The 72,089-nt window shown below is 34.3% G+C and overlaps 1 protein-coding gene across 2 annotated transcripts; it reads right to left on the minus strand.

Annotated features, from left to right (window-relative positions):
• Nucleotides 1–6,002: 6,002 nt before the first annotated feature.
• Nucleotides 6,003–58,068, minus strand: LOC114312366 (symplekin). 2 transcript variants are annotated; one of them, XM_028258601.2, is made up of 27 exons: nt 57,558–58,068; nt 55,875–56,034; nt 54,660–54,752; nt 52,148–52,250; nt 51,826–51,997; nt 44,240–44,414; nt 43,636–43,764; nt 42,935–43,525; nt 42,137–42,784; nt 37,951–38,019; nt 34,716–34,829; nt 34,401–34,640; nt 30,132–30,179; nt 29,828–29,974; nt 28,532–28,696; nt 28,326–28,388; nt 25,072–25,182; nt 24,850–24,933; nt 24,708–24,755; nt 21,571–21,645; nt 20,845–20,940; nt 20,219–20,299; nt 20,070–20,141; nt 10,691–10,735; nt 10,461–10,544; nt 10,259–10,362; nt 6,003–6,766 (listed from the first exon to the last, which is right to left on the minus strand). In XM_028258601.2, the coding sequence occupies exons 1-27, from the start codon at nt 57,761–57,763 to the stop codon at nt 6,649–6,651; spliced, it is 4,041 nt and encodes a 1,346-aa protein (XP_028114402.2). In that variant the 5' UTR covers nt 57,764–58,068; the 3' UTR covers nt 6,003–6,648. The 2 variants fall into 2 exon arrangements, with proteins under 2 accessions (XP_028114402.2, XP_082730243.1); XM_082874117.1 differs by lacking the exons at nt 10,259–10,362; nt 10,461–10,544; nt 10,691–10,735 and having other exon boundaries at nt 57,558–58,067.
• Nucleotides 58,069–72,089: the final 14,021 nt, after the last annotated feature.

Here is a 72,089-nt window from a genome sequence, read left to right on the forward strand (position 1 = left end):
CCATGACTCGTGCCAAGGGCCACTGTTCGTCACAACCAAAGTTTCCTCGGTTCGAACCCTTAGGTATGAGGAGGGAAGGTCACTAATTGAGCACCTCCGCTCACCCATTCAAAGGATCGGCCTTTACTAAACCATGACATGAGTTTTATTGACAATATGTGCTCATGTTATTAATTGTTTAATGCTAAAATTACTACGTGAAGCAATCAAGTATAAATTGTGACACTCATTTTGGGATGCTTTGATCTTATGCATTTTAAAAGAGTTTTGAAATATGTATAGCTCAAATGAAACTGAGCCTATAATCATAAGAATCAACATTATTCCAAATTGAGCGACACAACCTCTATCCACTAGCAATTATAGAGATATGTAGCCGCATGATAAGATACTAAACATAACAAGAAAATCATGCACCGGCGGGATGCTAAAGCTATAAATGCTCACATAGTATTTACTAAAGTTCCACAAAATAATGAATCAAAAAGTTCGTAAAACATGCATGATCCTATATGTAAAATGCTAATGCAATACATACACAATAATACAACTATAGATTCAACTACTAATTATATGACATGTGAATCATCTCAAAGTATGAGGTAGCACACAAAATCACATGGTAAATAATAAGCCCACAGATGCAAATGAGTCGAACCTAAATGCATGAAATATGGATGCAAAGCATGGATATGATGAAAAAGAAAACATGGTGCAATCAACAGATATGGAAATCATGGAAATAAAAGGGATAGAAAGAAATAGAGGTTGGAAGTTATTACAACAATCTCTTATGATGAAAAGAATAAAAGATGTCGGGTTGGAAGTTATTACAAAAATGAATGAATAGAAATAAGTGGAGTTGAAAGTTATGTACAACAATGAATCGATTCAGTCAACATAAGCTAAATCTAACAAATCATGACATATAAAAAGAAAAGTTGTGACAAGAGTTGTGCATGCCCAGGAGATTATTTGTCGAAAATTGCGCTATTCTACTCTATTTTGCCTAGAAAAGTCATATGGCCGGCCAAATGAATGGTCTAGCCAGATGAAAGAATGGCTAGTTGAACCCTTTATCTGGCCGACTATACAGCAGATCTAGAAAACCCTGTTTTGTGTAATAAACACAAAATTGAACAAACAAAACGTTTCCAAGGAATGCTCATCCTTATTCAAGGAAGATGTAGATAGGCCTCATCCAACAACAAACAACAAGAGATGGTGCATAATATGTACAAGAGTTATCAAATAAACAAAAACAAATATGTATAGTGATGAAGCTAAAAGAAATACAAGCTAGAGAAATAGATGGAAACCTGTATTCATCTCTTTGTGGATAGGGTAAATTAATACCCAAATCCATGCTATTAATTGAAGAGAGCAAATTACCACCATTTTTAAGGTGAAGCCTCATAAAGCTAATGAAGGGCTACTAAGAAAGTAAGGTGGAGATACAAGAAAATACACATAACTCATTAAAAATAGTTGAAGACTTCTCTTCTTTAGTCATGGAATATGGATGTAAAATCCATTCCTATGTTCAAAGTTGGTTAAGAAGAGAGTTTTCAACTCCTTTTAATGAGGAAGCTCTTATAGCTTCAAACAAAAATGAGAGAGAGAGAGAGAGAGAGAGAGAGATAACAAAGGATCATCCAATGAATCCTATGAAGCAACCACAAATACTTATCAAGATTGAGTATGGATTGAATCACATGGATCAAAACACTTGGATGATAAGAAAAAGAAAAGAGTAAGAAAATGGACCAAAGTAAAGAGATTACACTATCTTACAATTCTATTGGGGGGTGGCTGAGCCATCCACATTCTAAAGCTAAAACAGAAATAAAGATAAACTATACTATCTAACAATTCTATAGAGAGGGTGGTTGAGCCATCCACTTTCTCAAAGCTAAAAAGATTACATTGAAATAAAGAAATATTATACTACAACTCTATGGGGGGTGGCTGAGCCATCCATATTCCAAAGAGGATCACATGCTTAGAACAACAAAGAAAATTATAGAAAAAGAAGAGAAAGAAGAGATAAAGAGATAAGAAGTGTTCCAACTCTTACCTTTCAAAGCAAGGAAGAGATTTTATTACCAAACTTGCTTCCAAACACCCTCAAGGTTCTTGGGGATGATTTGAATAATCAGCAAAGACCCTCAAGATCAAGCTTTGATGGTGTTTTGGGTGGTGGGTGTGTGAAGATTGAGGTTGAGAATTGGAAGCCTCTTGAGTTCAAGGTGGTTGTGCACTCAAGCAATCTCTAAGCCTTTGAAATCAATTTCCAACCATAAAGAATGAGGTGGAAATCTGTATTTATAAACTTTTGAGGGAAAATATCTAAAATATTTGTGTGAAACTTGCTCAAGAAGCCAATTTTCCCGAAACTGCTCTACTTCCCGAACAACTGCTAGACAAAAAACATTCGGCTAGCAAATTATTTATTTGGCCAGCACTTTTTTGTACAGCTAGATGAAAATTCATTTGGCTAGCACTTTTTTTGTACGATCAGATGAAAATTCATTTGACCAACATTTTTTTGTATGGCCAGATCAATTTTTTGAAGGGGAAAACAGGGTTTTTTTTCCCAGAGAATTCTCATTCTTTTCACTCATCTTCACTTTGTCCTTGCTCAATTTACTGAGAAAGTATAGCACTTGGAGTTTTAAAATGCAAGCCTCAGAACATTGCAAAGATGTTTGGATTCACACGACAAAAACATTTTGAAAAAGGTTTTTGAATACGTTGAAAGATAGTTTGCCCAAAACGGGTGTAAGGTTGAAATTAAAGCTTGAACCCGGCTTTCCTGCTGAGGAATTCGTAAGATAGCACATTCCAACTTTCATCATCAGGTGTTCAGAAGAAAGCCCTCAAGTCTTACGGCCAGTCAAAATGGGGTGTTTACAACAACATTTCAAACTTGCATTCCTTAAGCAAGGTGAAGTTTCAAAAATTTCTAAAGGGAAAGGAAAAGAGCACAAGGAAGATTATGTGCCTTAATAGCAGAAAAAGATTTAGGCAAACATCTCCATTTGGGGTCTTCTCTTGGCCTCCCGTGAACACCGCCAGGCCATGCTGACTGCACTGAGCAAAGCCAAGGTATCCGTAGACACCATTCTGGAACAATTAGTAGCAATTACTCATGCATCGTAAAAAAGAAACTCACCATTACTTTCTCTGACAAAGATTTGCCTCCTGAAAGGGCAACATATAACAAGCCCCTTTATGTGTCACTAAAGCATCGAGGGAAATGGGTGTCAGTGGTGCTGGTTGACGATAAATCTGGCATAAATGTGTGCCCAGCCAGGATCGCATATGCTTTAGGGTTTAGGCCCAAAGATTACACTACAACCACACAGGCTGTCAGAGCCTATGACAACATTCAGTGAGAAGTTTTAGGAACAGTGAAATTAAGGATTGAGTTTAGGCCAAACAAACAAGATGTGGAATTCCATGTCATGGACATTCTAGCCACGTTCAAAATGCTGTTAGGAAGGCCAAGGATGCACCAACTTCAAGCTATACCTTCAACTATTCACCAGAGAATCAAGTATGCTAAAGGAGACCATATAGTTATTTTAGATGGTGATACTTTGGTACGTCAACCCCCTAATGTAACTACTAATTTGCTTGAAATTCATCACAATGACGAGGACATCTTCATTTCTGGTTTCACCTTGGTAGCAGCTTGGCTAGTGCAATCTATCATGGCACTCGAGGAAGACCGATATGTTGGTGCACCCTCTATTCTAATGATAAACAAACAATGGTACATCCCTAGTTTTGGTCTAGAAAAGAGTGGTAAATAAGGAGTCACAAGGGTGCCAAAAGTCAGCAACCACTTATTCATCTTTGGACTAGGATTCCAACTGACAAAGAAAGATTTGATGGCAAAGGCAATCGAAGCACAAGACAAGGCAAGGGCGAAACTGGAAGGCAGAAAGTATGAGTTGAAGTGCAAACCCATCCGAGGAACACTCAACAGGAGTTTTGTTAGGGGAGAGAAATACAAGAAGGAAAAGGCATCCGGAATTTGAAATTTTCTTTGATCACAGATAGTGATGAGGAATACATAGACCCAGACATAGACATTGGATAGGACAGGTACAACAATTCAAGTGATGAGAGTGGAAACTAGATGAACAATTTGACTGAAGCTGATATTGAGACTGGCTTGAGTACTAAAACTGGTTACATTGGCTTAGGGGATTTCAATTCCATGATGATGCTAGAAAATGGAGTTTTGGAAAAGGATGTTACCAAATACATGGTGGATGCAATGGAGGGTCAAGCACAAAACTGGTCTATTGAAAAATGTACTGTTTATAAGTCTAACAACGAGTCTAGTAGTGAGTCAAGTAAGTTAGGATCTGACCTATCGGATTCCAACACGTCAAGTGACCTAGAAGTTATAAGTCCAAAGGTAGAGGTTAAGTCTAAATTTTCCATTTATTTTGAGTTTGAGTTAGATGTAAATCCCCTAGCTCTGATTAATGAAATAATGAGTGATTCTGAATACTTCGCAGTGCCACTAGTTAGCATTATTAATTCCACTGATTTTGAAACTAAAAATGAAAACGATTTTGAGGAAGAAATTTCCCGAGGAATAAAAGACTTGATTGAATAGAAAGAGGAAAGACGAGCTAAACCTGTCATGAATGAGATAATTTCCATAAACTTAGGCAATGCATGGTCTAGATCGTATCCTTGTTATCTTCAAAGGAATGTGACAGTTTGGTCGCTTTTTTAAAAGAATTCAAAAATGTTTTTACATGATCCTATGAAGACATGCATGGAATCGATTCTTAGATTGTACAACATAAAATCCCCCTAGACCCTGAAGTTAAACTTATGAAGCAGAAGTTAAAAAGAATCAGCCCTAATCGGGCGCTTAAAATAAAGGAGGAAGTAACAAAAAAAATCAATATCGGATTCTTAATAGTGTCAAAATATCTGACATGGCCAGCCAACATAGTTCTGATCCCTAAGAGAGATGGCAAAATTAGAGTTTGCGTTGGTTTCAGAGATTTGAATAAGGCTAGTCCGAAGAATGATTTTCACTATCGCACATTGATAAGTTAGTAGACTTCACAGCAGGACATGCCTTCTTTAAACAAATATTTTTACATCATTTTTTCAAAAATGATTTATTTTTAAAAAAATTTGCTAGTCAATTTTTGATAAATTAATTCTCACTCATTACCTTTTCAACATCTTAATATTTTCAAATAAGTATCTTAATAAAAAATCATAAATGACACTTTTATTGAATCAAAAATTTTCTTTTAAGCAATAAAATATTTTTATTTCAAGTTTCAACCAAACACTGAAAAACAAAAATAAAAACTTTTTTTTTTGGGCGGGATAAAATCAATTTAGAAGAAAATTATTTTTTTGTGTAATTGGAAACAAACAGACCCTGAGTTTAAAAGCAAAAGAAATATGAAACATTTTACTCAATCTACGTTTGTATATTCGGTGATTCCATAGGCAAAATGACTTATTCAGGGGGTGGTTTTAAGAATTCAAGTCACATTGGATGTAGGCACAAGAACTTCCTAGCCTATTCCTTTACCATATCAAGGGATCCTCAGGCATGGACGCATTGGGCTTTTTCATCAAGTGATATATGTCAGTTAGTCCATAATTTTTCTGTCAAATGACTCCCCGTGCTCTGATTCATTATTATTATTTGGATTTGATCGACTATTTGGATTTGATCGATGAGCACTTCCATAATAGCTAAAATTTGAGTCTTGTTCATCCGATCTAGGCCTAAGTATAAGAATCAACATCGGGACAACCTGCTACTCGTATTGGTGTTTGGCAACACACAGGTACACCGGATGCAAAATAGTGAGTAGGCGCAAAAACATCCACAAATTAATCACACGAATTCCTGGTCCTTCAAGTTCCAAGAAAATCTACTGAACTGAACTACCTTAAAAATGTTTTAAGAGACTTTTTTCACAAACAAGAAAAATGCACAAAAATGAGATAATAGTTTTGCTTTTATTCCTTTCTGAGAGGTTGTGGACCTCAGTAAAGAAAAAAAGGTTTCTATATCACTGTAATAGAACCCTAATTAATAGATGCAATTTTGGATACAATGATCTTGTGAGAGCATAAAATTACTACTGATATATCACCCATTCTACTGCATTCAGTCACCCATCAAACTTACAAAAATCCCCTGCAAAACCCAAACACAATTGCCGGACCTTTTCCAACTACGCTTTTAGCCAAAGCTACCTACCTATTGTGAACACAACACGGTTATTCGACATGCCCAAAACTACGTCGGAGGTGATCAGAAAAACTAAATATAAAAAAAATTGAAAGGAGACTGAAAAGAAGAAACTATGGTACATCCCACGAGCAGCAGTTAACTGGGAAAATTTTCAGGCGGCGATTCCTGGCCTCAAAACCTTTTTCCCACTTGTCGCACTCCCAGTGGTCAGCATGGTAAAACATCTTCAGACACAATCATCTGGTTTATGAGCGACCAATTTGAGATTACTTTCGATTACTTTCTGGGTTATGGAACCATGGGAGGGGAAGGAATCTGAATCCTCGATGGCATGAGTAATATAAAAGCGTGTAGTTATGACAATTTCTCGATTACCAAGGCTTCAGATATCATGTCAGTGTCGCACCATGAACTGAAGAACCTGTGTCTGAAGCATGCAAAGAAGCTGGGGCATGCGGTTGCTGCATATGTGATTCATTTGCAAGGCCAAGAAATATCAGAGTTGACCTGCCAAAATACAACCTTGTTAAATTCATTGAATACAAAGACAAGGACTTGAGTTCACCTGTCCCATGCCCAAGAAAAAAAGAACATCCAAATTGGGAATTACAGGACATTTTGACATCAAAAAATACCCTCCATTAAGAACTTAATAATGTTAAGTCTGTTGGAGAAGTAATGGACATGGGGGGGAACCAAATAAATTTTAACTATTGAAATCAGGACCTATAATCCGATTACTTGACTGTTTAGTAGTGTTTTTGTTTTCAAAATTTTTGAAAACTAGAATCAAAAGCACACTTGGTTAACTATTTTTGTTGCCAGAAATCAGTTTGAAAAAGTTTGGGGAAAAAAAAAAAAGAAAAAAAAAGAGAGAACAAAAAATGTGTTCATTTTTTCCCAAATAAAGTTTCCATTCTCTCCCTCCTCCCTACTGGGCAACCCCCAGCCACTCTAGCCACTCCTTCCGCCCACTTTCCCACTGACCCGAACATGTTTTCTTACTTCTGTTTTATTTTTCAAGAAAACATAAGAGTGTACCAAACATGTTATTTGTTTTTGTTTTTAGCACAAACGGGGAAAAAAAAGTTCTTTTTTGTGAGTAAAAAACTGAAAACTGGCAACATACCAAACACTAGTTATTAACATTATTCCAGTCAAAAGAGAACCCACTAAACTCCTACTTGCCAAGGTCTACATAAAATTCTGTGCACATATAATTGAAAGAAAAAGGATACTTATTTTGCTCAAATGCAGCCACACTATCATAATGCGATTATGATCCATCACAATTTGTAATAACACCAGCAACCAAATTTTGAATTTAGGATTTTGTTCACAATTACATATATTAAAACTTTTAATTTCCACATGAGACTTCAATGTATTACAACTTCCATCCACAACCTCCTACAATCAAATTGACATCTTAACATTCTTGAGCATTTCTTTATATTTAAACATATATCACAGATTGTATATATTGTTTGAGTGTTCCCACACAGACAGATGATAAAAAAACTTGAGTTCAACTATCATCATGAGGAAATCCCTGGCAGTATTGAAAGTTCAAACATGTTGATCTGGGTCATCAAACTGAAGGGTGTGCAAATGCTGTATATTTAAAAACATATGTGATAACCCAAAAAGTCAGACCTAGCTAACTTTCGAGCTACTTACTATTTTCAGTAGAATGGTGATCTTAACTGCTCTATCTCGGTAAGAAATTCAATCCATCTCTACATAAGAAAGAGCCCAAAATTTACAATTCGAAGGCACTCCATTAGAGAGGTCAATACCAACACCAATAAGTTTCAATGGGAAATTTAGTCAAACGTCTCTTAACATAATTGTGTAGTATTAAAAGGACATGTGAAATTTTTTAATGTATAGAACCCTTTAAAATTTATTTTTCATGGATTAAGGACATAAAAAACATATGCCTTTTTACTTTAGGCAATCTTGCCCCTTTTATCTTCCGTCACTTCTCTTTTCTCATTTCAACCATCAACAAGTTCACAATTTCAGAACTTTCTCGTCGAAATCTATCAAATAAGATACAAGTTCACAATTTCTACAAGATTTCAAGAGATGGTTCCACAATTGAGTTATGGAAATTCAATGATTGCTATATTTCGAGCCTTGTTTGTGGTATTTCGATGATTGTTTGGATCGAAACTTACGATTACACCGTAGAAATTCAAGGTAGTTTAGATTGGATGACATCAAGAGTTTGATATGTATTTCGTTTGTTTCTTCAAATGAAAAGTGAACAATTGTTGAAGGTTTTTTCAGGTGAGATTGAAGATCGAACAATGTGTATTTGCATTTGTTATGATTATTTTTTACTGAATCAGAACGAAAAATGGTTTTTTGTTTGTCATTAGGTTAATTTATTTGGTTTGCTCTGGGGAATATGTGGCTTATGTTTTGTTTGTTGATGCTCTGTTTAAAAGTAACGGTAAAATTTATTCTAGTTTGCTATTGCAATATTTAATTTGTTTGTTTGTTGATACTTTATTCATTCTAGTTTTACTCTGTTAACATTCTCATTTCATTATTTTAAAGTTTTTTATTCAACATTTCTATTTGTGGAAGTAACAATTATAGTGGCTATGATGTTTAGTGATAGTGATGGTGATGGTATTTCACTATTTAAATGCTAAAATTTCACAATAAAATTTGTTGTGAAACAGAGTAAAATTTTATTGCTGACATTAGTTTCGACAGTACAAATTTTATTATTTTTTTAGAATTTCATGGCCAACTATTTGATAGATTTCGATGAGAAAATTCTAAAAATACAAGGTTGTTTCGTTTCATAACTTAGAATCCACTTTTCAGAAAATTGAAGCTTTTTGTTTTCTGTGTTTTTTTTATTTTACTGAATTTTTTTAATTTTTAGATACACCTAACATAAATACACTTAAAAAGTATAATATTTGTGAAAAAAATCTTTAAAAAATTCACTAAATACCAAAAATACAAAAATTTAGCATATTTTTCGTATTCTTGTGTATTTATTGATTTTTTTAAAAATATTTTTTTACAAATATTTTAGTTGTTAAATACATCTAATTAAGGGGAATCTAAAAAAGTAAAAAATTTGCTTAAAATTTTAAAAATATTCACTAAAAACAAAAAAACACGAAAAATAAAAAAACTCAATTTCTAGAAAATTGAATGCATAAAATTGAAACCAAACACAATGAATTTTATTAAAAACTGACGTCTAAATCAAAAGTTCATTTTACAGTTTTAAATATAAAGTTAGTCACTAAGGATATTTTGATAATAGTGGTGTGTGTTGTCCTTTTCAAGGCAATTTTTTTGCAATTGTTCTTAATGCATGAAAGTTTTGTTATGAGGGAGCTTTGACCAAATTTCCCAGTTTTGATCTTCCCTAAAAATTAATGAAGGGCTTTGTAGTAACAATAAAACCATCCCAAAAATAAATAAATAAATAAAATTATTCAACCTATGTGAAACAAGGAGAGAGAGACAGAGAAAAAAAAAAGAGTCAAGAACTCCTAAACCTTCTATTAATACATTGGGGGTGTTTCAGAAGAGTGTTGGGCTTAAAATAGCAGACTAAGAGACAAAATAGGCTAAAATAGCCAACAAGACAAATGTCACATCTAACCCATAATCATTTCATTTGTTCCCTCACAACTATCAAATCAACTACAAAAAAAAAAAAAAGACCAACCAACTTCCCAAACACAACTATTTTAGCAATGCTAAAATAGCCAAAAAACCAAATAGTCAACTAAAATAGTCAATTTTCCAAACAAGGCCATTATAAGTACGTACAAACTATTTCAAAGAGACTTGCTCATTTCTGTAATTCCACTAAATTAACAATAAGGGTTTGATTTTGCCTTCCTGTAAACAGGAATCAGAGTGTTGTGCTGGAAAAATACGACAACTAATAAGATGAAGGATGGGGAGTTCCTTTGACACAAGGTGAGTGATTGATCAAGGACAAGAAAACTGTACCTAGGTAGTGAAGTCCTTATTCTAGGTTGGCTGGCATAAGCAGCAAGGGGACCTCTGAGGTTAGCATACTTGTTGAGAGCACTTTCAAGCTGTGGTGGTGGTAACTGCAAGCCACAAATAGGTGGAAAAAGCTGTAAAAATAAAAAAATAAAAAAATAAAAGAAAGCAGAATGTGAAGCATGTATGAGTGAAGTGTATCTACCTGTAACAATACGCGGAAAGAATGTGGTTGTGTCTGAGAGACACATTTTAGGAACCCAACCCATAATTTTGGCATTCTCCAAATCTACATCCAATTTGTACAAAAGGAATCAGTTTCTTCTCTTATAGCCGCACAAGCAATCAGTAATCGCTGCTCGTGAAACCACTAGGTCAAAATTTTATAAACAACAAAAAAAAAAAAAAAAGAGAGCAATTCAATTTCAGTAATACCTGTTTACTCACGAGCTTGGAAAGTATTTCCATGACAAAATCAACCTGGATTTTTTGAAAAAAAAAAAAATGGACTGTTATAATGGAACCTAACAACCAAACATTTCCTGTGATTATATATCTTCCAAATCATCTACACTAAGAATCCGTCCTTCCCTTCCAAAAGGCAATTTTAGTAAATAATCAAATATAATGCTTGGGCCAAAAACTATGACTAAGTTCCTGCTGGAAATTTGTGTTAATGTATATAATAAGATAGTGGCATGTATATAATATGATAGTGGTGTTGGTGGCAGATAGTGGCATGTATAGAATATGATAGTGGTGTTGGTGGCAGATAGTGGCATGTATATAATATGATAGTGGTAGATAGTGGTAATATATAATATGTAAGTGGCATATAATGGGTTATAATGATGTTTGTAATATCTCCTATATAAGGAGTGTCATTTGGTCTTGTAAGATAAGAAGTTTTGAATATAACAGAAATATATTCCTTCTTCCTCATATTTTCGGAGTTCTTCTTCCTCATATTTTCTAAGTAATATTCCTTCTTCCTCATATTTTCGGAATTCTTCTTCCTCATATTTTCTAAGTAATATTCCTTCTTCCTCATATTTTCGGAGTTCTTCTTCCTCATATTTTCCAAGTTGGTATCAGAGCAACAAAAAACACAGCAGCCCTAAAACCGTCATAGCCATGTCGGAAGTCACGTCCGAAACCACTTCAACCCCTGCCGCTGCCATTCCAGTGAAAACGTCCAACTCTCACTCTGTCCAAATCACCACCATCCGCCTAAATGGTGATAATTTTCTCCGCTGGTCACAATCTGTCCGGATGTATATCCGTGGGCAAGGAAAGATCGGTTACATCACTGGTGACAAGAAGGCTCCTGCTGTTAATGATCCGCTGTTCGACAGTTGGGACGCTGAAAACTCCATGGTTATGACATGGTTGGTCAATTCCATGGAGGAGGATATAAGCTCTAATTACATGTGCTATACTACTGCACAAGAATTGTGGGATAATGTTAGTCAAATGTATTCTGACCTAGGAAATCAATCTCAAGTTTTCGAATTAACTTTGAAGTTGGGAGAGATTCGTCAAGGAGATGATTCCGTCACCAAATATTTCAATTCGTTGAAAAGGTTGTGGCAGGATCTTGACATCTTCAACACATACGAATGGAAATCGGTTGACGACTGCAACCACCACAAGAAAACTGTGGAAGACAGCCGTATTTACAAGTTTCTTGCCGGCCTCAACATTGAGTTCGATGAAGTGCGAGGAAGAATTATTGGCAGACCTCCTCTCCCATCCATTGGCGAAGTATTTGCCGAAGTCAGAAGGGAAGAGAGCCGAAGGAGCGTCATGCTTAAGAAAAAAGATACTGGTGAATCAATTGAAATTTCTGCTTTAATTAGCGATGCTGCGGCCAACAAGGCTGCAAATTACCAGCGCAGGTTTGATGATAAGCCACGGGTCTGGTGTGATTTTTGCAACAAGCCTCGCCATACACGCGAAACGTGTTGGAAGATCCATGGCAAACCTGTCAACTGGAAAAGCAGCAAACAAGGAGAGAAGAATCGTGGCTTTCCTACCGCTAATGAAGCCAATTCAGGTCCCTTCAACAAAGAGCAGATTGATCAACTCTTAAAGCTGATAAAATCCAACTCCTCATCCGGTACTCCTAGTGTTTTGTTGGCACAAACAGGTAGAAATCCTAAAGCCTTCTCTTGCCTAAACTTCTCTCCGTGGATCATAGATTCCGGTGCCTCCGATCACATGACTAGTTTTTCCCATTTATTTAGTACCTATTTCCCTTGTTCTGGTCAATGCAAAATCAGAATAGCCGATGGTAGTTTTTCACCTATTGCAGGAAAAGGATTTATTAAACTAACTGAGAAAATTAATCTCAATGCTGTTCTTCACGTCCCCAACTTAGCCTGTAACCTTTTGTCTGTCAGTAAACTATCTAAGGATTCTAATTGTCGTGTTACATTTTTTGAATCCCATCGTGAATTTCAGGACCAGAACTCGGGGATGATGATTGGGCGTGCTAGGATGCTTGAATGTCTTTACTACTTTGATGAAGTACCTGTTAGTAATAAAAAAGCTCAGAGCTTTAATAGTACTAGTTCAATCTCTGTTCGAGAAAAAATAATGCTATGGCACTATAGGTTAGGACATCCTAATTTTCTTTATCTGAAACATTTATTTCCAGAATTATTTAAAGGGATTGATTGTTCTTCTTTTCATTGTGAAAGTTGCATTTTTGCAAAATTTCATCGCTCTATTTATTTGCCAAAACCTTACCAGGCTTCCAAACCTTTTTATTTGATTCATAGTGATGTTTGGGGCCCTTCTAAAATCACTACTCTTTCTGGTAAAAGATGGTTTGTTACATTTATTGATGACCATACCCGCTTATGTTGGATTTATTTGATGAATAAAAAATCTGACGTGAAAAATTTATTCACAAATTTTTACAATATGATTGAAAACCAATTTCAAACCAAAATTAGTATTTTACATTCTGATAATGGAACAGAATATTTCAATGAGCAGTTGGGTGAGTTTTTGGAAAAAAATGGGATTTTTCATCAATCTACATGTCGGGATACCCCTCAACAAAATGGCATTGCAGAACGAAAAAATAAACATCTACTTGAAGTAGCACGTGCTATAATGTTTTACATGCATGTTCCTAAATATTTATGGGGTGAAGCAATTTTAACAGCCTCTTATTTGATAAACAAGATGCCTACAAAGGTGTTAACATACAAAACACCTTTTGATTGTCTCAAAACTTTTTTTCCTGACACGAGGTTGTTTTCTGATTTACCCGCCAAAGTTTTTGAATGTACTGCCTATGTTCATGTTCCCAGTCAATTTCGTTCAAAACTTGACGCCCGTGCTATAAAATGTGTTTTTTTGGGTTATTCCTCAAACAAAAAGGGGTATAAGTGTTTCGATCCTCAAACCAAGAAATTTCATGTGAGTATGGATGTGTCATTTGTGGAAACAAAATCCTATTTCCCCAACACTTCTCTTCAGGGGGAGACAAGTGGAGTAGAAGACCGTTTTTGAAATATTTCTATCCCGCTCCCCAATGTCATTTATCCTACACAAAAACCACATCTGTCTGATAATGATCACTTAGGAGAACCAAGTTCTATGGTGCCTAGTCAAGAAGATTCTTGTTTAGGGGGAGAAGTACTACAAAATGATCTAAATCCTGAGCTTCAGGTTTATACTAGGAAGCGATTTCATCTGAGGAATAAGGACCCGAATGTCCATCCTAATGACCCGAATGTCCACCCGAGTTCTGGCATCGAAATTTTAGGTAATCCTATTCCTTCTATTTCCGACCTTGATGTTCCTATAGCAATTAGGAAAGGTGTCCGAAATTGCATGAAACATCCTATTGCAAATTACCTCTCCTATCAAAGACTGTCTAAAAACCATAGAGCTTTCACATCTAGGATTTCACACTTGTTTGTTCCAAGGAATATACAGGAAGCATTGGATGATCCGAATTGGAAATTAGCAGTCATGGAGGAGATGAATGCTTTAAGGAGAAGTGGTACTTGGGAGATAGTTGATCTACCCAAAGACAAGAAAACAGTTGGGTGTAAATGGGTGTTTACGATAAAATGTAACGCAGATGGAAGCGTTGAGAGATACAAGGCGAGACTGGTGGCTAAAGGCTTCACTCAAACTTATGGGATCGACTATCAGGAGACGTTTGCTCCTGTTGCTAAAATAAATTCCATCAGAGTACTGTTATCTCTTGCAGTAAATTCAGATTGGCCTTTACATCAACTTGACAAATGCATTTCTCAATAGTGATCTTGAAGAGGAGGTGTTCATGAGCCTACCGCCGGGATTTGAGCAGAGACTTGGAAGCGACAGAGTATGCAGAATGAACAAATCATTATACGGACTCAAACAATCACCAAGAGCGTGGTTTGAACGCTTTGGGAAGGCAGTTATCAGTGTGGCTTCTCACAGAGTCAAGCAGATCACACAATATTTTATAAACATTCAAAAAACAGTAAAATTGCAATTTTGATTGTTTATATTGATGACATCATTTTAACTGGTAATGATAAAGCAGAGTTAGCAGCCCTCAAAGAGAAACTCGCAAAAGAATTTCACATTAAGGATCTAGGAGCCCTCAAGTATTTCCTCGGAATGGAATTTGCAAGATCCAAGGAAGGTATATTCGTTAATCAGAGAAAATATGTTCTTGATCTCCTTGGAGAAACAGGTATGCTTGGTTGTAAGATGGTGGAGACTCCGATCGAGCCTAACTTGAAGTTACAAGCTGCTAAGGCTGAAGAAGTCAAAGAGAGGGAACAATATCAGCGACTTGTAGGGAAATTGATTTACTTGTCTCATACGCGGCCTGATATTGCCTTTGCAGTCAGCATGGTAAGTCAGTTCATGCACTCACCAGGGGGCAGAGCACTTTGAGGCCGTTTATAAGATCTTAAGATATTTGAAAGGAACTCCAGGGAGAGGCTTACTGTTCAAGAAACATGGACATCTTCAAGTTGAAGTATACACAGATGCAGACTGGGCAGGAAGTGTTACAGACAGGAGATCAACATCCGGATACTGCTCCTTTGTAGGTGGGAACCTAGTTACATGGCGGAGTAAAAAACAGAATGTGGTAGCTAGAAGTAATGCAGAAGCAGAGTTCAGAGCTGTTGCCCATGGAATCTGTGAAGTAATGTGGATTAAAAGAATTCTTGAAGAATTAAAGCTTTCTCACCCGACACCTATGAAGGTCTATTGTGACAACAAAGCAGCTATATCTATAGCTCATAATCCAGTTCTACATGATCGCACAAAACATATAGAAGTGGATAAACATTTCATCAAGGAGAAAATCAATGCTGGCATAATCTGTATGACCTACCTTCCAACAGGTGAACAATTAGCTGATGTGCTAACAAAGGGACTACACAAGAAGCAATTTGATAAGCTGACTAGCAAGCTGGCTATGGAAGATATCTTTAAACCAGCTTGAGGGGGAGTGCTGAAAATTTGTGTTAATGTATATAATAAGATAGTGGCATGTATATAATATGATAGTGGTGTTGGTGGCAGATAGTGGCATGTATAGAATATGATAGTGGTGTTGGTGGCAGATAGTGGCATGTATATAATATGATAGTGGTAGATAGTGGTAATATATAATATGTAAGTGGCATATAATGGGTTATAATGATGTTTGTAATATCTCCTATATAAGGAGTGTCATTTGGTCTTGTAAGATAAGAAGTTTTGAATATAACAGAAATATATTCCTTCTTCCTCATATTTTCGAAGTTCTTCTTCCTCATATTTTCTAAGTAATATTCCTTCTTCCTCATATTTTCGGAGTTCTTCTTCCTCATATTTTCTAAGTGTTCCTCTCTGTGCAATTCTTGTTAAAAAAACAAGCACGACTTTTATAAACTATGACAAAGTTCCTCTACATATAATTTAACCAAATAATGAGATACTTCATATTGTTGTAAGCCTTGACCTTCATTTTTTTCCATATAGTTCAACCACAGATTTAAAATTCTGGTTGGTAGTGGTAAAACAGTAGTTAAAATTGTTACATGGTCTTGGATAGAACTCAAATCCAAAAACTAGTTGCTCAAGCGAGGGCACCCTCATATACTACATAGTCCTTTCGTACCTAAGCAATGTAGGCCTTCACTTCACCCTCCCTCATGTACAACGTACGTGCTCACTCGATAGCACTAGCCACAAGTAGGCCAATGACACACCCTATCCATCCTAAGATACTTCGACTCTAATACCATGTTATATAGTCTTAGGTAGAACTCAACCCTAAAAAACTATTTATTGAGGTGATGCACTCTCATGCTCATGCACTGAAAATTAATTTTGTACTCATGCGATGTGGGATTTCACTTCACAAAAATAGCATATTAATACATCAACCCCGACATACATTTATTCTTTTTTTTTTCCCCCCCTCTTCTAGGGCTTTGATTAACAGTGGAAAGACATCATTCTCGGACATTCTTTGACGAAAACTTAATAAAAACATGAAGTTTTTCTTGGTTATTAACTTACTGCAGGATGTGATGCCATTAATTGGCAATATATATTTTTTTTCCTTTTTCCGGCAACCACATCGTGATATTAATTGGGATCAAGGTTTTAAAAAGCAGCCGCAACCGTTGCGTAACGCCGTTATGTAACGGTTTTAGTGGTTACCGCCATCCGTTACGGCCGCTTTTGCGGTGTGATTGAGATTCACAAGTGTGTAGGTCGTAGCGACTGCCATAGCGGTCGTAACGGTGCCGTAACGGCCTGTTACGCACCGTTACGTAACAGCCTGTTACACACCGTTACATAACGGTTCCGAACTGCTTCTTTTGAAAAAAATTAAAAAAAAGAGCTGAAAATAGGGGAAGAGGGATAGAGAGAAGAGGGAAGTAAGAGATAGAGAAAGGGAAGATGAAGAACATGTTATTGATTTGTTGAAACTATAAGACCTATGCTATTCTACTCCGTTGCTATCACTCAACTATTTTGTTTGTGTGTGTCTATCTATATATTGTTTGAAAATAATAATAATAAGTGTAGTCATTATCTATTTGGCTTGATTAAAAATATATATATATATTTAAACTCTTATTTATTCTCTTACTTTTGTCATTGTTTATCTTATATATAATAGTTAGTAATTAATTTTTTTGTAAAATATCTAGAAAACATAACACCTATAATTATATATTAATACATATTTTACACATGTCAATTTTTTTTTTATTAGTTTATTTTATTTTTATTTACACGTTATCCAAAAAGAGAATGAATAAACACACAAAAAAATAATAATAATTCTTTATAATTTATTTTTTAATTTTTATATGATTATATTAGCATGTATAATTTATTTTTTAAAACTATTCAAGTTAAAATTTGCACATGCTTCTACAAGTATAATAATTAAAAAAATAATTTTATACATCTAAGTCCAATAAATTGTTTTTTGCCACAAGCGTAATATGGATTTATAACATATAAAGTCATTAATAATTAAAACCAAATGTAAAAAACTCAGTTTATAGTGATTTAAAAATATGAAATATATTAGATCAGACTAAAAAATTTATAAAAATTGATCAATATTTATTTTAAAACCCAATAAATATGATTATGGAAAAAAAAAATATGCGTATCAGTAAGTTTTTTTCAAATTGTGCGAAAAATAAAAAAATTCACAGTTCCGATTACCGCAACTGTTATGCTATGGCCTTTACACCCCGCACCCGCAACCGCAACCGCGCCACCGCCACCGTTACGGCGACCGCAAGCGCTTTTTAGAACCTTAATTCTCATTCACCTATCACATCAAATTTTTTTTTGAACAAATCTATCACATCGACTTGTTGATGTGTTTTCTAGCATATCTTTTGGGGACACTTTTAGTCATTTGAATCTTTACTTATTTTGACAACAAGAATCTTTTAATTAACTAGCAGTAGATGGTATTCGCCATTTCAAAATCAATGTTGGAGAAAATTGAAGCGTATATTAACCTACTGCTAAAAAGACCCCAACTTACGTATGAGCTGCTTGTAAGTAGAGCTACAAATGAATAGAGTCATTCGTGAACAGACTCAAGCTCGGCTCAGTAAGAGCTCGTTCGAACTCGGTTCGTTAATTTCTTTTTGCGTTCGAGCTCGAGCTTGAGCTCATTAAAATTTTAATAAACAAGTCCAAACATACTAAAGCTCGGCTCGATAGTTGGCTCATTGAATATTTATTATTTATTTATTAAATAATGTAAAAATATGTTTAACAAATAAAATAAATGTGTTATTTATATATTTAAAAAATGTAAATGTAAATAGTAGCCAACAATAGTGGTGGTAGATATTATAAAATTTGGACTTTTTTTTATTATGTTTATATATATTGTATATATAATTGTATAATTAAATTTTAATTGTAACTTTAGTCTCATATGCAACTATGAATTTATAAATTTTTTGGCTCGATAAGTCTCATGAACAAGCTCGAGCTCGAGCTCGAGTCAAGCTCCAGCCAACTCGGCTCGAGCTCAGTTCGTTAAATTTTTATTGAGTTCGAGCTCAAACTCGTTAAAATCTTAATAAACAAGCCCAAACATACTAAAGTTCAGCTCGGCTAGGCTCGTTTGCAGCCCTACTTGTAAGTTGCAACTAAATACTACATCTTATTCGACCCGTATTTGACTTCACATGTTAACCAAATTTTTTGTCTGAAATTATAGTTCTGGTAATTAGATTTTTATCTAACATCAAGTACTAGATTCATAGCACCAGCTGCAGTATAAAACAAATACTAATTCTGTATTCCTTTATTGGAATCCCTATTGAAAACTAAATTAGTAAGATGAACAAAAACTTATCCATCAAACAAACTGAAACAAAATACAATTCAATCAAATTAAATGCATCTTTAGCAGTCCCCCTGCCTGAGGGTTTGGCTAGAAGAAAATCACAGTCCAATAAATGCACATGATGTTATAACCTAAGAACCACAGATATAGACACAAGACGCAACCAAACACGTCTACACAACAATATTAAAAAAATTAAGAACACGACACATGGAGGACACACACAAGTTAAACATATATAGTTTACATTTATTAGAAGTCATATTAATGAATATATCATTCAAAGGTAATAACAAATGAGTCATTTAACACTAATTTCTATAAATCTACATTTTTTTTTAAACTTTGTATTGTAAGTTATTTTGCTCAAAATTATATTTAGTTTTATGTGTTTTAATGATGGATGGGTATTTCCCCCAAGTCTCTGAAGAGTGTCTAGGTCTTTAAAAAAAAGTAACAGGACATGTTTGGACAAGTGTTCGACATGTCTCGGGAAGTGTGTGATGAGTCGGTGTCAGACATAGACACAACACAGCACGGACACACCACTTTATTAGAAGTGTCCATGCTTCTTCGTTTATAACTACGCCAAGTTCACCACGCTGAAGTACACATCCCCATTTTGTTCTTACTTATTTCCATTTCATCAGAATCAAGAAATAAGTACAAGACTTGCAATTTTAGACAAATAAACACAATTTGGACAAAGAGAAACAATGTAAACCGCTGAACAATATGTCAGAGCAAACCATTCTCCCAGTTAGGTATTAACAGTATGCTAAAGTACTGTCCTAACATACTGCTCTGAGTGACCTCAACTTAATATAGATTATCTTTTAAGAGAGTTACTTTGAATACTACAAGAATAAAATAAGTCTATGAAACCAACACAAGCTCACTGCATGCACAGACATTGCTAATTAAAAATTGAGTTTAATCACCAAGAGCTGTAATTACCAGTGAGGGAAAAGCATCAATTGCTTGAATCACTGTCCTCATGAAGAGCAGAGGTAGAGGGGTTTGGTCAACCTGCAAAATCAAACAATTAAAACACATAACATAATATCCAGAAGTTTCCAATTTGTGCAAGGATAACTTTAGCATACCATCTGGTTCAAGGCCTTTGCCAAGACCTGCTGTGTGAAAACTGTGCGCTGCTCAAAGCAAGCAGTGCAAGCGTCTGTAATCTGAAAAGAAATAACAGAGAAACATAAACATACATTTCAATGGGTAATTGCACTGAAAATTTGGGGATTGAGCACTTGGGGGCCTATTAAAACAATCAAGAAGATGACATGGCCACTGCTAGATGTGATACAAATGTGCACCATCTAACTCACATTTAGTATGGTAAGTAGATCCCAACTAGCTAACTCCAAGTGGTCCGTAAAAGGCTTTGATGAGTTGAGTTGTTTAAGGTCCAATGTGATGCATATTAAAAAATCTGAAGATTCTGAACCTTCTAAACTTGACTAATGTAGTACTCTTCCCCATTTATTGGTTGAGACATATTTCCTCATATAACTAGTGATATTAGTTATAAAACTACAATCAAGTAAAATTTTAGCAACTTAAGATTTCCACTTTGGAAGATACATTAAGACAAGAGGAGGCATCCCCACGTTGAGAGCAATATCGATACATGTGTTTTCCATAACATCTTTAGAATATAATAGATTTAAAAACCAATGCTTCCAATATGAATGAAACTACCAAAAGATTGAATACATGCCTTTTTAAGTGCAAGGCCATCTTTCTCAGGAGTAATGTCATGGATTGCAACCAAAACTTCTGCTGGTGTCAATGCTGGGCCTGTATGTGCTGAACCCTGCCAGAACTCACTATAAACACTCAGCAATTTTCTTGAGTTTCAAGCAACAACTAAATATTTGTCTCAATTAGCATTCAAATTCAAGATTTTTGCTGCAAAGCAAAAAAGTACCTAGGTTATGTGACTTATGTCAACATTTAAACAGAATTCGTGCTCTCTTTTTAGAAGTAGAAACAAAAATAGTTGAAGTCAGTATAAATATAGAACTACAATTTGAGTGAACAAAGGAGTTCAACAAACAACCTCAGCTTTGCATCTACCAAAACATTCTCTAAACATATAATCAATTAACAAAATAAAATTTCCAATAAATATATATATAAATATAATATGTTGAGCAGTTATGGCACAAACAATTCCACGTCAATAAGCATTTTCTTCTCCACAGCAATTACAGTGGTTGAATATCCTTGAAAGTTAGTTGTCTCCTATATATTTTTACCATCCACAACTCAATTTAATTAAATGTTTAGTTTCAAAAGAATATCACAGCGGTCCCAAATTTTCATCAAGAATAGAATGAATAACAGACAGTGAAAGCTCGTTCAATCAAGCACACAAAGGGACAAGCACCAGACACAAACCTTAAACATGACAGGTAAATAAATAGATGGCATTGATTCCTACCCGGAGTATATGAGCAAGTGCTGCCTGAAACTTATCCAGTGGAAGGTCGACAAGCCGAGGGAAAATTGGTAAAACCTGATACCATAAGATGATTAAATAATACAGATATTAAGTAGTTTACAAAGAGTCAACAACAATACAAAGTTTAAAATTTTAGTTACTTTCAGCTGTGGAGAAAAAATACAGGGTAATACTTATGAAACACATTAAGCAATTAAAGAAATGCTGCATAGTAGATTAAAAGAGAGAAGAAATTTATAGTGAATCAGCGTAAACATTGAGATGGCGTTCTATTCCATTAGGAGCCTCTACTTTATTCCTTAGGACTCCAAATTGCCTAGTTAGCAAGGTTTTAAAAAGCGGCCGCAACCGTTACGTAACGCCGTTACGTAACGATTTTGGCAGTTACCGCCACCCGTTACGGCCGCTTTTGCAGTGTGATTGAGATTCACAGGTGTGTCGGCCGTAGCGGCTGCCGTAGCGGTCGTAACAGTGCCGTAACAGGCGTAACGGCCTGTTACGCACCGTTACATAACAGTTTCAAACTGTTTCTTTCGAAAAAACACAAAAAAAAAAAAACTGAAAATGGGAGAAGAGGGATAGAGAGAAGAGGGAAGATAAAGAGAGAAAATGGAGGAGCAAGAGATAGAGAGAGAGAAGAGGGAAGATGAAGAACATGTTATTGATTTGTTAAAACTGTAAGACCTATGCTATTCTATTCAGCTGCTATCACTAAATCATTTTATTTGTGTGTGTCTATCTATATATTGTTTGAAAATAATAATAACAATAAGTGTGGTCATTATCTATTTGGCTTGGTTAAAATATATATATATATATATATTTAAGCTCTGATTTATTCTTTTACTTTTATCATTGTTTATCTTATATATAATAGTTAGTGATTGATTTTTTATATAATATAAAGTCATTAATTATTAAAATAAAATGTAAAAAATTCAATTTATAGTTATTTAAATATATGAAATATATTGCATCATACTTAAAATTTACAAAAATTGATCAATATTTATTTTTAATCCAATAAATATGATCATGGAAAAAAAATATGCATATCGGTAAGTTTTTTTCAAATTGTGCAAAAAATAAAACAATTCACGGTTCCGGTTACCGCAACCGTTACACTACGGCCTTTACACCCCGCAACCGCAACCGCGTCACCGCCACCGTTACGGCGACCGCAACCGCTTTTCAGAACCTTGCTAGTTAGAGAAAGTTCCTGGATATATGCGTGTGTGTGTGTGTGAGTTTACATCATTTACTACTATGAGTTTTAAATCTGTGAGCATGGACACAGACAGAGACACGAAGTCGCAACATTTCTCTAATAACTACAAGGTCACATTGAATGTATATATTAAATCCAAATAAAAAACTAACATTATTTAAATCGAATTGGGGACCAAAAAAAATACACAAATAACAATAACATTATCAATATATCAACCCAAAAAAAAAAAAAACACTAGATAAACCAAAAGAAGATCATCCTACACGTGTCGGACATTAATGAGTGATGCTAGATCAAGCGTGTTTCATAGTTTAGCACAATAAGTATCTAGTCAACAATCATTGGAGGTCATTGCAAGACTATAAAGGTTATTGAATGTCATGGACATGAGACATAACAACAACATTTCGAGTTTCCTCACTTTCTTCTTCCCAGTTCATAATATTTTACAATTTAACAATTTAGATCTAATGGTTGTTATGCGGTAGGGTATTCTCGTATTATTTTCTTCTTGATTATTTATTTGAGAGTGTCCTCAGGGGGTCCAGAACGTGTTCCAATGTATTTGTAATTCATTCAGACACTTTTTATGAGTTCGACATGTGTTCGAGTGTGTCTATGTCACAGACGTGATTGACACTGATATGTAGGTCTAGGAGAGATGTTTGTACTTCCTAGCCATTGGGGAGCTGGACATGTAATTGTATTGATAATTCAGACAGTTATGTAAGAACTTCTTGGTGGTATTTTGGTCATCATGCTTTCATTTTTAAAGATTTGTCATTTTTAAGCGAGTCATGTGACTGCTTAGAGGCAGATTAGTCATTTTATTCTCTTTCATTTCACTGAAAAGAATAATGGCTTATATTAGATTTAAATAAAGGACTAAGGGCATGTTTGATTAGTAGGATTATAGCATAGGATTGGAATTGTTAGTCCATGGACTCACAATCCCATGTTTGATTACAAATTTTATTAACCGAATTACATGTACGGCGAACATTCAATCTAATAAAATTAGCGAATTTTTAATATTGAGAGGGGTTGAGGATTATAATTTCAAGTATGAATGAAAAAAAAAATGAAAAATGAATACATAATAAATAGTTATATCACTAATTTAATTGGATAACTAATCCTACACTAATTCATGAGATTATTAATCCTTTCACTATAATCCCGTTAATCAAACAAGGCCTAAGATCCTATTTTTGTTAGGGAAACACCAGAATGTTTTTAAAGGGTCATTCCAGCTTGAATTCAGGTTTTGGACCATCATTTATGATATTACAAACTACTATATCAGTTTTCCCCCTATCCCTTTGTATTGGTATTGAGACACAAGTTTTTAAATAATGAGTAGGAAGGGAATAAGTCAAAATGGAGTTGGGACACATTGTTCATATGGAAGAAATTAGATGGAGGCAGAAGGCAAGGGATTCATGACAGGAATATTCAGTTCTTTCACAAATTGACCAACACCCATAGGACACAAAACTATGTAAGAGTTTAGAAATTAATGGGGTGGAGAGGAGGGAGGGGATTAAGAGCAAAGTGATTCAGTTTTATGAGAGGCTTTATGCTGAGACCAATGATAAAAGGCCTCGTCTTGATGACTTGGCCTAGAGAGGCAGTTTACTGAAGAGGAAGTCATGGGAGTCTTGGAAGACTAATGGGGATAAGGCACCAGGCCTAGACAAGTTGACAATGCATTCCATTTGGCCTCTTAGAGCTTTGTCAGGGGGTACATTATAGCGCTGTACCATCACTTTAATGAGTCCGGGTGTTTTAAGAAAAAGCTCAATACCTTGTTTATATATGAGAAAATATAACAATTATGACTAGCAAAAACTACACATAGAAGGAAGAAAAATGTGAAGTGTACCTCAGTTTTGGACAAGGATGACAGCATTGGAATAAGAATCGTAGCATCCTGCAAGAAAAAAAATTCCATATAAAGACCAAAATAGCAAGAAAAAAATTAACAACAATGAACATAGAACATCAAAATTTGTCAATAGCAAAACCTTTAGTTTAGTTTCATATAAGTGTTTAACAGTGGCAATCAGATCAGCAGTAGGTGTTGTCCCTTCAGACAAAATATGTAGCACCTTGCAGGAAAACAAAAAGACCAGTATCAGCATTGCTTATGACCAGAAAATTTAAGAAGAAAAACAAAAGACTGCCAATTTTCAAACATTTTCTTTTCATATCTTCAACAATCATAAAGTCTAGAAAAAGGAACCTACCTGTGTCAGAAGATTTTCACTTCCCTGTGGTGGATCAGATATAATACGGAGCAATTCAGAATATGCGGACCCTAGGGCCCTCATAAGAATAGGAATGTGGCGATGGATGGCCTGCATCATCTCCAAAGGTTCAGAGCAATTACATGTAGCCCAAGAGAATTACAATGAAAATGAAGAAACAAATAAAAAATTAGCCGCAAGAGGCTTGTTCCTGGTAAAGAGAGTGCTCTACTTTCCCATGAACAGATCATGAGGCCAATCTGAACTGTCAATCTATACTTTCTCATATAAACTACAGCCACTGACATTCATACTGAAGGAGAAAAGGCAAAATTTTCAGGACACTGCAGTGAAAGTGCTGATAGCCCATAGTGGCAAACCAATGCAACCTTGGAACCCAGTAACTGCAGTATGTTCACCGAAATTGAACACCGGTCTATAGAGTCAATCCAAGAACTAGCCAAAGCCTTACACACCACAAATTTACACATCGTAGATACTCATCTATATCAATTTTACCCAAGAAAATTTGCCCCAATCCAGATTTTTTAAAATGTCTGGATGATAATTATGAATCTCTCTTCTTTTCTTCTTTTTTTTTGTGGCACAGTCAAGTTGACAGGAAAACAGAACTCTAAAAACAAACTGACTTCAAGTTTGTTTTCTGTTAGCATGGCATGGGTTATTTCAGCGCCATAGCGCCTGGTACTTGCACATTAGCTCAAGGCATTAACCTGTTATTACCCAAAAAAGCAAGGTCACCATAAGTGTCATTCAACAAATAACCATCTTTTGGCTAACCTAGCCTCCTCCATCCCTGAGAGTAAATGAATAAGAAAGTATGTGTCTACATTTGTTGATGCACTTTGGTGACTAGTGAAGGGAATGAACCCACGGGGCCAACATTGCCACTAGGGTTGCTCATCTTATTCTAGGGTAGCACTCTCTATGGAAAGATGAGTGGTTGTGCTTCACTAGCCAAATCCATGAACCTACAGCTCGATCTACTAGCTCTCTCTTCGATCCTTCTAACCTTTGCTTTGCCCTCGTTTATGAACCCTTGGAAAAACTTTTTTAAAAAAAAAGTACTCACGAGAAAGCAAGCTACCCTCAAAACCTTGAATTAATACCCAGGCCGAAACGAATAGAAAATTCCTTCCAGGATAACATCTGATTGAATCCAATCGGAATGTTGCCTACTATGAATTCCTTCCCAGAGACTGGAGTTGATCAATGGTTATTGCTCTTAGTCACTAGACCGATTCCTATCTATGGTCAATTTTATTGATCAGCCCTGGAAAACTCCTACATCCACTGAATCCCGAAAGGGACTGAAACTATTCTAAATAACAGAATTACGATGGGAAAAGATGGGCATTGACAGATCTGTCTTGACTAGCTGTCATCCGGCTGGACAAGAAGAGTTTTGCTGGGGCTGTGAAGCTGGATCACATTTTTGATTGCTCGGCTCACTTCATATTCCATTATAGCCACGCTCAGGTTTCTAACAAGCCAGTTGAAGAACTCCAACACCTCTTGTTAAGGAATTGGGGAGCCCACAAGCACACAGGAACACTGACCCAATTCGTTGGGGAGAAACTTCAAAGTCCACATAGTTAACACTAGGGCCTAACATGCATTATTTGGAACTCATACTCACTTAAAAGGTTAAGCTCATAAGTGGAGAGCCCATCTAACGTATATATATATTTATTTTTATTTGATAAATAGCCCATCTAATGTATATTAAAACCCATCTCTTTTACTCTTTATCCAATGTAAGACTCTACCTTTACATATGCTCCAACACCTCTTCCTCTTGCTTGTGTTGCATATGCTGGTTTTGTTGCTTAATGGGGGTGTTTGGAGTAGCTGTTAAAACATATTATAGACTATGACTTAACGGATTATAAATTATAACATTAATCAGAAGAAGTTACTCTGTTTGGTGTAGCTACTGAGTTATAGATTTAAGTTGCTGAGTAATGTTTGGTAAATAAACTGTAAAATAGCTTTTTGATGTGTAAATGTCCTTTTTACTCCTATTAATTGTAAATTGAAATAGCCTTTCATAGTTGTAAATTGAATTAACTTTTATTTTTTGCTATTCACTATTAGTCCACATTTTTCATAAATAAATAAATAAAAATAATCCATAGTCCATTTGGGTCTTTTTCTATTTTCAAATAAATAAATAACGAAGGGTATAATCGTAAATTAACATGCCCACAACAAAAACTGATAATCAGAAGCAGGAGTAGACAACTTCTCAGAATCAGCTTTTTTGAGTTAAAATAAGTTACTGGAATCATAACCTATTTCAAATAAATTTAACCAAATAGTTCAAAATAGTTTTTCCAATGCTAGAATCTATAAGTTGGCCAAAATAAGCCACACCAAACACCCCCAATATCATTATGATTCCATGTTACTAGAAAAACCTAATTCCCAAGTGAATTCCTTTTTATTACACACGTTTCAAAACATGGTACACTTTCGTTCCAAAACAGTAAACTTAACAATCTGAAATGATCTCAAAAGTTTCTTCCAATATATTTCCGTAGGATGAAAAAACAACTAAAAGCTAAGATGATGAAAGTTTTGACAAGACAAGACGTCAAAAATGGACCATAATGCTCATATAGAAATGTGTTGCTAATTTGGAAAAATTACTACATTTTATTGGATGTCTAATTGTTAAAAGAAAATTATTCCAAAAGTATCTTAAATTATTATAGTATAATCTATACAAGTTTACTCCTATCAATACCACATTTTAAAGCATGTGGCATACCATGTTCCCGTTCCCGTTCCATGTACCGAAACGATCCGCGTTCCAGATAACATAGTTTTGATTTAGACAATGAGTCTACAACTAAATTTTACAGTCGGCCAGACTACCCCTCGTCAGTTCTGGGGGACAAAGGAGGTTCGGTTAGATGAAAGATGGCTAACAGTTCAATCTGTCAAGTCCAATAACAAACCGACTCAGGGACAGGTTGGCTCGCTTTGGTCTTAGGTCAAACCAACATAGAATGCACCCGGTGCTCTACAAATTACAAAGGTTCCCTGGTACAGAATTTGTCACATATGCAGGTTCACAGAACCCACTCAAATCTGTCCATCTCAGCTTTTATTTTAACGTTACTGATCTACAAAGCATAATATTCTAGAATGTATAAACAGGCTACTTGAAGCATTTTTTTATTAACTTTTACAATCATATGAATCAATACAACAAAATAGAAATGAACCTGCTTAACAGCCTTTGGAGCTCGTGCATAATTATCAAATACAAGTTGAAGTTGACTAGGTTTCTGCAAAAAACAAACAATGGCCGCACAGGGGGGAGGGGGAGAGAGAGAGAGAGATTAAATGAGTTCCAAACAGTAAGGACAAAAAAAAAAACACAGAAACAACTTAATCATATTCTTTCTCAGTAACAGAGCAGAGTCAAAACCTTTGTACATAAAGCAAAAAACAAAGAAATAAGGCGTTGCGCTTCAGCAAATGAAACTGAGGAATCAGTTTGGGAGTCAGATTGTGCACCCTTCAAGGAGTCATTTTCAGATGTTCCAGGCTCTGAAAATTGAGAACCACTAACAGATGTCTCCTGGCTTCCTCTCTGAAAATAATTTGATGAAACAAATAAATGAACAAAAATAGATTGAAGATTATTAGATTTTAGTAAAATTAGCAGTTTAATAATAACAGATAGTTCTAGTAAAGGTATGCCTACTAATTAAATTTGAATTTCAAGGAAACTACATAACAAAAAAAGATTTGCAGGTTACAAACCAAAAGTTCAGCTAACGTAGAAGAGTTGGACAAACTCTGGTTACTGTTTATGTACAAACAGCAACAGATATATATTAATATTCTTTGTTTTGATTAGTTATTTATTCATTTCTGACATTACAGGCAAAAGGAACCCCAATCCCAGACTCATCTTGTCTCAAGAAAGGGTTATCAGCAAAGCACCAAAATATGCATCTGGCCAAAACGCATATTTGGTCATTAGTTAAGCAACAAGGTATTCATGAACAGTATCTTGAAAATACCATGCATAAGCTCAAATTTACAACTGTGACATGAGTGAGGAATCCTAAATTAAGAATAAATTTACAAGAAAAATGGATTTAAAGGAGCAAAAAATTAATGATTCCTAACAGCATACCCATGGTATATCTTGAAAATTGAAATCATAAAGGAATAATGGAAGTTGATTTGGGGAACATTTTTTCTTCTCTTCTTTTTCTTTTTTTTCTTTTTTTTTTTTGGCTTGCAGCAGCACAAACAAATTTGAAAGGTTTCAGTTTCGCAGACCACAATTTTAAAAAGCAGATGCTTCGAGTAGAAGAACACTAATAGTAGAGAGAAAGAAAGACTACCATTAAAAAAAGGGATAAAAATAGCTTCGTTCTATTACTATAGTTTATACATCTTACAACCAAATAGCCAGTAAAGTTGTTCACACATGAAATACCAAAAAAACAACTGCCAAAGGGTACAAATCATCTACCAAATCTTGAGTCTACAGATGCCTTCTCAATGCAACATAAATATCTTTCCAAGTCCCATCACATTACAGTGATGTAACTACAGAAGCCTTAAAAAACATACCTCTCAGCACCCATAGCATTACCATGATGAAACTTTTTCACATTAATCATGCCTCAGCTTTTTGACATTTAAAAATCAAGGAGGAAAGAATAAAAGAATGTGATTGGATATACAAGAAACATATGCCACATACCTCCCCTTCTGTTCTTTGTTCAGTGAACACAGATTGTGAAAGCTCTACATCAGAAACACGCTGATCAACAGCTGACAACAACATATTTGTCGCGAATCTCTCAATATCTTCTGAAATGTGGTTAAGGGAATAGAGTTTATTTGCTACCTGCCAAACAAATTGCCACACAAGTTTCAGAAGTTATTAGCACACAAAAGACAATATAATCAGTGCTTCCCAAGACCAAAACTAATTATTTGTTTCAACAGCTTGAAAAACCCATTAGACAATTCCTAAATTGCTAAGAAGTCAATAGTCCTCATACCAGTCGGATAGCTTTTGCACGAATTTCATCTTGTGAATGAACAGCACACTGCCATTAACAAAACCATAAATAAGTAAAAAAACACAACAAGGTAATAAGTAAAATACACAAATCTTCAATGTGAAAGCATTAACCATTTTTCAAATAGGTTTGCCACTTTACACATACGACGGACCAATCATTATTTTATTTGACAAAATCAATAAACCCTGGGACAAACTATATATGAAGAGCATTTGCAAATATGCTTTTATACCAAAAACAAGGTAATAAACATTAAAAATAATCAGATTAAACAATTATCAAACAATAAAATGGTCAAGATCTACTATTTAGAGTACATAAAAATAATTTGTTTCTACAAAGATTTGCACCATTACATGAAAGTGAACAATTCATACAATTCATGAAAAGCATGTATAATTGACAATTTGACACAAAAAAAAAAAAAAAGAAATTACACCCCATTATCACAACCAAAGTATTTAATCAAACAGAGGAAAAAGATAAAGGAAACACTATGTATGTAACAACTCAATTGTCACCAAAGATTGAGTTTCAACTTTCAGGTATCTAGCCCTAAGGTATTGCTGACCACCATTCTATTGCATTATATGATTACATCACATACTTGACAAAAGTTCTTCCAGTGTGGTGGTCATTCACTTCATTTTTTCTCAATATTATTCCAGATCCGACCTTGTTAATACAAAGGACAAAGACTAGCCGGCAAGTAAAACCACACACAAAAAATGGACCATCTACCCAATAGATAAGCTCTCAAATGGAAGAAGTAAATGAAAGTCGGAAATTTTGGATAATAAATCACCCTTTAAACAAGTATTATTCCACCTTCAAAATGACGAAACACCTTCAATGTTCAAGATCAACATGGTTAATGTTAGACTTGTCCCACATCATCTCTCTAGGCCACCCAAGCTTGGGTAACATACTAGAGAGGCCACGAGAGTAATCTCGCCTCTTATCTCTCTATCACATGCTATCTGGGCTGCATATGTAGGGGAGTGTTAGACTTGTCCCACATCGTCTCTCTAGATCACCCAAGCTTGGTTAACATACTAGAGAGGCCCCTCCACTTATAATCAATTGGTTTTGGATTGAATGTTTTAACGGTTAGATGGTAGTATGGTACCCAAGGATTAAAGCCAATCAATGATGAGAATTCATATGGCTCTTTACGAAAAAGAAATAATTGTGACAGAGACAAAAAGAATCTACACAATTTTACATGCCTTGCACAGGGCTCAAAACATTTTAACCATTTCTACCCTTGCACAAATAGCCTCACAGTTAATCAAGGAACCACATCTTCCCCGAGAGAGAGAGAGAGAGAGAGAGAGAGAGAGAGATTCAACATGCTTAAACTGGCAAATATATTTAGAAGATCAATAGTTCAGGCACTAATATAGTCATTAGCAGGCACAAGATATGTGTCCTTCAAAACTCATATAGCACACTTCAGAGACATTATGATTACAAGACAGCATTTCACCATGGCAGTGTTAGACAAAAGAACTTCAAAATTATTGAGGATGGCCAGCAGAACCAGATTCATGTCCATTGTTACAACAAGCTCATTTTAAAGTCACCAACAATGCTAGGGCTCAAAGGTAACCAAGCTGAACTGAGCCAAGCATTGGCTGCTCAAGCTTGGCCCAGTTAATGTAGTTTGAGCTCATCTGAGCTCAACTGCTCAAATCAAGCCAAGAAATCAATGTTCGAGATTGGCAGCAGCTTTGATGTAGGACAACACATTGAGAAATTTAGAAGCTGAAATTGATAGGTTTTCGTTGCGATTTAAGGCTGTTATATAGTGAAAATTTTAGGGGTTTAAATATGCATGGACGTAAGGTCAAGGCTTACTTCAATAAGGAGAAGGAGAGAATTACGAGGCTGTTATGGGTGCTTTGAACAGTTTTTTTGTACTTTTGGATTGTTCTAGATGATCTAGAATTAGGGAATTAGGATAGGAAGATTTAGGCTTAGAGAATAAGATGTAAAGATGGAAATGGTTGGCCTGTTAAAGTGCAGAGAATTCAACAAAGGAAGAAAAAGACAAAAAAAGTTAGTGCTAAGAATCACTCCTAAAAGCCTTAAGCACGACACCTACAAAAAGATTGCATTGCACAATCTCCAAAAGAAGCATCTTTGTTGGAAATAATTCTCTTAAAATAATTCTTTATTAAATTAGAAACAATTACATGGCTTCTACAGACTTAAAATTATTCCTGAATCCTAACCTAATAGGAATTGGATTTCCAATTAGGAAACTAAGACGACCCATAGATAAATTCAAAAAATAAAAAAATAAATAGTGCATAACTTGACCCATATCACAACCCTACTGGCCACATCCAGCAAATCTGGAAATTACCAGAATACACCTGAACTAAAAAAATGGACCACCAACATAGATAATGAAATATAAGCATAAGCATAAGACAAGACCCACAAGGCTAAAGCATAATCATCCAAGGCCCCAAGTGGCTTATGCATCATCTAATGCATGTCAAATCAAAACTTGGGACTCAGAAGCCTTTCTTTTGCGCCTCTTGTACACGTTTAGAGGTTGTTGCCATGATTCATGGATGACGATTTATGTGCTTCTTCCTACGTGCATCCATATGTTCCATGTTGAATGAACGACAAACGGTTTCTAATTAGAAAAGCTTGCCCTATTTACCATAGGTTCCTTCAAAATTACAACATATATATATATGAGCTATCTATGGCCATCATTCATTCGTCACCTTCAGTTTACTATTTCTTTTGCTAGGCAAGTGAGTTATGCTTTGTAGTTTACTAGAACCGAACCCTATTATGTTTCTCAAATTATTTTGACTGAATAGTCATTTGTATTGTTGAATTATAGTTGTTTATGTTCATTATTGGTTTTTTAGGTTGAGTTAACTTTAGATTTTGGTTTTTTGACTCTCTCACAATAACTGGGTTTCTAATTTCTACTTCAAGAACTTGTATGTTAGGACCTCACGTTACGTTACTATAACTTTTATATATTAATTTAGGTTTTGTGTAGTTGTTTTTCATTTTTCTATATTTTTAGGGCTTTGTGTTTGTTGTGGATTTCTAAATATTAACTGTTTTTAAAATGGAAATTGTGAAAATTTTAAGTTTGGATCACAGAAACTGAATTTCACATTTTAAGAGACTAAAATTTTGAGATTTTACAATTTAAATACCAAAAAGTGTAAAATTTCATAGTTTTGGTACCAAATTGTGATATTTCTCACAACTGAAATTGTGAGATTTCATAATTCTAGAAATTGAAAATGTCCATCAACACTCGTTTGTCTCTCACCTTCTACAAGTATGAAATCTCACACACTATCAATATCCATCAATGCTACATATATATTTCACCTTTTAAAGTCTGAAATTTCACACTTTTTGACCTATGTTCAACACTCATATATATATCATCTTCCTGTAAGTGTTGAAATTTTACACTTTTTAAAGTGTAAAATTTCACACTTCTAGACTAAAAAATGTGTGAAATTTTACTCTTTTTTTTAACATATTTTCATGATAGATCTTGACCAATAGGTTCAAAAATATAAATTTTTTTTTTTTTTTAAAAAAAGTGTATAGTGAAAGTTATGGAATTCTAAAATTTCAAACACAAAAGGATATACAATTTATCACATCAGCACGCCATAAGTGCGCATACCACATTTCCAATTGTTGACCACTCAAAAACAAGGGCAAAACAGTCTAAAAATTTGCTGAAATTTTGAAAAAAGGACTTAAGCTCCAAACAATTTATACAATGGGACTTTCCAGATGGAGGAGAAAAAAATTTAATGGGACCTAATGGGAAACAAGTCAGCTGGTGGGACTTCCCATTAGTTCCTCCTTAAAAAAAATAAAATTATTTTTTTAAAAAAAAAAAAATCAAAACACTAGGGCATTTTTTATGTCAGCAACCTTTGTATAACAAACCCATAAGCCTTTAGGCATAATAAGGGGGCAATGTGTAATTTATCCAATTTTTTAGCAAGCTTGCACTTGTGTCAAATGCAACGACAAACAGAATGTGTAAATCTTGCTGGAAGTTAAGAGTTTGGTGGACATCATGGTTAGAATTAAAATAGACGCATTATTTAAATATTGTCACATAGGTGGTAAAAAACAGAAGTGTTGCCAACTGTAAACATATCTAAAAGAACAGGAGATTAAAGCATATAAATACGAATATCTCAGGGTATGAAATTCTCATCCCCAGATTACCTTCAAAGCAATATCTAAGCAGGCTTGCCGATTTAGTGGACGCCCCAAAATCAAGCTCCACACAGCACCAAGGCCCTGAGTCACACGATCACCATCACGACTATCTTTTCCGCAGTGATAACTAGAGTAGCATAAATTGTCCAACAATTTTAATGCAGAATCAGGCAAAAATGGAACTTCACCCAGAAGTCGACTAAAAGATTTGTCAGTAGCTGGCAGAGCATCCAGCAAAGACCTCGCCTACAACAGAAGAATGTAAATGTATAATTATAATATCAAAGAAAATAAGGTTTAACCAGATAAGAAAGCACTTACCACTCCCAGGAGAAATTTTTCATATACACCAGTAGCAAATGAAGATTGTTCAACTGAACTGGAGATCATGAGAGTATGCAGATGGTACAGTACATGCATAGCAAGCTCATGCCCCTGACAAAAAAAAAAAACAATTAAAAAAATTATATATTGGAGTTTAACAAAGAAATCTTTGAAGGAAGGAATTGCAAAGTATATTTTTGACAAGAAAAAATTCATTTAAAAAACGCCTTAAAAGGAACAAACCCTATACACTCAAAAGGCCAAGGTACACTTACAAATCACCTATAAATTACACAAAAGAAGAAATAGAGAAAAGACAGTCGTCTCTGAACCCAATAAATAGAGAAATGACAATGATCCTTTCAAACCTCTAATGGGAGGCTCAATACCATCAAAGGACCTCCTATTAAGTTCTCTCCAAATTGTACACAAAACACATAAAGTTGCAGTCTACCATGCCTTCTCCCACTGAGAAGGCATAGCTCATGCAACACCAAAAATTGAGCGCATCAAACTACAAAGATCACTGGCAACTAGACAATGACAGAGGAGGTTTTAACACTTTCCCCCACCTGCTTACACCTGCAACACCAATCAACTATCACCTTGCAGCCACTCAACCAATCCCTCCACACCCCCTCTTTGACATCTAACAATGTAATCTTCTCCAAAAGTCAGGCTATCTTAATGTTTACTCGGCCATAGACTCCATGTTCCAAATATTTAGGGCTTGTTCGGTTTTTATCTCAAGATATAATTTTTGAGAAAAAATTTCAAAATTTCGTTTGGTTAAAATTTCCAAAATCACTTTCTCTCTCCTACACATCAATCAATCACTTTTTCTCTCTCCTCTCTCCTTCTCAATCACTTTTTCTCTCACATACATCCACTCAACTACAACAAAATATCAAATCATCCCAAACTCCAAAACAATTTTCAAAATATACAACCAAACAAACTAAAAAAATTCTAAACTCTCCCCAAAAAAATTTTTGAAAATTTATCTCAAAACACAAACTAAACACACCCTTATATTCTACTTGAATAGCTTTAATTTCTTTGCCAATTGGAGACTCAGAAACCAGGATTGCCATCTACCAATCAAGAAGCACAATGACGTGATTTGACATTGGCGATCGATGGCAAGCAAGGCCAAACTACACTAAGTGGTCCTCCAAGCCAAAACAGATCAAAAACCTATCCAACCTGGACATAGAGGGAGAAACTCTAAAATTGCATCACGTAAATTTGCTTCATAGGGTTAAACCCATCAGCTCATCTGTTGCAATCTAAGAAGCACCGACACTTCTAAGAAGGTAATGTGTCGTGTCATGTCCAACACCGACCAAACACGACGGACACTTTTCAACACTTAGACACATAAGAAACAACACTTTACAAGCTTGAATAAAATAACTCGGAACCCAATGACAAAACAAAAACAACGTAAATTTATACCTATTCTTCTTTTTTAGATTTTAAAAAATTATTATCTTGAGTTAAATATTCATATACATGATATATAATAATTTATCCTTATATATGACATAATAATATAAAAAATTATATATTTTCCATGTGTCCCCCATATGTTGTGTGTCCTGATTTTTTGAAAATTTGTGTCTCGACGTGTCCATGTTTGTGCTTCTTATCACAACCCAACCTTTCAGCCAGAAATATGATGATATCACCAGGGTAATTCCAGCTTACCTTCAGCGCTAATAACTCAATCAATGACTGAAATACTTCAATATTGCACCAATTTCACGAAAGGTCCTTTTCAATTTCTATTATCGATTCCCATTTGTATCTGTACCAATAGTAGCAACAGATATGATCTCCACATGCTTCTTGAATTGCCTTCCAAACTCGTCCATAAAAACTGAAAAAAAGGACTAACAGCATTCATAGATAAAATAATTCCTACATAATACGACTGCTCAAACTCTTTAGAAGATATCACCTCTCTAATATCCACAACCAAATACCCAACCTTATTCTTCACACCACATTGCCTTGCTAAAGGCCCAACCCCCTTCTATCCATCATAATTAACCGAATATTGGAACCTTCTTAATTCCCTTTCTTTCCTAGGGGATGCCTTTCCACCACCCTTTTTTCTTACCCTTGCAAATCTCACGATACTCTTGATAATCATCGCTCTTTTCTTTCATCTTTTTTATCCTCATCATCCAATTCTTTTACCAATGTAACCAATTCGTCAAACTATTCTTTGCTTGGGAAACCAACTCTATCATTAGTGAATGTATTCTCTACTTATAATACTAATCCAATCACAAAGTTACAGAGTCTAGATGCAATACCCCAAAACTAATAGTCTCACAATGATGCCAATACTCGGGGAGATTTGGCATCCAATAAAAGGAACCAATTGGTGCAGAAGAACTTAGGAAAACTTAAGGCCAAGCTGCTTATGATTCATGGCAAGAAAGGGTTGTCAACTTTAGAATTAAATAGACAAGTCGGAAGAATTTATAGTTTGGGTACAAAAGGGAATTGAATTAGATTTAGTTTACAAAGAGACAGGGAGCTGGATGTTAGAACCAATATCTAGAACAGCAACTATTTTATGATATTATAGTGTGAAATTAAAGGCCAAATGGAGGGGAAGGTTTTTTCAAAGCACTACACAAATTATCAAACCTCACTATTTCATTAAACCTGTTACATCACATGTATATATACTTTTTGACCAAGATTTGACCTTCTGACACTTGACCCACGAAAATATGATTTAAACAAGATTCATAAACCCATAATGCAGCACATCGATCCAAACTACAACCCAACCCAGCAAATCTAAAAATTATCTAAACACCCTTCACTATTAAAACCTAATAACACAAATAAAATTAAGTAATAAATAACTTAATTTAAACATCACCATTCAAAATTCCAGCTACACTAAATTTCTTTTTAACATGCTCTGCAACACCTATTCTATTGCAATTGTGATGAGTCTTCGAGTAGGAACCCAGAACAAGAAGTCGAAGAAAGAACCCCAGCCCAATAGGCAACCACAGGCAGTGATAGATAGAATGATAAAAATTCTCAGTACTATTGTGGGTTCATTTCTCCAAAAGCATTGCTGGATGGTTTAGGATACACTACATGAAATCTAACAGATTTATCATATATCACATCAGATCTCAACAAGTATGTTAGTTGGGTAAATTATGATTTAAACGCACAAGGTTCATGAAGCAGATACCTTCTGGTATTGGTAATCTGAGACGATATGCTTTTGCATCATCAAAGCCACATCATCATCACCATCAATCTGCAAGAAACGTACATATATGTCAATGCTTTTCTTTTCAGGCAGCAGATAAGAGACACATTAATCAATAATGTAAAAGCTAGGCCACAAATACTGTCAAAGAGCTAATAAAATACATGACATGTTCATGAAATACTCAAGCCGCAGTTGAGAGTATAAAAATATCACAAATCACACAGCTGAACACAGATTTAACAAAAAGCTGGTTCACTACTTTTTGTAAAAACTCACTAAACTAAAATGAATCAAAAGCCACCAAGCCTTTCAAGTATGAGTTTCCAAGAATCCCAAACAAGTGCTTTAAACTAAGCCTTGTGTCCCAATCAAGTGGGGTCGACTACATAAATGTTTTTTCGGCTTTATGCTCTATATATACTCAATTAAGTTAAATAAATTCATACATTTTCTTACTACAGCATCCCATGTCAGTTTTGGTCATCCCCTTCCCCTAACAACTCCATTTATGGTGATTATATCACTCTTTCTTACTATTGCAACTATAAGTCTTCGTTGTACATAACCACACCATCTTAGCTTGCTCTCTTTCAACTTATCTTCAATTGGTGCTACTCTTACCATTTGACGAATATATTCATTTCTAATCCTATCTTTCCTATTCTTACCATGCATCCATCAAGCATTCTCATATTAGCTGCACTCGTTTTACAAACAAGGTGTTTCTTATTTGCCCAACGTTCTGTTTCGTAAAACATCACTAGCTTTACAGTCGTTCTATAAAATCTTCCTCTCAATTTTGTTGGTATTCATAGATCACATAATATGTCAAACGCAACCCACTTGAGCCAACCTACTTATGAATCACATCATTTGCAACTCACCATCCTTATTAATAATCGAACATAATTAACAAAAAATTTCACTATTAATTAACTCCGAGTATTCAATTATCATCTCTATTATTTCCACGTATATTGGTACTAAAATTACATTCCATGTATTCAATTTTATTTCTACATTTTAAATCCCTTTGACTGGAGTGCTTGTTTCTAAATTTCTAACTTGAGTTAATTTGTTCCTTAGTTTCATGTACTAGAAATAAATCATCAGAAAGAAACACACACCATGGAACATCATCCTGAATGCGTTCAATTAATTCATCCATGACAAAGCCAAATAAGCAAGCATTTAAAATCGACCCTTGATGCAACCATACAGTGATTACAAATTCACTAGTTTATCCTACAAGTGATCCAATTGTAAGTACAACTCCCTCCTTGTACATGCTGCATTATTTTATACCCTTAAGTCACTTTTCCTTTCTTTTTTTCTTTTCTTTTTTTTTTTGATAAATACCCTTAAGTCACATTTTTTCTACAACACCCACCATATTACAGCTCTACGTTTATCGTAAGCTTTTCCTCTGTGTAATTCTCTATAATCTCCTTAATAAACAAATCGCTTCCATAGTTAATCTCATGGGCATAAATCCAAACTGATTCTCTAACAATGTTGTTGTCACCCTTGAGCGATGTCAATCACTATCTCCCACAATTTCATTATATAGCTCATTAACTTAATGCTTTTATAGTTGCAATTTTGAATATCATCATTTTTTTTTAGATATAGATACTAAAATACATTTCTCCACCAATCAAGCATTTTTCTAGGTCACTAGTATCTTATTAAATAATTTAGTTAACCAAGACACTCCTTCCTTACCTAAGCATTTCCAAGCCATAATAGGGATACAATCTAATCCTAATGCCTTACCTGATTTCATCATCTTCAGTGCAAATTCCCCGTCAAATTCCCTTAGTCGACGATAAACCTATATTCTCTAGTTCTATCAATGCTATCATAATTTTTTTAAATGTTTTTCATTTTACAAATTCTCAAAATAACTTTTTGAACTTGCTCTAATCTCCTCATCTTTCACTAACGCCCTTAAATCTTCACTTATTATACACTTAACCTAATTAAAGTATCTTGTTTTCATTTCTTTCAATTTAGCAAGCTTGTAGATATTCTTTTATCCATTTTTACTATCTAGTATAAAGATCGTCGTAGGCTTTTGACTTAGCATCTCTAATTGTCCTTTTAACCTTCTTGTTCACCAACTTGTATCTCTTAAAATTTTTCTCATTTTCATCATTTTGTCACATTTTACAACTATTCCTTTTTGGTTTTTGCTATGGCTTGTATCTCACTATTCCATCATCATGTAACTTTAAATATAGAATAATACTAGGAGTCATGAAAAAAATATCATGAAACGCATCATGAAGATTTTTCATCCCTTGATTAGTGTGTGGTGTTTTATTTTAGGTGTAATCCAAAGATAGAGAATCTTTCGTGATCATTTTCATGATTCGTAGCATTACTAAATATAGGGCCATTTTCCTTTGATATTTTTTTAACACATTATGCTGTTGTATTTCACATATTATTAGCATCACCTTCCACACTCCATGTTGCTTCTTTAAACATTTTATCCTTCACTATTTCTAATTTCTTGCCTTTTAGATTCCACCATCTAGTTCGTGGGTTTTAACATATTTCTGGTTTGATTTTGCCCTTTAATGTATATATCTAGTGTGGTTAGTCTATGTTGTGATGTTAGACACTATCCAGGAATAACCTTGCACTCTTTACATATTAAGCAATCTGATTTTCTTGTAAGAAAATAATCTATTTGACCTATTTTTGAAAGTTATCAAGTGTTCTCTCTTTTCGAAGGAGTTGGTAATTAATAAGATCAAATGCTACTGTGAAATCCAAGATGCCCTCTTCAGCCTCATTTTGGTCACCACAATGCATATCCACCATGCCCTCTCGCACCCTTGCTTATCCTTTCCTACATGACCATTGAAATCTCCACCTATAATTTTCTTCTCTTCTATAGTTATTTTATGCAAACTCATCCAATTGATCCCAAACATGTCCTTCACTCAATGTAAATTTTATTTCTCTCGCAAATATGCATACAAGAGCTATCATCCTATGGTACATCTCAACGTAAATATCTTTCAAGTACAATATAAAGAAGCATCATTTCTTGTTAAATATAATATTAGCAGGTTCTGATTAAGGATCTAGACTCAGACAGCCTTCATATAGGATTCAAAAGCCATCCTTTAACTGGATCTGTAAATAAAAATAAAAATAAATAAATAAAAGAGGGGGAGAGGAACACATGGGATTTTCTAGGCCACTCACTTGCATGAACCTTTTATACAAAGTACATAAGACAAAAGCATCAGAGTCTTAGCATTTCCAGTCTCAGACTTCTCCAACATCCAGTTGGCAAATGACTACTTTTAAGGCATCTGTTGAAATTTTGCCTCAATGAACCAACTTCAATTGTTCTGTATCACCTGTTCCTAAATGATTTTGCAACCATTAGTCACTCCACAGAAACTCCTTCAATAAGGTCATTTATAAATTCAAATCTAGCGTCCAATGCAGAGTCAGATTTTACTTTTCAGTTGAACATTGTCAAAGTACTGTATCAAGCTCCCAATGCCAAGTAGAAACATAATCAAACAGGAGCATTCCCTAGGCCCCCGTAGTTACACCTGGACTACCAATAACAGCAACCAGGCTTGAAACATAAAACTAAGAAAGAAGTTATTTCTTTTCTTGAACTTCTCTATTCGTCTCTTGTAAGTCACTTGGCATCGATGATTCAACTGAGTCCTGAATGAATTTAGCAAAATCACTTGCGAACTAAGCAACTCACGCAATAAACTACATCACTTAAATCATAGTCTTTATCAAGATTTTTATAATTTTTCTTAATATTTTCAAAATTGTGCTCTAGCTTGATAGATAAATCACAGGACTTCTGGCATGACAAAATTTTCAAGCATTAAATGCAAACCAGTGCTTAGTACTTTGGTCACTCAAAACTCAACATCAGATAGCAAATAAAAATATAAAAGCAATGAAATGGCCACACGATTATTAATCATTATTTGAAATTTTCATGATGTGGTTTATTAAAATATCACACTTGTCACTGTATATCAACTCTACATTTGGTTGAAAAAGTCACAACAAAATAAACAGAAAAAAGTTAACAATCAATGCCTCAAAGTGACAAATAAGAAATAGGCTTTCCAATCGAGCAACCAATCAAAAGACAAGTCGACCCAACCTGAGCAACCAAACGAGCAAGCAGTGCCATGCGTGTCTGGCTACAATCTGTCCCTCGTAGATGCTTGTATGATTCAATAATCCGTTCAACAGCCAACTTTTTCACATTTCTCTGCTGTTCTTCTGTCAGCTCAGTGTAAGATGGAAGCACAGGTAAATCAGGACAAGCCTCTTCAGAGACGGTCATGTTTGAATCAGAGGGAGAAAGCTGATCACATTGTAACAGAGCTGATGTATTTTCCTCGTTTGTTGCTGCAATACATGATGGCTTTGATGCCACCAAGTCCTCGTCATCTTCGTGAACAGGAGAAACTGCAGGATCTAAAGCAGTATTGACCTCCAGAACAGGGACAATTTCAGTGGCTTCTTCATCAAAAACCACCCCCTTAGGAGGTGGTTGATCACTTCTAGAATCTACTGGATCACTTCTGGAAACAACTGGATCACTTCTATAAACAACTGGACTTTCTAATATTTGCAAATCGACTTCCATTTTGGGCATCAAAGACACCGAAGTATTTTCAACACTTGTGACCACAGGGAGTGAAGAAACAAACTCAGATTTCATATCATTAGTATCCTCCACAGTAGGCGTTGGTGGCACTTCAACAGATATTGCTGCACGTCGTGGGTCAAGGCGACGGGGATCCTGGAAAGTTAATACTCTTTTAATTTGGACTAAAGACCAAATTTTAGGAAGGTTCTAGATAAATAATATACTGAGGATTGAGAAAGTCAAGAGTAACAGAAGAAAAAATAAAAGACAGAAAACTGGTAATTATGAAATTATTGAACTTACCCTTCTTGGATCACGTTTAGAATCTGCTAGGAGGTTGATGGAAATAGACATGTCTGCTATAGATGTGCTGATCACATTAGATGAAGAGGAAGGTGTTTGTACTGCAAGCACCGGAGACTGAATAGAAGCTGTGGACCCAATTGGCACAGCAACCGAAGGTGGACCACTTGAACCACTTTGTTGAGTTACGCTACTAAGTCTCGTTAATGGTGGAGGGTTTGTAGGCAAGTGCTTCATATTAGTTATGACAATATCAGCCAACAAATCAGGATGGAGTTGAGATATTAGAATTTCAAGTGATTCAGCACCTCTTTCTCCTTCTGCAATTAAAGCACCAATCATGGCAATCATTTGTTCAACAGGAGTCAGGCCACTGTCCAACAAAGGAACCTTAGAAGATACTCCATTAACAGCTAAATCATGCCCAGAATCATTTATTTGAACTGGTGGATCAGAGTGGTTACTAGGACCACGACGAATTCTTTTGGAAGCCATATCATAACCGTTGTCTGGCTCTTCATTTTCCAGAGGCATATACCTTTTTCTTACGGCATCTCCAGCAACAGGCAGCTGACTTGATGGTTGATCATCCTGACAAACAGAGATTCGAATTGGCTACAGTTACAAAAGTGGAACTGGCAATCCATAGGATCACAAATAGCAAAAATAAGGCAACGGCCCCTCCCACCAAAATAAATTACCTTGGTCAACCGTGCATCACGCAAAGCACGCTCGTTATTTTTCATCATTTTATCAACTTGACGGATAACTTGATCAGCGGCATCCCCAGCATTCATTCCTCGTAGTGCCCTAAGCAATCTATCTCTTGACTGTTGATAAAACAAAACAACTTGTCAGCAACGAGCTCCAGACATAATGAGCTGTTAGACATACTGAAGATCAGAAATACAGTTCCAGGGCTTCTCAATGAATGATCTGATGGATATTACAATTCCTTTCATTCATCCATACAGATTGGCACCACAAAGAGCCCTTCAAATATCGTACAATTGTGTACTTGGCCCTCTGGGATTCATTTTAGTAAAGAAAAATGAATATCATTTGAAAAATAAATAAATAAATATGAACTTCCTTCAAACAGTATTCTCACTGATTTATTTAGTGAAAATATCTTTTCTATAACCACCATGGGGAAACCATTAGACAGTCCCACAAATTGTAGATTGACACTAATTCACTAATTTCAATTTCAACAAATTAAAGATGAACAGGGAAAGAGAAACAACAGGAAATAACTCATGTAAAGGATTATTTGAATTTGTAGAATGTTACGAAAAAATTTACCTCCACAATGACAGGATAAGTGCACCTAAGGAACCCCAGAAAAGCAGTTCTTAAAGAATACTGAATACTGGCCATATGACCTCCCTTCACTGTCTCAAAGTTTGGTTCAAAATCAAGCAATGCAGAAAGAACAAAATTATAGTGGAGTGGCCTCTTCCTTGCTATGGCTGCAAGACTGAAAATACACATCAACATTAGAATCATAAAATATATAATAGGGAGAACAGTGAGACAATAAAAGCAGGACAACATGGATTTAAGATCTCAATGACAACAAAAATAAATAATAGAATCAGATCAAACAGCCAAGACAACAATAAATGCACAGTAACATGGCCTTACTTCACAAAATGTACAGGAAATAAAACCCAAACCACATTCGAAAAAATGTTAGCAGTTCCAAATTTTCACATAGAACTTCTCTTGTAATAGGTACAACCTCAACTTGAAGTTAGTTTCAAATATTCTGAGAACTATGACCTTAGAGAGAAGCTAACGCCCATGCCAAGGCAGCTTGAAGTTGAGGGCAGACATTCCTTTTTTTTTCTTTCCTTCTTTTTTTCTTTTTCAATGCAGATTTTTAGTTATCTGATCTGATACTAACTGAAAAGGTCAATAACATGGGTCTCAGTGGCTACATGAAGGTGAATACATGAAAATGCACCCAATAGGTGTCTCCATGATGGCCTCAACCACGGAATAATACATCCTTGTTACATGGTTCTACTGTAAATTACCATCCACCTGGGTGTATGCATGCCACTTTTCAGCGTTAACTAGAATTACCCTCTACTTCGTATTGATGCAAGTTTCTTTTTTAAGGCTTCCATTCCAGTTCAACAGTTAGAAGCCTCAGTTACAACTACAAACAACTCAGCCAGCCTGAACGAAACCAAATCTTATAGTAAAAACCAAAAAAAATCTCTGTTGGCAAGCAGATATTTCTAGCGGGTAGATGACATTAACTATTATCAAGGCAAAGCTATATTAATCTTTTGAACTCACAAATAAAGACCTGTCATCCTGCAAAGATGATAGAACACCAACTTTGTGGACATAAATGTTTTGACAGAGAGATGAAAGATATGGTACTTGCGGGGGAACATGAATATTTTTTTTTTTTTTAATTCATAAAATGGATATGCAGATAGACTACTCCACATACCCGTCAGGGAGTATTGCCCCTTAACACCCACAGCATATCTGCAGAGAACCTAACCACACTTACGGCGGGGCCTAAGCTTAGGCCCCCCCGCGTGCTCCATGTGCTAAAGAGTATGTTTAACCCCAACAAGGAGCTATGGAGACTCGAACCCAGGCTTTCAGCGAGGGATTCGAAGGCCTTACCACTAAACCAACCCCCTATTAGTGGGGGAACATGAATATTGCATTCCTAGGAGAAGAAGGCATCATCATCAGTACTAATATCCTTATTTTCAATGTGCCAATTCAATCACCTTATTGCTGGCCAATATTACCACCATGACCAGTGGCACCAATGCTACATTGCTCCCACGACTGTAATGACCACCACACATACCACAACCACAACCACAAACACCAGCTTTGTTAAACTGTAATGACCACCACATACCAATTCCCACTACCCTCTTAAAACCTTACACCAACCATCAACATTCACTGCAAGCTCTAACATGGCATACATAATCACCATTACCTCTCTCACCATTTTCAGTAGCTAACAGCCACTTACTTTGAGAACCCATGGCTACCAACACAATCAACATATCATAAGGACATCCAACAATTTTGACTACGTTAAAACCCTGATGCCACCAATGCTATTACTGCCTATGATATCATAATAAGAAGATCCAGCACTGCCTCCAACACCACCATCTACTACCTCAAACTCACTTCGCACTCATCATAGCCATAAATCATTTCTATCACGCAACCCATGATCTTCAGCAATAGTCATACTACCAGTACAAATGCTAGCAACACCTTCAAGAATCACTTAAGAATTCTACAACCACCACATCACTTTTAGTAGATATTACCACTCCTTGTTATCCCCTCAACAATGAAATTGCCATAGAAATCCACAACCATCATTAATTTGCAGCATAAAATGTCGTTCCAGTTTCATTAAGAACTCTAATTCTTAAAACTCACCAAAGAAACAGACTTCAATTTTTCATCATTCCAATTCTTAGGATCAACAAGTCAAGGACCTTTTGCAATTTCCCATATGAAATGCATTCCAACTAGAAGGATCCAAGACATATTGGTACAATTCATCAGTACAAAAAAATAGCCACCATGTATTACTGCAACAAATCCACAACAACTACTTCTACTTCATAAAAATTTGAATCAATATAAAATGTCTTGCATGCATACCAAATTAAAGCAAATATACCATACGAATTATACGGAAAAATTTTCTTTTTTTGTACTAAAAGAGCCTCCTACAGTTGAATTCCTGTCCTCCCACGGCTACTAATAGACTACTGCAAGGACAACCATAGAAGCGATAAAACCCCAAGAACAAAAACCATCATATAACCAAACTTGGAACAAGACATCCATTCTAATGACAAATGAAAGCCCACAAAGAAAACAAGGAACAAAAGGGTTGACAGAATGGACTAAGTAAACACTAACTCTTCCACTAACAAAACAACTATTAGGGACTGTCAATCCAGTCAATATAGACAATGAGCACCAAGAACTTTGTCCAAAAAGGTTATACACAAGACAACCAATTTAAACAGGACAGACGCATCATAGTTTCTTTTTGTAGAATGCAAGTAATGTCCTCAATAAAAAAATAAAACTAAATAGAAAGTGATGCCAGATCCATCCCTTGAATCTTTTATCATCTCTATCCATAGTAGATCCCTCCATGACTTCTCTGCCATTCTAAAACCTGGCCAAGAATGTCTGCCTATTGTAGAGGTAGCTAACATGTAATGGACCACACACTCACCCTCAAACTAGCAGTTTGTAGATTGGTAAATATCATTGATACAACAAAGTGTACATTCTTGGTCTTTTGCATGGCAGAGGTAGAAAGATCAACACCCAGCATCTTTCTATTTTGTTCAAGGAGGATACAGCATAGATTGCAGCCCCAGCATATTTCCAAAGTCTGCCACCCTAAATGAAGTAGATAGTATCAATACATGAACATAATCATTCCACATTAGCGACAGTTACAGCTGCTTCATCCTCCAAAGATATATCCCTCATGTGCCTTGTCAACACCAGTAAGGGTATATAATTCACATCAGAGCAGAGGCAAACTTCACTCATTGCAACTCTTTTGTTCCTTGGCTGGGTCACAATTGAATCCATTGCACAATGGACAACTTTCAACATAGTTTATCTTTGATACATAATCATTCCAGCTAGCGACAGTTACAGCTGCTTCATCCTGCAAAGATATATCCCTCACATGCACTGTCAACACAACTAAGGGCACATAACTCACACCAGAGGAGTGGCAAACGATTGGTCACTCACCTCACTCATTGCAACTCAACTATTCCTTGGCTGGGTCACAATTGAATCCATTGCACAATGGAAATCTTTCAATATAGTTTCTCTCCCCTAAAAGTGTACTATTTTTTTTTTTTTTTGGATAAATTCCCCTGAAAGTGTACTATTGAAAACATCAACTTCTTTTCCACTATTACATAAGGTAGAAGAATTGCTTTAGACTACGAGCCCTACACCATGAATATTATCTACTCACCAACTTCCAAGAAACATTGCAAACATATTGCCATTTTTCCTGAACAAAGCTTTAAGAAGTAACTTGCCTACAAAATGCAAAACATCACAATCTATACAATGAAGAAAGAGTGCACTTTGTCAATCTTCAAACCAAAAACAAAGTAACTGGGACCAATAGACTTGCAAAACCAAGCTACAACCTCAAAATGAAGTCCATTATCCATATGACTATTAAAGATGTGAAATATTCACCATACGTCATGCGGTAAATGCAAAAATTATGAGAAATATACCATGAACTAAGTGGAGCATTTTGCATCACTGTTAGCCTTGGCCTGGATGTTGAGAAAACTAAAACTACACAAACCCAAATTTCAAGTATCATAACCGCTAAAGAAAAACAGTATTGCTACCTACAATTTCCATTTTTTCTCCATAAATCCATTGTGTAATTTTTGGATAGTTCGATATACATTGTTGGGCTCATTTCCAAACAACTTAAACTTTTGGGACAATTGGTGACTTAACATGGTATCAGAGCTCAAGTTGGAGGAGGTCTTCAGTTCAAGTCTCTCTAGTTGCATTTGATCCCTGTTTGCATTCTCTGTCTCTCATTGACATTTTTTCTTCTCTCTATGTATCTCCACGTGCAAGATGGGATTGCACGTGAGGCAGGGTGTTGGATAGCTTCATACACATTGTTGGACCCATTTCCTAACATCTTAAGCATTTGAGACAATCAATGACTTAATAGTAACATATTAGTTTCCTCGGTTAACATGTCTATGTAATGATTCCACAAACTTATTTACAAGAAGGGAAAAACATTCATACTTCCCCAATAGCTCTTTTGAGCACCATTGAAGATAATACATTATTGTCATACTACTTAAACCTATTCCTAATTGTTCTACAATTATGGTAATATGAGCTCCTCAAAAGTTAACATCTTTGCTAGATAATTTCTTGGAGCATCATTCTAAACTGTCTTTTTGTTGTAAACAGTTTAATATAATGCATTAAATATAACAATCCAACAATTTTAATGATTTATTCAAGCCTAATTTTAAAATCATGTAAGAAATTGTAGCTGCAATGCCTTCTCAATCTCACAGGCATTTTTAGAGGGTTGTCGCAGCTGAATGCAAAAGAAGAAATGAATCAAAAAAGTGCACAATTATTTGAGAATTTGTTTGAAATCCCTCAAATGCACAACTCCCATAAGAATAACATTGGGTCTCAAATCCATATGAATTACTTGAACGTCATTATTTGGGCAATCACAAATGCACATGAATTTCTTGGATGTCATTATTTGGGTAAAATGTGAGTTGCTTGATGTTCAGCTTACAGGACAATTTGTTCAGCTGAAAATTGTTCTCGTCAGTCATTCTTATTAGTGGAAAACTGTGCCAGCCCAAGCTGATGGACTATACAATACAATTAATTTCAAAAACAAAGGCTATTCTTTGGATGGCAACTTCAGTAACCTAACCAGGAGGAAGCCAAACACAATATGCCAGAAGCCTTTTACTTTTCAAAGCTATAAACAAGAGGTGAACAACCAAGAAAGTATATGGTCTGGAATATTGCTCATCATGAAAATGAATAAACATGAGAAGATTGAGCCCCAAAATGAGAGTGTAACATAACATGGGAAACAATACAAAATGGGGGAAAGAGACTTAGGACCCACAAAAAAGAAAGCAAAGCATGAATGATTGGGCAATGCCATCTCAAAAAAAATTGATTATTGTTGGTATTAACTGTGCATCAATGGTCATAAAATCCAATAATACATTGTCAACAACACTTATGCTACAGCTGTATGCAAATCAGTTGGAGATACCACACAACCGTGACACAATTTGTCTCTCAAACTATCAAACATATAATGTATTGCTTGGCCAGTAAATTTTTCTCATCACATGAGATGGCCATTCTATCCATCTTTTAATAACTCCTATCACTTGCTGATGGTGTTGGCATCAGTTAGCTCCTATCTCCCATTATCTGAACCACCAATTCAGCAGTGCCAAGCACATGTCCAATGCCATTTAACTCCGCATAAAAGGCCTGGTCAGCATGCTGCAAAGCACAAACAAGCAGTTGAACTTGTACTGCGACCAGTGTCCAAGCTTTAGCAATGCCTCCAAAATTTTCAAAATAGAGAAACTGTTAAACCGCTTACAATCTATATTCATATAAAATTTGAGGCCTCTGTAAATATGAAGAAAGTTAATGTCACTAGCTAACAGTAAAGAGATAATGTTCTTATCCATATTCATAATGCAAATACAACACTCAGATTATTACTACAAGAAATCACTTTCTGGTAAAGGCAGAATGCAGGATAATGTCTAATAATCCCAATCCAACAAGGTTTTACAAATTCAGGTCAGGAAAACTTGAACGGAAACACACACTACAATTCCAATCCCCACACCAGAAACCATCATTGGGACAGATAACAAAACCATCCCAATTGACTATTACCAGCATGTTCAGCACATGTAAAAATGCATCATACAACTCTAGCAGCATAACAGGTATACACTAGTACTACAAACACATAAATCACACAAAAGCGTAAACATGTATTATTTTACACATGCTCATGATTTCTTATACATTATACAGAACTAGGAACAATGCATGAGATTTTTATGTTCTCAGAATTGTGTATCGCATAACAAGTAACACAACAAAGAGGTTCTTCCAAATGGAAGGTTTTAGCATCCCGTTAAGTAGAGAATACAATGTCCAAAAAGTACAATTTGCAAATCCTCCAGGAAGATCTACATTTCTAGACCTCCCACAACCAATTACGTAAGGTCATTAGTAGAAAAATATAGCCAAAAGAGGTGCCTGTTAAGTAGCCTTTTAAAAAAAAAAAAATTGTTCTTGTGTTTTTAGAAACAAAATCAATGAAAAGTTTAGAAACACCAATGTTTGAAGAGAGTTTTTGAGAATTCAGAAAATAATTTAAACTTTTTCCTAAAAATGAGGGTTTTTTCAGAAAGCTTTTCAGTGTCCAAAAAGTTTTCTGTATCAGTTCATTTTTCTGTTTTAAAGAACAGAAAATAATTTTTGAAATGAAACCAAACGCTGTTCCAAGGCTTCAAAAGAAAGTACTCAGACTGGGACAGCTGACTAGAAAAAAATATCTACTTCTAAATCACTAATGATTGATAAAAACAAAACTTGAAGAAACATATAATATACTCTAAGTCGGGCAGGTTAGGACCCTAAACAACTGATTGTATCTCGTAATTGTTATTTGCTCTTATATGAAATGTTCAGACTAAAAATATCATAAACATATATTTGCAGAAAAAAATTGAATAACTGATTGTTTTGTAAAGGACAACACCACAAGTGGGTCAAAAAATAGATTAATATTTAAACTAGCACAAAGATAATGGTCAAAACTATGAATCAAGATTCTGCAAAGACATTTCCTATGTCGGGATTCAAAGTAACTATCACTGCCCCACCTATATTCTCTTCGGCACTCGTAGTCTTTTTGGCACCTTTGAAACTAGTGGAAAGAAAGAAATTTGGACAAAATAAGGTAGCATTTTCTTGCAGCTCTACTTCAATTTCAATGAAAATTCATTCTCCTGCCAAATTGAATTGTTCTCTTTCCTATAATATTTATGACTTCTAGTTACTGTCAAAAGTTTCCTCTTCTTTCAGCACACTCCTTTGGCACCCATTAGTGTATTCACTCTAGTTAATATAATTTTTTAGATAAAGGGAAAAAAATAGTTTACCACAATACCATATAGAAAATAGACCTAAATTTGAAGGAATGTGAAATCAAGCAATGCACAAAACAAACAAATAAAAAAGCAAACAGATGGTCATTGATAACTCACCAATTAACAACAGATATTATCAAGGGTCCAGGCAGACTACTGGCCGAGTGCAACAAATCCAGTAGGATGCCAAGAGATCTATTTGCCTTTGATGTAAGTGCAACTGGATCCAAAACAGGGTGACCATCAACCAGCAATGAAATATTAAAAGCCCGTCCATTTCTTGGTACAGCTACAGGAAAAAAACAACAATCAAAAAAAATAATCAACAATCAAAGCCCATGAGTAGGAAGTGATTGGGTAAACAGCCTAAATGCAACATAACACGTGATGCATCAAATACACTCAAACCCCTAGGCCATTCAATGATTAAATGCAACACCTTCTGAGGCAGGCTTTTCAGTATCACCGGTGCCAGACGTAAAAAGTAAAACATATGTCTCCAAAAATTTCAAAGCCAGCAGCTTCGTACCAACAGAACCAGCCTAAAACATCAAATCCAAGAAAAGCTTTTGTTAGCTGTGTATTTCAAATCTCAACAGCAAGTTATCCCAAATTGTTCATATCAGATTTTCTCTTCAGCCATAACGCAACCACTTTGCCAACAAATGAGAAAGCAAATAAATGCATATGCAGAAAATACCAATCACGTTACAGCAACTGATATGATACCAAATTACATAGCATCACAGTCAAATATTATCATACTATTCCTATGGTTGAAGCAATAAGCATGTAAAAAAAGAGAACTACAGACAACAACTAAGAAAGAAGCACAAGCACTGACATGCTACAACACAACACAAACACGCCAACCAACACACAAATTTTCGAATAATGTAAAACACGACTCGTGGGGGACACAAACAAAATATATAATTTATATATTTACTATGTCATATATAAGGATAAATGATTATTATAAGTCATATATATGAATATTTAAGTCATCGGACATCAACACTTCTTGAACACTCTTAAATGTGTGTCTGACTTCTGCAACGTGTCCTAATTAAAAAAATCAAATTCATAATATCAGACACTCTTGGAAACTTTGACGACCCTTTTTGAACACTCTAAACACATCCTATGTGATGAATACCTTCAAAATAACAATGTTCTACATTTTTCAAAACACAACTTATGCACTATAAATATGTTTTAAAACATTTATAAGAAGAATACATCACATATATTATACAAAGTTCTATAATTGTCTTGCATGGTTTAGAATGTCATTGTTATGTGAATAGTATCTTGATGTTTAAGTTATGAAACATATAGGTTTTTTTTTTTATGTAGTTGGTGTTATATTACATATTTTTCATTATCTTTGAATTGAGAAAATTATTCACATATAATAAATTTGTAAAAATATAAAATTTTAACATGTTTCCAACCCAAGCATGTCGTTGCAATGTCGCATTGCATCGCATATATGTGCATGTACTACTTAGGGGTTGTTTGGGATGAAGCTTTTTGGCTAAAACAGCCACACACAAAAAATCACAAAAAAGCCAAAAAGTTAAAATGTCACATCTTATACATCAATCAATTATTTTTTCCTACACAACCATCTATTCAACCAAAAAAACTATCCCAAACACACTAACTTTTTCCATCTCAAAAAAAAAAAAAGCCTTAAAGCCACTAAAAAAGCCAAAGTTCCCAAACGAGCTCTTAGATTTTTTAAGTCTAAAGGAGAAAAATAGGTAGAAATTACATTGTTTTAGTTTTATCATTAGATTCTAAGTTATTTTATTCAAACTATAAAGTATCTCATATGTGTCTATGTTAGGAAGCATCTAATGAGTGTCGTGTCGTATCGGTATCCGACACGATGTCAGACACGACACGTTACTTTCTTAGAAGTGTCTCTATTTCTTAGGAAAGCAACCTACCATATGGATGAGCAGTTCCTAAACAAACCAAAAAGCACTTCTTTCTCTCATGTAAATAATTTTCATCACATTTTAGCAAATATCCTTCTAAAATACCTCCCTACACCAAATGTCAAATAATGGGTCATTTCCGGGTTTGATCCCTCCCAGAGGGATCAAACCTGGATATTTAGGCCTCGTTTGGGAACAGTCTAATTTAGTAATTTTTTAGCTATTTGGCTAATATATAAGCTAAAAAAAGCTAGTATGTTTGGGATGACTTTTTGACTTTTTACAAAAATATGTGCAAAAAGTAGAGAGAAAAGAGAATCTTTGACTTTTTTGTATGGGTTGTTGGCTTTTTGGCTTTTTTAGTAGCTTTTTGACTTTTTGGCTAAATGGACTGGTTCCCAAACGAGGCCTTAGTTAACTCGTAAACTTCATCAAAATACTTATGGAGCCAAGCATGCACCCCATGATTTAGACAACATCTCAACAAATAATAATAGAAGAGTTTCCTCATCCAGACATTTTTTCTTGAAGCAAGATTGAATAGGCATCAACACTCATGGTTTCCCAGTCTGACACGAGAACTGACGCAGAACCTAGCATACAAAAAATTTAACACTTAATACTTCTTGCTCTCCCTCTTTCAAACATGGGAAGCATCTAATATAGATTTGTTCATGGTTTCCCACAATCTGACATGAAAACTTATGTATAACCTCACATAACAAAATTTGACACTTAATACTTCTTTCCTCCCATTCTTTCAAACATGGAAAACATCCAATAAGGATTTGCACATGAAATGCACGCCAATAACAATATTATCAGTGTTTAACCAATAAGCACTACCGCAGGGAACTGAAGGCATTCTATTGAAAAGGGAAACGAATCACCAATGTCAGGTTGACTTCTCCAATTGATTGCAGTTATACACATTTTATACAGAAACTTAAATTCTCTAGTCAGCCACTGAAACTATAAAGAGAAAAGCAAAGTCATACATACCTCCCACAGAATGCCAAAGACAGCATCCTTGAACTTAACCATCCATGTCCAAAGCTCTTCAAGCCACCTCTCAACTATACCATGCTGGTGAAACTATAATTTTTCAAGATACAGTAACAGTTTTGGATGAAGTCAGAAAAATTAGAAGCCAATAAATGGCAAAAATTCAGAATTAAAAGGAAGCTACACTAACAAATAACAAAATCAGGATTCAGCCTACAGCTTGTTAGAATTTTGAAAGACCAAAAACAAGGAGTCTCATACGCACATTCTACAAAAAAAAGTTTATCATTCTTTCAATGGTCAATAAAATAACCAGCAGAGAGATATACAGAATCAGATACTCCATGATATCCTGCTAAAATTTGATTCAGAGCTACGTCAATGAAGGGAAACAAACTGAAAAAGATTTTGCTGCTGTTCAGTTCTGCTGGCATGGCTACACAGTAACAAAAACATTTTTCTTTATGAAAGGTAGAACAGCATATGGCCATTGACATCAAATTTATTACCATTCTGGTTCTTTGCCTTTCTCTTTTCCTTGAGTCCCCTGTTGTGCCCATTGTCATCAAACTTAGTTTATGACCCATGACCAGTGAACAGTTGATGAACCTGGTTCTAGCAGGGAGCTTTTTTATTCACTCATGACATGTACTTGATAATGTAAGGTAGAATGTAACCATAAGCTGAAAGCAGCAATTGAAGCAAATAACAGGATAAGAATGGATGGAATGTCTTCTAGAAGAAGTAAGTACAAGGGAGCTAAAAAATCTGGTCTGCACCATCAATTATGATAGTAGACATAAAGAGGCCAGACTTGAGGCAAGTGGAGGAGAGGTGTAGCGGGAAGTAAAGGAGAGGTGTGGTGGGAAATAGAGGAAGGGTGTGATAAAGCTGCCCAGGAATATTAGATTGAATAGGTAGTATATATTTGTCATTTTTATGGTCTCCTTGGGAATTTGAGCTGATGTAGAGGTTTTTCCCATTTGTTTTCTTTTACAATTGGGTGGTGCCCCCTTGGCACCTTCTTGAATCTAAATTCAGTTACTTATCAAATAAAAAAAATAAAAAAAAAGGGTAGTGTCCTAATCCTAATACCATGATCTCAAAAACAAACCAAAATGTAAATACATGTATTCAAAATAACATGAAAGCCGACGTTGAGAGAGAGAGTGTGAAAACCAATTTGAGAGAGAGAGAGAGAGAGAGAGAGACCTGCAATGACAACTCCTCCAAAATGCAGCAAAAAATATTGGTGCCACTAACAATGGATTGTCTTACAACAATAGAATCATTATCATGTAAAGTCGCCAATAAGACTGGCATTAATATTGAAGAGTGTTTCATTGCTTTCAAACCAATCTCCTCCACCGCCCTAGCAATCAATTACAACGACATTTGGTCAAACCATCAAAGAATAATTCAAAAGCAACAAGGAGATTTAAATAGACCTCAAAGAGATATATATGAGCCAGTTAAATACGGCAGTTTTAAAAACTCGTTGACACATGTTCCTTAGTAAGATTAAGCAATAAAATGATCATTTTCTGGAGAGAAAATAGGAGAAAAAAAGCGGCTAAGTACTGAATTAATGATGTTAGCACCATGCAAAGAAAAATGTAAGTACTGATACATTGTGCCGCAAAATATGACCTAGTAAGAACTCCCACAAAAACTACTAAATGGTACAAAAAAGTAGTAGTTTCTTCTCACCTCTATCTAATAATTCCTTTATGCTTGACTGAGACAATATGGGCTGTACTAATTGTCCACTGATATAATTTCAATATCTATAGTGTGAATAAAGTGACCATCACTTTCCAGTATGCTTACAATAACTTTCAGGTATGCTTACAATAACTTTCAAGTATGCTTAAAATAATAGGTACATTGTGTTTTAAGAATGTCAATAAAACTAAGGCACCGTATATGAAACACAATGCAGCATAGTTGGGCTCCCGACATGCACATAAAGCATGTATGTATTCCAAATACTTAAACCAAAAGTAGGGTTTACTAGTAGGCATTATAGACAATTCATTTGTATTGAGCTGGAATATAGTATGTGAAAATAAAGAACAAAGAAATAATCCTCCGGTTAATTTCTGGGGGGATAAAAACTGAAGAAAACAACATGACAGAAAATATTCTTATGAACACGTATATAGTTCCTACTGACACAAAGAACTCAACTCATCTCAGCCAAAGAGTAGTACAAGAAATGTCTGGTTGTATTTTAAATTTTTGTTCTTTCTCCTGTGGAACAAGGTTCCAATGTGGGCTAATTTCTATGCTATACGGACTCTTCAAAATAAACCAAATATCCATGTCGGACGCCCGACACTTGAGCAAGTGTATAGGATATGTGTTAGCTACATTTCAACGAACACTGCTTATATTATAATTGTATATAACACTATTATTATGTGTACACATTGTTGTATAATTGCTATAAATATCTTTTTGACACACTGTAAGTTACATATACCATCATTTTATCTCACTATTAAAATGATATTTTTTTGCCGAGTCCATGTACCCTTAAATTTATGGGTTGATGAATCCGACCTCTAGATACGACCCATACCCAAGTCGCTAATTTTGCTGCAAATCATATGCAGCTACATGAAACAGGATCCAACTTCTCCAGGAATTACACCAACCCATACCTGCTTCACTCAATTTTAAGCATGCAAAGATAAGGTAGTAGAAATTTGGCAATTGCAGTGTAGAAATTCAAACATCAAGAAATAGGCATATAGACACAGACATTCAACATTAACCCTACAATACATTCAATAATAATAACAGCGTGAAAGCATCAAATTCACAAACAAGAAGAGAAACAAGAAAAAGTTAAAGAAAAAGAAAAAGAAAAATTGGGGGAATAGAACTCACTCGATGAGGGATTTACGAACGAGAAATTCGGGAGAATATTGAAGTTCGACCAAATAGGGGAAGAGTTCGGAAGCAAGAGAAGGGTCGGAGGAAGAAGCCAAGATATCTTTAGCCTGTTTCAAAGAAGAGAGCTTTACAGCCAAATCGCCATGGTTGTTGGCCTGTGCAAGGAGAGAGAGCGCTTGCTCTCGCGAAGGTCCAGACATGGCGACAATTCCTCAGAGATTGCGTACGTATATGTGCAACTGTGTATCAGGGGATTTGAAGGTCTGGTTCGTTTTCTAGGGTTTTGAAGGAGAAGGAGGAGGAGGAGGAGGAGAGTGATGAAGAGAGAGAGGGGTTGGGTTTTATTGGCGAGTCCGTAATCCGATTTGAATACACAGCGACAAAAACATAACACTGAACCCACCCAGGGTCTCTCCCTCTGTCCCCCTCTCTAGCTCAAGTAGAGGTGGCGATAACGAAGAATCCCAAAATCAGATTCAAGGTGGCCACGACACGAATAGGGATTGCAAACAAATTGACCCGACTCTATTTCATCTAACCCGGTTTTAAAAAAAATTTAACATTTTATTTTAATTTTTTGTATTTTATTTTTTTAAAATTAAATTTTTTATTTTTTGTATTTTTTAAAAGTTTAAGTAATTTTTTTATTTTTTTAGATTCACCTAATTTTTAAAAATCAATAAATAGACAAAAATACAAAAAAATATATTGAATTCTCATATTTTTTTATATTTTTGGTATTTCGTGAATTTTCTAAAGATTTTTTTCACAAATATTATACTTTTAAGTATATTTATATTAGGTGTATCTAAAATTTTAAAAAAATTGTGTAGAATATTAAAAAATCAGTAAAAACAAAAAAATATGAAAAATAAAAAAATTAAATTCTTTGAAAAGTGAATTCTGAAAATCCAAACCAAACAAGCTAAATACTTTTTTATTTAACAAAATTAATTAAGAAAATAAAATTATTAACTGCTCTTTTGTATAATAATAAAATTACTTGAATTATTATTTGAAATATTTTGGGAGCTTTTTTGATAAATTTTCTTTCTAAGAATTTTATTCCATCCAACCCATATTCTTTTTTACTATTCCATTAGATCCTATTTGAGGTAAGAAGACCAAAACACCCTTAATATCTCATGCTCCCTATTAATGTTGATTGTTATTATATTTTGGTAGTTCTTATACATCAGAATATTAACTATCATTATATTCATATTAATTTGAAATGAATTTTTGTCATTGTATTGTCAATTATATGATGTGAATATTCACATCATGTAATTGAAATGAATATTCACATCATTATATTCACATTAATTTGAAATGAATTTTTCTAATTGTGTTGTCAATTACATAATGTGAATATTTATACTAAAACATACGAATGTGAACGTTCACATCACTACATATTATGAATAAAAATGTGTTGCCAATTAAAAATATAACATGTTGTAAACGTTTACATCATTACATTAGATGAGAGAGAATTTTTTAGAAAGGTATTGTAAATGTTCACATTAAATGAGAGAGAATGTTCATATTATTTTTAATGTGTTGTCAATTAAAAATAAGAAGGTTCACGTGTTGTGAACGTTCACATCACTATATGTTCACAACATTAGATGAGAGAGAATTTTTAGGAAAGGTGTTGTGAATGTCATGAGAGAGGATGTTAACATTATTTTTAATGTATTGTCAATTAAAAATATATTCACATCAAATGAGAGAGAATATTCACATTATTTTTTATGTGTGGTCAATTAAAAATATATTCACATTATATAATAATATAAAATAATAATATCAATGGTATTTAATTTGTGTATGAAATTTCATATGCTTTGGTCATTTCCCTTCTCTCTCCACATTAAATATTAATATTAATATAAAGGCATAAGAGTCAAAGAAAATAATGTAAATCAAGAAAAAATGACTTTATAAAATAAAAGTATAACTACATGGGACTAAGTGAGTTTAAAAATTCATTCATGGACTTCTTGGGTTATGACATTTCTAAATAGGATTTATCAATAAAAATCTCATAAATTTTTTATATTATTAAAAAATATTAATTGACTTTATAATTTAAAAATAAAATGGTTCATTTGTTATGAAATTTTAAATTTCAAGGGATGAGATATAATTTCCAGAACTATAGAGACAATTCATATTTTAAGCAAATCTTATAGGGTGTATCTGTAATTTGCCCAAAAAACTGAGAATACTTATTTTGGGGTTTTGAATTTTCGAAAATAATTTTTGAATTTTTTATTTTTCATATTTTGTTGTCTTTAGTGAATTTTTTTTATGTTTTAATTGAATTTTTTATTTTAGATGCACATATTCCAAATATACTTAAAAAGTAAAATATTTGTAAATAAATCTAAAAATAATAATAAATGAAAAAATTACTTACTAGATTTGGTGTTTTATTTTAAAGAATAAAGCACCGTAACTTGGTATGTTTTATGTTAGATTGTTTAGTGTTTAATTTTAATTTAATTTTTTTTTATAATTGCAGAGCACTAATCAATGTTCATTGTTTTATTTTAATTTTAATTTTAATTTTTTCGAATTGAGAACCAGTTGCTGGTGTGCTTTATTTGGTTACTACTTATTTTACTGGTTTGAGATTTATAATTTACAAAGAACTATTAAAATTTTATTGCCAACAGTAGCACTAGTAGGTATGCATTGTTTGGTGTTTAATTTTACTTTTAATTTTTTGAAATTGCAGAGCACTGACTAGTGTACATTTTAATTTAATTTTTTTAAATTGAAAAGTACTGGTTAGTGTGCATTTTAATTTTATTTTCAAAAAAAAAAAAAATTGCAAAGCACTAGTTGTGCGCATTATTTGGTATTTAATTTTAATTTTATTGTTTGGAAGGCATTGTTTAGTGTTTAATCTTTATTTTTTATTTTTTATTTTTTATTTTCTAGAATTGCAGAGCACTGTCTTCTATGCATTGTTCGGTGTTTAGTAATATTTTTCTGGATCAAAGAGCAATACCAAGTGTACAATAGCATTGGTTTATATGTTTTGTTTATGTTACCCAAAAGACATTCAAAGAGCAATACCAAGTGAACTAGGCTTTTACATATAAAAATAATAATATCCTAATAAAAATTATTACTAACACAATAGATAAATATAGTTAATGAAATAAAAATAATAAAAATAAGTATTCTAACAACTATGTCAATTAATAATCTTAGCACAATAAAAATATGAAATATAGTTATGGCAATTTAAATAAAACAAAGAGATAAGAGAGAGAGAGAGGCAAACAAATTTATAGTGGTTCAGTTTCAACTCGGGCTACGTCCACTCCTCAAACTTCACTTGAGATTTTTCACTATTCTTTAGTTTCACAGGGTGCTAGCAATCTTTTCACAGATGGAGCAATTCTCCACGGATTTTACACAGACTTTCTAAGTCCAAAAAACACTGAGAGTATTACATTCTTACAAGATTGAAAATAAGGTGTTTTTACTTTCACAAAAAGTTACAAGAATTATCTCTCAAAGATATATATAAAAATGAGACTCTGATTTCTATAATCCTCACACATGAAATATGGGCTTAAAGCTATACGACTTAATGTATAATTTCTGAGAGAGAATGTAAACAAAAATTGAAGAACACTTCTAAAAAAAATTTCAGAGAATAGGTTCACATCAGAGACTTTGGTATATGTAATGAAACTTATAGCCGTTGTAGTCATTTGAATATCTTCCACTCCATCATTACTAATTTGAATATCTTCTACTTGAATCTTTTAAACTGCTGCTGTGCTGGGCTGTTTGAACCTCTATTTTTTGGTTGTTTGAACTCTTAATTTAATCAAATATTAAATACATTCTAACAACATTTAGGATAAAGGTTTAGGTGATAAATAATGGGACAAAATAAATTTTGATTCTATTTTTCTCTTTCAAATAAATTAAAACATAATTAAATAAATCATCAAAATAAATGTTGATTCTATTTTTCTCTTTCAGATAAATCATCAAAATAAATTTTGATTATATTTTTCTCTTCCAAATAAATTAAAACATAATTAAACAAATCATCAAAATAAATAAGTCTAACAATCTCTCCATTTTTGATGATGACAAACAATGATGTTTTGATTTGTTTTGGGAGTAAAAAAAGCTCCCCCTCAAGTCTTGCTCCCTAAATTCATTTCTAAATACATAGGTTAACACATGTGTAATAAATAAGCTTTAATCAGAGACATGATATGAGAGCAAGATATCAAACTATAAATACATAACATCATAGTATATAACATCATAAGTTTCTCCCTCTGTGACATTATCAAAAAGGAAATCATGGCTCAGAATCAGGAGGAGGAGGAAGAAAATGATAAGAATAAATGGCATCACAAATAGATAATCAAAACAGAGATATATTCATACATATATATTTTACGATTCGTCTGCCTCTCTCTTTTCCGTCGAAAATTGCGTTGAACACGCGGCCTCGCTTTTACGCCCGCCGACCAACAAAAGCGAGACGGGTCAATCAATTGCCTCAGCTATCTCTCCCGCTTGTCTTCTTCTATTCCTTCTTCTTCTTCTTAATCACTCGTTTCTCCTTCTTCTTCCTCATGCGCTTGCATCCCTTTCTACGTCGTCTTTAGAGAGATAAAGCAGAGAGACTGAGCAGAGTAGAAAGTCTGCCAAAAACAACCCTCCTTTCGATTACATCTCTCTTAACGACCATGTGGCCTTGCCTCATCCCCTCACTCTCTTTCTGGACCTGAATGACCCCTCAAGCGCTATTGGGCCAAGTGCCCTGGCGCCTACTCTTCCCAACCTTCCTATGATGTTGATTGAGCAAATAATGGCAACGCAATCAGATATTGAAGTCAATCATTTCACATTGACATCCAGTATGGAGACGGTGACTGCAGTCACAAAATTGGCGCATCGACTACAGAACAGAACAAGTGAGCTCCACCAGGTCAACGCCCAACTCTCTCTGCTCCAACGCATGTACAAGGATGCTCGAGCAAAGATTTGCGCACTGAAGGCCGAAAATAAAGAGCTTAAACGGAAGACCACCTCCATGACTCGATTTGAAGCAACGTCGTTATTGGCTTTTGATAGTCAGTGGGGAGTTCTCGCTTTCGACGAAAGCACGAGGGCAAGGCCTTCAAGGGCCTCCCAAGGTGATAAGAAAAATGAAGAAAACGATGGAAGAGACGAGAAAGTGAGATTGGCATATGGTCGTAAAAAAAATGAAAGTTTTTTTTTATGTAAATATTTTTATTTTGATCGGCGTATGGGCGTAAAAAAAATGAATGGTGTTTTTTTTTTTGTAAATATTTGTATTTTGATTTGTTTTTGTTTTTATGTTTAAGTACTAAAAAATGAAGTTTAAAAAGCAGAAAATACAAAACTAAGAAAATTAAGTCCAAACAAAAAATAATAATGAAAAAAAAAGAAATTAAGTCAAATAGCAAAATAAAAAAAATAAATTAAATTGAAATAAAATAATACCAGCAGAAATTAAATTTAATGGGACGTTGGTGTAGCTGAAATGGTAATGCAAAAAAAATACTATAAGGGTTTTAAAAAAAAAAATCAATGTATGCAAAGTTAATTTTACCTCAAGATGCAGAACCCAAAAAAAAATTACACAGTTAAGAATAGCAAACTGTTAAGGAGAATAAATGTATAAAGGACTTGAGAGCATTCAACTAATATAAATGTTTCCATATTAATGTAGCAATTCACATATATCATTTTAACAAAAATTCAAGTTTCACAGTCATAACAAAACTTTTTAAGTAGAAATCAACATTCCAAACTTGCCATGAATAAAATTGAAGCGATCCTCGCTTAGGGGTTTTGTGAAAATATTCTCCAATTGCTTGTCGGTGTTTGAAAATTCAAATACAATATTCCCTTTTTGAACATGATCTCTTAAAAAATGATGTCGAATTTTGATATGTCTTGTTCGTGAGTGTTGAACCAGATTTTTGCTTAAATTGATAGCACTAGTATTATCACATTTAATAGGGATATGATCATAATACAAATCAAAGTCCTCCAATTATTATTTCATCCAAAGTATTTGGGCACAACAACTTCCGGAAGCTATATATTCAGCTTCGGCTGTTGATAAAGTAACAGAATTTTATTTTTTGCTAAAACAAGATACTAATGAGTTACCAAGGAAGTGACAAGTGTAACAACCCAATTTTTTAATTATTTTGTAGAATTTATAGTAATATTATTTAATTAAAAAAATATATGATTTATTTTGTATTAATATGTATTATTTTGTAAAATAATATAATTTATTAGTCAAAGTATTAATAAGTAAGTTTTGATAAGCTTGACTTAATTTAGATAGACTTGAATTAATGAAGATTAACAGGGGAGCGACACGTGGCTGTTGGCTTGGGGCTCACGAATATAATTTGTATAAGAAGGGAGAAGTTGACTCAGTAAGAGAAAAGGAAGAAGGAAAAAGAAAAGAGAAAGAAAGAAAGGAAGAAAAAGGGAAGGAAAAATAATGGAAGTTAAAAGGGTTTTTGGTGGTAGAAAAGAAGAGTGAGGTATTAAAGTTAAGGTGAGATATATTATACTGTGAGTCACTAAAATGTATTTTACATATGTTTTGACTTATCAAAATCTGTTTTATACAAGTTATGTTTTTAATAAAAATTATGTTTTATAAAGATTTCAGTTACGTGGTTTATTTTCTGAACCTTGTTTGCTAAAGTGAAACCCATGGATATGTCTGTTTTACTTTTAAAGAATATTTGGCTATGACCTTATATGAAAATATGAGTACCACCACGGGAGTCTCATGCCTTGGGGGACTTAAATAACCATTGGCTAGTGAGTCTCATGCCTTGAGGGACTTAAATAACCATTGGCTAGTGATTGACCACTTTGTGGTCCAGTGTTTGTCGTGGATCCATTGACCAGTGTAGTGCTTGGCACTTAGTGATGTACCGTGGTTATGGTTGTATAGTGATTTCTGTATTACATGTTATACAATCTGAAGTATATGCTAAATGATTTCAGTATTATGTATGTTATATATCAAGCTCTTTTTGGCCCAACTAATTATCCATTGTGAATTTTATGCCTTATACTCTTAGTATAATATTTCTCACTCTGCCATAAACTTATAGTTTTTTACCACTTTCAGGTGACATGTCGGGACCAGCGTGTGGGGTAGGCACAAAGCACTTTTATTGATGTATTTATTTTAAGTAAATATCGGCCTTTTTGGTCAATACATTTTGTAATAAAAATAGAAACTCCAATGATTATTTTAGTACCCTTATTTAAATATTTCTTCCGCTTGCGTTTATTAATTTGTTTAAAGATTTGGCCGGAGGTAACATCGGTTACTGGCCATCATGATGCTTAACTCTTGGGTACGGGGAGCGGGTCGTGACAACAAGTGCCACTGGTGCTTTTTCTATCACGTTTGCATCTTGCAAAGTTGGCATCCGAGTAACTAATTAAGTCAAATGTAACACCTCTAGGATAAAACAATCCCAAATTTTGAGTGCCAACAAGATATCTAAAAATTCTTTTAACGGCACTAAAATGTGATTCCTTAGTATTTGATTGATATCTAGCACACATATAAACACTAAACATAATATCGGGTCTACTTGTGATTAAATAAAGAAGTGAGCCGATCATACCTCCATATTTTGTTTGATTAATGGACTTACCTTTTTCATCATTGTCTAGCTTAATGGATGTGCTCATAGGAGTTCCAGCTATTTTTGAGTCATATATACCAAATTTTTTTAGTAGTTCTTTTGTGTACTTAGCTTGGTTGATAAAAATTCATTATTTACATTGTTTGATTTAAAGTCCAAGGAAATAATTTAGCTCCCCCATCATGCTCATCTCAAACTCACTTTGCATACACTTAGCAAATTCCTTACACAAGGTTTCATTAGTAACACCAAATTTAATGTCATCCACATATATTTGCACTATAAGTAAATCATCATTTTTAGTTTTAATATAAAGTGTTGTGTCAATCGTTCCTCTAGAAAAATTATTTTCGATCAAAAATTTACTCAATTGTTCATACCATGTACGAGGTGCTTGTTTCAAACCATATAAAGTTTTTGATAGTTTAAAAACATGATTTGGAAAAGCTTGATCTTCAAAACCTGGGGTTTGTTTAACATGAACTTCCTCATTTATAAAACCATTTAGAAAGACACTTTTTACATCCATTTGACAAAGTTTGAAATCTCTAAAACATGCAAATGCAAGTAACATGCGAATTACTTCTAATCTAGCAACCGGAGCAAAGGTTTCGTCGAAATCATACATTCTTCTTGATTGTATCCTTATGCAACAAGTCTAGCCTTGTTTCTTATAATTGTGCCGGATTCATCAAACTTGTTTCGAAAGATCCATTTGGTATCGATAATGGTATGATCTTTAGGTGTTGGCACAAGTTCCCACACTTTGTTTCTCTCAAATTGGTTAAGCTCTTCATGCATAGCTATCATCCAATGTTCATCGAATTCGGCTTCTTGAAAGTTTTTAGGCTCAACCTGTGAGAGAAAAGCCAAGTTACTACAAATGTTTCTAAGTGAAAAGCGAGTTTCAATACCTTTTATAGGGTCACCTAAGATTAAATCCTTAGGGTGATTATGAACAAACTTTTATTTTCTTGGCAAATCATCATTGTTTCCTCATTCTTCTTGAGGTGGGAGAATAGGTTGTTCAATCTCTTTATTCAACTTACATGGTTGGTTCTCTTCTTTATAGATGCTTGAATCTTCCACATTTGATTCCAAATCTATATTATCACTAACAATTTGCTTTTGAGCAGAGATCTTAGTTTCATCAAATGTCACATGTATAGATTCTTCCACAACAAGAGTTCTTTTATTAAAAACACGATAAACTTTGTTAGTTAAGGAATAGCCAAGAAAAATTGCTTCATCAGACTTTGAATCAAATTTACCTAAGTTATTCTTACCATTATTACGTACAAAACATTTACAACCAAAAACATACAAGTGACTAATGTTAGGCTTTCTATCATGCCAAAGTTCATAAGGAATTTTTTTGAGAATATGTCTAATTAATGCACGATTTAAAATATAGCATATAGTGTGAACGACTTCGGCCTAAAAATATTTAAGAAGATTATTTTCGCAAAGTACTGTTCTACTCATCTCTTCTAAAGTTCTATTATTCTTTTCTATTACACCATTTTGTTGAGAGGTTCTAGGTGCTGAAAAATTATGTCCAATACCATGCTCATCACAAAACAATTCAAATTTCTCATTTTCAAGTTCTTTACCATGGTCGGTTCGAAGATTAGTAATAAAAAAGCCTTTTTCATTTTGAATTCTACAACAGAGTTTTGTGAAAGAAGAAAATGTTTCTTTTTTGTGTGTTAAAAACATAACCCATGTAAATATTGAATAATCAATAACAAGACAATAATGTTTATCACTTAGACTAGATGTCCTTGAAGGACCAAATAAATCTATATGCAGTAGTTGTAAAGGTCTAGTTGTGGAAATGTGATTTGTTTTCCTTGTTGACAAGCACTACAAAGATGATCTTTTTCAATTTAATTTTTTGACGTCCAATGACCAAATCATTTCTCAAAAGTTTAGCAATTAAATTCATATAAGCATGACCAAGTCTTCTATGCCATAACCAACTATTTTCATTATTAAGATATAGACATTTAACATCACTAGCATGGAGATCATTGAGATGAAAAACATAAATATTATCGTGACGATTACTAATGAATAAAGTTTTATGATCATTTGTGCTTTCAATTGTACAATGTGATTTATCAAAAATAACTCGATTACCTTTATCACATAATTAACTAATACTAAGTAGATTATGCTTAAGTCCATCAACAAGTAAAACATTTTCAATAGAAGGGTTAGGAGAAATACTGATGCTACCAATACCGATGATTTTTCCTTTCTTGTTGTCTCCAAAAGTAACAAAGCCTCCATCTTTGGATGACAGTGTAGTAAAGAAGGATTTATCTCCGGTCATGTGTTTGGAACATCCACTATCAAGGTATCACTTCCCTTATTTAGCTTTGGATTTAAAGCAAACGTACAAGATAACAATCAAGTATTGGTTTTTGGTACCCATAGTTTCTTAGGTCCTTTTTGGTTAGTTTTGTTAGATCCCTTAACAATCCAAATCTTTTTAATTCCCATGTTTATATTATTTTTGAATGGACAAAAAGATATATAATGGCCTTTTTTTCTACAATAATAACAAGTAATATGAGGGTGAGTCATGAGAGGTGCCTTTTCAGAAATTGTATTGAGATTCTTTTGTTTTTTAATAGGGTCATATCCAATACCCACTCTATCGAAAACACATCTTCGATTTCCAAGAAGCATATTGAGATTATTTCTACCTTTTACAAAATTTTCAAGTGTTTTTGTTAAATCATCAATATTGTTTTTTAAAGTAGTTTTCTCATTAGAGATAGTATCAAAATCATTTTTCAAAACAATTTTTTCTTTTTTTAATTCTTCTACATTAATAGATAAAGATGCAACAGATTTCTTCAACATATTATTTTTGGCACAAACTTTTCTAAATTCATCTTGTAGTTCATGGAATGCACTTTCAAGTTTTTCATAAAGAGCAATTACCTCATCTTGAGTAAAATCTTCATCTTCAAGAGCCATGAGACATAAGTTGACTACTTCATTTTCAATTTTATCACTTGAACTTTCATTTTCACGTTCTCCCCAAGCTGCTACCGTGGCCTTTTTGTTTCTTTTGTAGTCTTTTCCATGATTCTTCAATTTTGGACAATCTATCTTCATATGCCCAGGATTTTTGCACTCATAGCAAATAATAGGTTCTTTCTTGTTATCTTTATTGTACTCTTTCTTGAAAGGTCTTCTTCCTCCATAATTGTTTTTCTTGAAGTGTTTTTTGAGATTTCTACTAAACATGTCATAGCTTTCATCCACACTGGAGTTTTCATGTTCTTCTTCATTTGATGAGGCTTTAAATGCAATTCCACTGTTCTTTTTGTTTTCAACATCCTCGTGTCCTTTTATGGTGATCTCATGAGTCATAAGGGAATCCATAAGCTCATCCAATCCAAGTGTGGAAAGATTTTTGGCTTCTATAATGGCCGTGACCTTTGCTTCCCAATTCTTTGGTAAACACCTAAGAATTTTTCTTACCAACTCACTGTTAGTATAAGTTTTGCCAAGAGATTTCAAAGAGTTTACAATTTCAGTAAATCTAGTAAACAAACTTGAAATAGATTCATCAGAACTCATTTTAAACAATTCATAACTATGAACAAGCATATCAATACGAGATTCTTTCACTTGGTTTATACCTTCATACGTTACCTCAAGTTTGTCCCAAATTTCTTTTGTTGAATCACAATTTGAAATTCTATTACACTCCTTAGAGTCTAATCCACAAACAAGGGTGAGTTTGGCTTTAGCATTGGCTTGCAATAAGTTATGATCCCTTTCATCACATTCATTTTCAGTTTTAGGTACACTAATACTGTCTACTAATTTGGTAGGAATTTTTGGACCTTTGGTGACAATAATCCACATGGCATAATCAGTGACTTGTAGGTATATGGTCATCTTATCTTTCTAATGATTATAGTTGTTTCCATCAAACAATGGTGGCCTGTTTGTGGCTTGTCCTTTAGTTAAGGTTGCCATGGATCGAAACTCCCAGATGGTTAAATCTAAAACAAGAGTCTAGACTCTAATATCAATTGTTACTTAAAAGACAACCTAAGAGGGGGGTGAATTAGGCTTTTACAAATAAAAATAATAATACCCTAATAAAAATTATGACTAATACAATCGATAAATATAGTTAATGAAATAAAAATAATTAAAACAAGTGTTCTAACAACTATGTCGATTTAAATAAAATAAAGAGATAAGAGAGAGAGAGGCAAACAAATTTATAGTGGTTCGGTTTCAACTCAGCCTACGTCCACTCCTCATGCTTCACTTGAGATTTTTCACTATTCTCTAGCTTCACAGGGTGCTAGCAACCTTTTCACAGATGGAGCAATCCTCCAAGAATTTTACACAGACTTTCTAAGTCCAAAAAACACTGAGAGTATTACACTCTTACAGGATTGAAAATAAGGTGTTTTTGCTTTCATAAAAAGTTACAAGAATTATCTCTCAAAGATAGATATAAAAATGAGACTTTGATTTTTCTATAATTCTCACACAGGAAAGATGGGTTTAAAGCTATACGACTTAATGTATAATTTCTGAGAGAGAATGTAAACAAAAATTGAAGAACACTTCTCAGAAGATTTTTCAGAGAATAGATGAGAGTGATTTTAGATCAAAGAATATTTTCTGATTTCTGTAACTTGTTTGTAGTTGCTATATCTCTCGTTCATATCAGAGACTTTGGTATATAAAATGAAACTTATAGCCGTTTATAGCCATTGTAGTCATTTGAATATCTTTCACTCCATCATTACTAATTTGAATATCTTCTACTTGAATCTTTTGAACTGCTGCTATGCTGGGCTGTTTGAACCTCTATTTTTGGGTTGTTTGAACTCTTGATTTAATCAAACATTAAATACATTCTAACAACATTTAGGATAAAAGTTTAGGTGAGAAATAATGGGACAAAATAAATTTTGATTCTATTTTTCTCTTTCAAATAAATTAAAACATAATTAAATAAAACATCAAAATAAATGTTCATTATATTTTTCTCTTTCAAATAAATCATCAAAATAAATTTTAATTCTATTTTTCTCTTCCAAATAAATTAAAACATAATTAAACAAATCATCAAAATAAATAAGTCTAACAGTTTACAATAACTCTAGTTAGGGTGTGTTTGGACGGACTGGATAAAGAGGGATTGTAATCCATCAGACTGTTAGTCATGGAATACATTGCCCCTGGACAATTTAGTTGAACTGGATTTGTATACTATGTTTGTTTAGTCATGGGATTAGATGTCTGGATTGGATTATTTTTAGTGAATCCAATGTTTGGTTGGACGGATTGGATAAAGATAAATGTTCAAAAGACTATTTTATTCTTGTAAATTATAATTTTTATTTAATATATAATTTTAAATTTGTAATCTATAATTTATAATTTATAATTTAATAACACTAAAAAAATTTAATTTATAAGGCCGTAATTTTTAATTTATTATTTTCAATTAAATTAAATTTATAATTTATATTTTTTGTTTAATATATAATTTTAAATTAACAACACTAAAAAAATAATTTTATTTAATATATAAATTTAATTTTTTAACAACACTAAAAAAATTATAAGGCCATAATTTTTAATTCATGATTTTTAATTAAATTTAATTTATAATTTATATTTTTTATTTAATATATAATTTTAAATTAACAACACTAGAAAAATAATTTATAAATGTTCAAAAGACTATTTTACCATTTTTCAATTGTTTATTAAGTAATAGCATGAGGGTAAAATGGACATGTCACGCATTAATCCCATGGGGCACCAATCCCATGGAAATAATCCCACCACTCCCCCTAAGATACAATAATCCCTCATATGAGAGATTAATAGTCCGAAGGGACTATTAATTCGGAGCAAAAAAATTGAACCAAACAATGGACTAATAGTCCAATCCCATTAAATAATCCCTCAAAACAAACACACTCTTAGGGTGTGTTTGATTGGAGGGATAAGGGAGATGACTATTTATTGTGTGGATTGTAATCCATTGGAAGCATTCAATCCGGCGTTTTTTTTTTTTTTAGTCCGTTGGTGTAGACAACCCATTTTTGACCGACCTTAAGACTCAGATGTCACCAATTGAGCGCTCGGTGATGTTGCATATTGTGCTCGTTCTGAGGTTGCAAAGTCTCGGCTGAGAGCCTTGTCTCCAGACTTCGGAACCTTTTCGTACCTTGCCTCGATTTGCGAACCAGGTCCTGTTTTCTCTGTTTTCTCTTCCTGAAGGTGGGAGAGGTCTTGTAGACCATCTCTCAGTGGCCGTAGGCTACGTTTCGTGGTTGTTGGCCACTTTTTCCCATTTGGAGACCAGTTTCTGGTTTTCGGAGCCGTCGGCCGTGTGCTTCGGTTCGGGACAGCTTAACTACCTCCGGTTGCTCTGATTTTTGGCACACACCTTGTTTCCTCTCCTTAGTCGGACACTGTGGCCCAGAAGACCACCTTCGTGGTCGCACGCCACTTTCGATACTTAATAGTCAATTTTCGGGGCCCCCAGCTGCGTGTTCTGGCCCCCGAACCTTCGTTTCGCATCGGTGTAGGTTCATTTTTGGCATGGACCCTAGTTTCATTGTTAGGAAGGTGGTAGTAGGGTGGGAGACCACCTTTTCTTCTTGGAGACCACCTTTCCCCGGTTGGCCGGTTTTTCTTGACAGGTAAGTGGTCTTCCTCACTTTTGAGCCACATTTTTTGGTCTCCCATACTACCATTGAGTTGCATTCACCTGGGAGACCACCAATATGGGTAGGCCGACCAT

This window comes from Camellia sinensis, chromosome 6 (genome assembly GCF_055761805.1).
Source record: "Camellia sinensis isolate YWXY chromosome 6, ASM5576180v1, whole genome shotgun sequence".
NCBI lineage: Eukaryota > Viridiplantae > Streptophyta > Magnoliopsida > Ericales > Theaceae > Camellia > Camellia sinensis.

Bases quoted from the DNA above. Each gene is read 5' to 3' on its own strand.
- LOC114312366 (XM_028258601.2), bottom strand. From the start codon at position 57,763: ATGTCTGGACCTTCGCGAGAGCAAGCGCTCTCTCTCCTTGCACAGGCC. The intron at 54,753-55,874 runs GTCTCTCTCTCT...GAAAAATTATAG, and splicing joins TGGAGGAGTTGTCATTGCAG to TTTCACCAGCATGGTATAGT. The intron at 29,975-30,131 runs GTATGAGGACTA...TTTGTTTGGCAG, and splicing joins GTGCAAAAGCTATCCGACTG to GTAGCAAATAAACTCTATTC.